The 71,282-nt window shown below is 41.8% G+C and overlaps 5 protein-coding genes across 8 annotated transcripts; 4 read left to right on the forward strand and 1 right to left on the reverse strand.

Moving 5' to 3' along the window:
* Positions 1-7,587: 7,587 nt before the first annotated feature.
* LOC139410148 (granzyme-like protein 1) lies at positions 7,588-20,290 on the forward strand. Its single transcript, XM_071155592.1, has 5 exons — positions 7,588-7,711; positions 11,447-11,597; positions 11,790-11,931; positions 12,349-12,615; positions 19,498-20,290. Exons 1-5 carry the CDS (start codon positions 7,651-7,653, stop codon positions 19,648-19,650), a joined length of 774 nt encoding a protein of 257 aa, XP_071011693.1. The 5' UTR covers positions 7,588-7,650; the 3' UTR covers positions 19,651-20,290.
* Positions 20,291-25,684: 5,394 nt separating this feature from the next.
* LOC139410149 (complement factor D-like) lies at positions 25,685-30,176 on the forward strand. 2 transcript variants are annotated; one of them, XM_071155594.1, is made up of 5 exons: positions 25,685-25,772; positions 25,997-26,118; positions 28,326-28,458; positions 29,420-29,674; positions 29,846-30,176. In XM_071155594.1, exons 1-5 carry the CDS (start codon positions 25,770-25,772, stop codon positions 29,999-30,001), a joined length of 669 nt encoding a protein of 222 aa, XP_071011695.1. In that variant the 5' UTR covers positions 25,685-25,769; the 3' UTR covers positions 30,002-30,176. The 2 variants fall into 2 exon arrangements, with proteins under 2 accessions (XP_071011695.1, XP_071011694.1); XM_071155593.1 differs by having other exon boundaries at positions 25,691-25,772; positions 25,997-26,159.
* A 1,290-nt stretch (positions 30,177-31,466) lies between these two features.
* On the forward strand, positions 31,467-35,780 carry LOC139409157 (spindlin-Z-like). Of its 3 annotated transcripts, none has more exons than XM_071153928.1 (5): positions 31,467-31,573; positions 32,276-32,317; positions 32,447-32,700; positions 32,888-33,121; positions 33,419-35,780. In XM_071153928.1, the coding sequence occupies exons 2-5, from the start codon at positions 32,298-32,300 to the stop codon at positions 33,622-33,624; spliced, it is 714 nt and encodes a 237-aa protein (XP_071010029.1). In that variant the 5' UTR covers positions 31,467-31,573; positions 32,276-32,297; the 3' UTR covers positions 33,625-35,780. The 3 variants fall into 3 exon arrangements, with proteins under 3 accessions (XP_071010029.1, XP_071010030.1, XP_071010031.1); XM_071153929.1 differs by having other exon boundaries at positions 31,488-31,573; positions 32,279-32,317; XM_071153930.1 differs by having other exon boundaries at positions 31,490-31,573; positions 32,241-32,317.
* A 2,143-nt stretch (positions 35,781-37,923) lies between these two features.
* Positions 37,924-42,229, reverse strand: LOC139410150 (MICOS complex subunit MIC13-like). Its single transcript, XM_071155595.1, has 4 exons — positions 42,060-42,229; positions 38,852-39,008; positions 38,682-38,733; positions 37,924-38,593 (listed from the first exon to the last, which is right to left on the reverse strand). The coding sequence occupies exons 1-4, from the start codon at positions 42,086-42,088 to the stop codon at positions 38,496-38,498; spliced, it is 336 nt and encodes a 111-aa protein (XP_071011696.1). The 5' UTR covers positions 42,089-42,229; the 3' UTR covers positions 37,924-38,495.
* A 782-nt stretch (positions 42,230-43,011) lies between these two features.
* LOC139410151 (hydroxysteroid 11-beta-dehydrogenase 1-like protein) lies at positions 43,012-56,036 on the forward strand. The gene is made up of 6 exons (XM_071155596.1): positions 43,012-43,270; positions 53,281-53,411; positions 54,118-54,321; positions 54,515-54,608; positions 55,020-55,185; positions 55,349-56,036. The coding sequence occupies exons 1-6, from the start codon at positions 43,183-43,185 to the stop codon at positions 55,536-55,538; spliced, it is 873 nt and encodes a 290-aa protein (XP_071011697.1). The 5' UTR covers positions 43,012-43,182; the 3' UTR covers positions 55,539-56,036.
* Positions 56,037-71,282: the final 15,246 nt, after the last annotated feature.

Genomic DNA, 71,282 nt, shown 5'->3' on the forward strand with positions numbered 1-71,282 from the left:
TGAGGTGGGAGACTCTGTCCATAGGACAACAATCAGTCGTATATTGCACAAATCTGGCCTTTATGGAAGAGTGGCAAGAAGAAAGCCATTTCTTAAAGATATCCATAAAAAGTGTTGTTTAAAGTTTGCCACAAGCCACCTGGGAGACACACCAAACATGTGGAAGAAGGTGCTCTGGTCAGATGAAACCAAAATTGAACTTTTTGGCAACAATGCAAAACGTTATGTTTGGCGTAAAAGCAACACAGTTGAACACACCATCCCCACTGTCAAACATGGTGGTGGCAGCATCATGGTTTGGGCCTGCTTTTCTTCAGCAGGGACAGGGAAGATGGTTAAAATTGATGGGAAGATGGATGGAGCCAAATACAGGACCATTCTGGAAGAAAACCTGATGGAGTCTGCAAAAGACCTGAGACTGGGACGGAGATTTGTCTTCCAACAAAACAATGATCCAAAACATAAAGCAAAATCTACAATGGAATGGTTCAAAAATAAACATATCCAGGTGTTAGAATGGCCAAGTCAAAGTCCAGACCTGAATCAAATCGAGAATCTGTGGAAATAACTGAAAACTGCTGTTCACAAATGCTCTCCATCCAACCTCACTGAGCTCGAGCTGTTTTGCAAGGAGGAATGGGAAAAAATTTCAGTCTCTCGATGTGCAAAACTGATAGAGGCATACCCCAAGCGACTTACAGCTGTAATCGCAGCAAAAGGTGGCGCTACAAAGTATTAACTTAAGGGGGCTGAATAATTTTGCACGCCCAATTTTTCAGTTTTTGATTTGTTAAAAAAGTTTGAAATATCCAATAAATGTTGTTCCACTTCATGATTGTGTCCCACTTGTTGATTCTTCACAAAAAAATACAGTTTTATATCTTTATGTTTGAAGCCTGAAATGTGGCAAAAGGTCGCAAAGTTCAAGGGGGCCGAATACTTTCGCAAGGCACTGTACATGAGTGTATAGTTAGTGACTATGCATATATGATAAACCGAGTAGCTGCAGCGTTAAAGAGGGGTTGGTTGGGGGGGGCACACAATGCAAATAGTCCGGGTAGCCATTTGCTTACCGTATTTAAAAAATATATTTGTCTGAAATTAAACCAAGTGTCACTGAACAAATCCCATGCCATGATTAGATAGTGGAAAAAAAACACCAATCTCTAGCATAATTACTTCAAACAATAAAAGTTAACATTTCTGAAAAAGGATAAACCGTGCCCTCGGAAAGTATTCTTGACTGTTTCCACATTTTGCTACGTTACAGCCTTATTCTAAAATGGATTAAATTTAAAATAAACTCAGCAATCTACACACACGATGCCAATGCGAAAACAGTTTTTTTGAAATTTTAGCGAATGTATTCAAAATAAATAACATGCCTATTTACATAAGTATTCAGACCCTTTGCTATCAGACTCAAAATTGAGCTCGGGTGCATCCTGTTTCCATTGATCATCCTTGAGATGTTTTTACAACTTGATTGGTTCGAGAAGTTCAGACACCTTTTACTTTTTACACATTTCAAGTTACAGCCTTATTCTAAAATGGATTAAAAATCCCCCCCTCCCCTCATCAATCTACACACAATGCCACATAATGACAAAGCAAAAACAGGTTTTTAGAAAGTTTTGCAAATTTACTACAAATAAAAACTGTAGTCAGTACTTTGTTGAAGCACCTTTGGCAGCGAATACAGCCTTGTGCCAAGCTTGTAGCGTCATACCCATCTGTATTTGGGGTGTTTCTCCCATTCTTCTCTACAGATCCTCTCAAGCTCTGGCAGGTTGGATGGGGAGCGTCGCTGCACAGCTATTTTCAGGTCTCTACAGAGATGTTTGATCTGGTTCAAGTCCGGGACCAAGATTAGTCAACAAGGTTCCATTTCAATGATCACAACTTCATCTCAATCTTAAACTAACATAGCATTATATGCTTAACTGTTGTTTCAATAGGGATGTAAGGTATGGCCCTTTCGTAGTTTACATGTTTCAGAATAGGTGCACAGTGTAGGCCTATACAGTGGGGAGAACAAGTATTTGATACACTGACGATTTTGAAGGTTTTCCTACTTACAAAGCATGTAGAGGTCTGTAATTTTTTTATCATAGGTACACTTCAACTGTGAGAGATGGAATCTAAAACAAAAATCCAGAAAATCACACTATGAATTTTAAGTAATTAATTAGCATTTTATTGCATGACATTAGTATTTGATCACCTACCAACCAGTAAGAATTCCGGCTCTCACAGACCTGTTAGTTTTTCTTTAAGAACCCCTCCTGTTCTCCATTCATTACCTGTATTAACTGCACCTGTTTGAACTTGTTACCTGTATAAAAGACACCTGTCCACACACTCAATCAAACAGACTCCCACCTCTCCACAATGGCCAAGACCAGAGGGGATAAAATTGTAGACCTGCACAAGGCTGGGTTGGGCTACAGGACAATAGGCAAGCAGCTTGGTGAGAAGGCAACAACTGTTGGCGCAATTATTAGAAAATGGAAGAAGTTCAAGATGACGGTCAATCACCCTCGGTCTGGGGCTCCATGCAAGATCTCACCTCGTGGGGCATCAATGCTCATGAGGAAGGTGAGGGATCAGCCCAGAACTACACAGCAGGACCTGGTCAATGACCTGAAGAGAGCTAGGACCACAGTCTCAAAGTAACTATTAGTAACACACTACGCCGTCATGGATTCAAATCCTGCAGCGCACGCAAGGTCCCCCTGCTCAAGCCAGCGCATGTCCAGGCCCATCTGAAGTTTGCCAATGACCATCTGGATGATCCAGAGGAGGAATGGGAGAAGGTCATGTGGTCTGATGAGACAAAAATAGAGCTTTTTGGTCTAAACTCCACTCGCCATGTTTGGAGGAAGAAGAAGGATGAGTACAACCCCAAGATAACCATCCCAACCGTGAAGCATGGAGGTGGAAACATCATTCTTTGGGGATGCTTTTCTGCAAAGGGGACAGGACGACTGCACCGTATTAAGGGGAGGATGGATGGGGCCATGTATCGTGAGATCTTGGCCAACAACCTCCTTTCCTCAGTAAGAGCATTGAAGATGGGTCGTGGCTGGGTCTTCCAGCATGACAATGTCCCGAAACACACAGCCAGGGCAACTAAGGAGTGGCTCCGTAAGAAGCATCTCAAGGTCCTGTAGTGGCCTAGCCAGTCCCCAGACCTGAACCCAATAGAAAATCTTTGGAGGGAGCTGACAGCCTCAAAACCTGAAGGATCTGGAGGAGGTCTGTATGGAGGAGTGGGCCAAAATCCCTGCTGCAGTGTGTGCAAACCTGGTCAAGAACTACAGGAAACGTATGATCTCTGTAATTGCAATCAAAGGTTTCTGTACCAAATATTAAGTTCTGCTTTTCTGATGTATCAAATAATTATGTCATGCAATAAAATGCTAATTAATTACTTAAAAATCATGTGATTTTTCTGGATTTTTGTTTTAGATTCTGTCTCACAGTTGAAGTGTACCTATGATAAAAATGACATGCGCAACGCCATCTCCACCCAAGGAGCCACCATCGGTAGGCATGAGGAATTGCTTCGTGGCCTTGTGGAGGGGGGTCCAAACGTTGGCTGAATGCCATGCCCGGGCATGGCCAGTTGCTGGAGTTGCTGTTGCTGGAGTAATTCCACGGGTTGTCTGGGAGTCTGCCTACCACAGTGGTAACCCTACAGCTCCTCAGCTGCTAGCAGCGCCTCTCACCTGACACTGAAATATTATTTTGATTTAAATAGATTGGTTCCTATTTTGCCCATTTCTCTTCTCTGCTGGGAAAAGACATAGATGATGGACAATCTATTCCTAGTTTTAACTGAATGTCTGTCTCTTACCAACTGAATCCTGTTGTGAATGGAGTTTGGCCGTTTTAAATTGTGTGCACTGTGAAATTAAAATAAGCATATTTTTTGGTATTTAGAGTGGTGTGGCCACACAATGTTAACGTCTAGTTGCTCATGGTTCTAGTTTTAAAAATCCACCTCTCTAAAAACAAGTCTCTCACCGTTGACGCCTGCTATAGACCCCCCTCTGCCCCCAGCTGTGCTCTGGACAACATATGTGAACTGATTGCCCCCCATCTGTCTTCAGAGCTCGTGCTGCTAGGCGACCTAAACTGGAACATGCTTAACACCCCAGCCATCCTACAATCTAAGCTTGATACCCTCAATCTCACACAAATTATCAATGAACCTACCAGGTCCCACCCCAAAGCCGTAAACACGGGCACCCTCATAGATATCATCCTAACCAACTTGCCCTCTAAATACACCTCTGCTGTTTTCAACCAAGATCTCAGCGATCACTGCCTCATTGCCTACATCCGTAATGGGTCAGCGGTCAAACGACCTCCCCTCATCACTGTCAAACGCTCCCTGAAACACTTTAGCGAGCAGGCCTTTCTAATCGACCTGGCCAGGGTATCCTGGAAGGATATTGATCTCATCCCGTCAGAGGATGCCTGATTTATTTTTAAATGCCTTCCTCGCCATCTTAAATAAGCATGCCCCATTCAAGAAATTTAGAACCAGGAACAGATATAGCCCTTGGTTCTCTCCAGACCTGACTGCCCTTAAACCAACACAAAGACATCCTATGGCGTTCTGCATTAGCATCGAACAGCCACCGTGACATGCAACTTTTCAGGGAAGCTAGAAACCAATATATACAGGCAGTTAGAAAAGACTAGGCTAGCTTTTTCAAGCAGAAATTTGCTTCCTGCAACACAAACTCAAAAGTTCTGGGACATTAAAGTCCATGGAGAATAAGAACACCTCCTCCCAGCTGCCCACTGCACTGAGGATAGGAAACACTGTCACCACCGATAAATCCACTATAATTGAGAATTTCAATAAGTATATTTCTACGGCTGGACATGCTTTCCACCTGGCTACCCCTACTCCGGTCAACAGCACTGCACCCCCCCCCCCCCCCCCCGCAGCAACTCGCCCAAGCCTCCCCATTTCTCCTTCTCCTAAATCCAGTCAGCTGATGTTCTGAAAGAGCGGCAAAATCTGGACCCCTACAAATCAGCCGGGCTAGACAATCTGGACCCTCTCTTTCAAAAATGATCTGCCGAAATTGTTTCAACCCCTATTACTAGCCTGTTCAACCTCTCTTTCGTGTCGTCTGAGATTGCCAAAGATTGGAAAGCAACTGCGGTCATCCCCCTCTTCAAAGGGGGGGACACTCTTGACCAAAACTGCTACAGACCTATATCTATCCTACCCTGCCTTTCTAAGGTCTTCGAAAGCCAAGTCAACAAACAGATTACCGACCATTTCGAATCCCACCATACCTTCTCCGCTATTCTCAGCCACGCTCAAGGTCCTAAACGATATCTTAACTGCCATCGATAAGAAACAATATTGTGCAGCCGTATTCATTAACCTGGCCAAGGCTTTCGACTCTGTCAATCACCACATCCTCATCGGCAGACTCGATAGCCTTGGTTTCTCAAATGATTGCCTCGCCTGGTTCACCAACTACTTCTCTGATAGAGTTCAGTGTGTCAAATCGGAGGGCCTGTTGTCCGGGCCTCTGGCAGTCTCTATGGGGGTGCCACAGGGTTAAATTCCTGGACCGACTCTTTTCTCTGTATACATCAATGATGTCGCTCTTGCTGCTGGTGAGTCTCTGATCCACCTCTACGCAGACGACACCATTCTGTATACTTCTGGCCCTTCTTTGGACACTGTGTTAACAACCCTTCAGACGAGCTTCAATGACATACAACTCTCCTTCCGTGGCCTCCAATTGCTCTTAAATACAAATAAAACTAAATGCATGCTCTTCAACCGATCGCTGCCTGCACCTGCCCACCCATCCAACATCACTACTCTGGACGGTTCTGACTTAGAATATGTGGACAACTACAAATACCTAGGTGTCTGGTTAGACTGTAAACTCTCCTTCCAGACTCACATCAAACATCTCCAATCCAAAGTTAAATTTAGAATTGGCTTCCTATTTCGCAACAAAGCATCCTTCACTCATGCTGCCAAACATACCCTTGTAAAACTGACCATCCTACCGATCCTCGACTTCAGCGATGTCATTTACAAAATAGCCTCCAATACCCTACTCAATAAATTGGACGCAGTCTCTCACAGTGCCATCCATTTTGTCACCAAAGCCCCATACACTACCCACCACTGCGACCTGTACGCTCTCCTTGGCTGGCCCTCGCTTCATACTTGTCGCCAAACCCACTGGCTCCAGGTCATCTACAAGACCCTGCTAGGTAAAGTCCCCCCTTATCTCAGCTCGCTGGTCACCATAGCAGCACCCACCTGTAGCACGCGCTCCAGCAGGTATATCTCTCTGGTCACCCTCAAAACCAATTCTTCCTTTGGCCGCCTCTCCTTCCAGTTCTCTGCTGCCAATGACTGGAACGAACTACAAATCTCTGAAACTGGAAACACTTATCTCCCTCACTAGCTTTAAGCACCAGCTGTCAGAGCAGCTCACAGATTACTGCACCTGTACATAGCCCATCTATAATTTAGCCCAAACAACTACCTCTCCCCCTACAGTATTTATTTTGCTCCTTTGCACCCCATTATTTCTATCTCTACCATGCACATTCTCCCACTGCAAATCTACCATTCCAGTGTTTTACTTGCTATATTGTATTTACTTCGCCACCATGGCCTTATTTTTTTTTAAAATTTTTGCCTTCACCTCCCTTATCTCACCTTATTTGCTCATATTGTATATAGACTTATTTTTCTACTGTATTATTGACTGTATGTTTGTTTTACTCCGTGTGTAACTCTGTGTTGTATGTGTCGAACTGCTTTGCTTTATCTTGGCCAGGTCGCAGTTGTAAATGAGAACTTGTTCTCAACTAGCCTACCTGGTTAAATAAAGGTGAAAAAAAGAAGAAAAAGAAAGGAGGGCATCGACCATGTAAGAAATATATCTCTTGTCTTGAATGAGGGAGAAAGCATAGACTTTATAAATAGATAATAACAGGGGATAAGCTGGTGAAATTCTCTGATGTTATGTAAAATACGCTCGGTTAATGTTGCACAATGCATTGTGGGAGGGGAGAATCACTGAATGTGGGTAACCAGCACCATGTTGAATCTTTCCACTGGGGACGCTGCATAATCTTTTGGATGTAAGACTGGATAACTCTCAGAAATATTTGTGACTCTTGTCTCCTCTGCTGGATATACTACAGTAGCTGAGACACATGGCTGACAAAATGAGTCTACAAGCATTTCTTAACTAAATACAAGCATTACAGTGATATTAAACCATGAATACTATCTGGAATTACAAATACTTTAAGCCATTTTTCAAGTGAAAAAGTAGTGATTAAAACAGTCCATTTGTTTGATTGTTTGAAAGTTAACTTATAGTACAATTAGGTAGAAAAATATATTATAAGCAAATATTAAGTCACAATATGGTAGATGATCTAGGCCTATAAGAGGTGTCAATTGATAGTACTTAAGGAAAGTTCACACTCTGATAGGTGTGATCCTGTGAAGCTAAGGTGGTACATCCTGTGAAGAAGTTCATAGAGACACTCTGCACTTCTAAACCCACCAGTCTGAGAAGACAAAGACCCCATCACACTCTCTCAAACACGTTCTCAGACACGCTCTTTGACAACATGGCTGCCACATCTCTCCTGCTCCTGCTCATCACTCTCCTGCCTGCTCCAGGGCTCACAGGTAAGACCAAACTTCACCTTTGACGTCTACACACTCTTGGGTCAGAGGGCAGCAGAGTGGGACATTTGACCTTCTATTCTCTGGAACAGCAAAGGGACGCTAGGGACATAGACACACAGGTCTTCTTTCTGGTTTTACAATGTTACCTGACAATTATGGTACAATTAATAATTTAGTTGTATTGTAAAGTACAGTAAACGCACAAATATGGAAAACCCTGTGCTGACATACATTTGAAAATATTTTGGTTTCCAGCGAGACAGTCTTTAAACAAATATGAATTGAATTGAAAAGGAGAAGAACCATTGAAACGAAACGTGGAGGGGGTGAACGATGAAGTTCTTGACTTTTGATTCCCTTAATCATTCTCAATTTTTCTTTACAATGAAATGTAATGTATGGTATTGATGTTCAATGAGAGATTTTTAAAGCAAAAAAATCCAAATAACAATAAAGTAATAAAAACACAATTTTAAAAAGTAAAGAGCAGTTAAAAAAAATACTCTACCATTCAAAAAATATATATATACTCTACCGTTCAAAAAATATATATATACTCTACCGTTCAAAAAATATATATACTCTACCGTTCAAAAAATATATATATACTCTACCGTTCAAAAAATATATATATACTCTACCGTTCAAAAAATATATATATACTCTACCGTTCAAAAAATATATATATACTCTACCGTTCAAAAAATATATATATACTCTACCGTTCAAAAAATATATATATACTCTACCGTTCAAAAAATATATATATACTCTACCGTTCAAAAAATATATATATACTCTACCGTTCAAAAAATATATATATACTCTACCATTCAAAAAATATATATATACTCTACCGTTCAAAATATATATATATACTCTACCATTCAAAAAATATATATATACTCTACCGTTCAAAAAATAATAATATATATACATAGATACTCTACCGTTCAAAGGTTTGGGGTCACTTAGAAATATCCTTGTTTTTGAAAGAAAAGCATTTTAATTTTTATATTTATTTCCATTTAAAATATCATCAAATTGATCAGAAATAGAGTGAGACATTTAATGTTGTAAATTACTTCTTATTTCCTTAAAATCATTCTCAATCTCTTTATCAAATGTAAATGTGATAATGTATTGTATTGATGTTGAATGAGAAATATTTTTAAAGCAATAAAAAATCAAATAATAATAAAGTAATACAAATACAATTTTAAAAAGTAAAGAGCAGAATCCAGGCTGTATCACAACCAGCCATGATTGGGAGTCCCATAGGGCGGCGCACAATTGGCCCAGCGTCGTCCGGGGGTCACTTAGAAATGTCGTTTTTGAAAGAAATGCACATTTTTTGGGTCCATTTAAAATAACATAAAATTGATCAGAAATACAGTGTAGACATTGTTAATGTTGTAAATGACTTGATTCCCTTAAAATCATTCTAAATCTTTCTTTTATCAAATGTAAATGTGATACAATGTACAGTATTGATGTTGAATGAGAGACTTTTAAAAGCAATTAAAATAATAAAGTAATACAAATACAATTTTAAAAAGTAAAGAGCAGAATCCAGGCTGTATCACAACCGGCCATGATTGGGAGGCCCATAGGGCGGCGCACAATTGGCCCAGCGTCGTCCGGGTTTGGCCGGTGTAGGCCGTCATTGTAAATAAGAATTAGTTCTGAACCTTTACTTAACTAGGCAAGTCAGTTGTGATACAGCCTGGATTCTGCTCTTTACTTTTTAAAATTGTATTTTTATTACTTTATTATTTTAATTGCTTTTAAAAGTCTCTCATTCAACATCAATATCGTACATTATATCACATTTACATTTGATAAAAGAAAGATTGAGAATGATTTTAAGGGAATCAAGTCATTTACAACATTAACAATGTCTACACTGTATTTCTGATCCATTTGATGTTATTTTAAATGGACCAAAAAACCCTGCTTTTCTTACAAAAACAAGGACATTTCTAAGTGACCCCAAACTTTTGAACAATAGTGTATATATTTTTTAAACTTAACTGACTTGCCTAGTTAAGCAAAGGTTAAAAAATATATACACTATTGTTCAAAAGTTTGGGGTCACTTAGAACTGTCCTTGTTTTTGTAAAAAAAGCGTTTTTTTTGTTGGTCCATTTAAAATAACATCAAATTGATCAGAAATACAGTGTAGACATTGTTAATGTTGTAAATGACTATTTTCGCTGGAAACGGCAGATTTGTCATGGAATATCTACATTTACATAGGTGTACAGAGGCCCATTATCAGCAACCATCACTCATGTATCCAAAGGCACGTTGTGTTAGCTAATCCAAGTATATCATTATAAAAGGCTAATTGATCATTATAAAACCCTTTTGCAGTTATGTTAGCACAGCTGAAAACTGTTGTCCTGATTAAAGAAGCAATAAAACTGGCCTTCTTTAGACTAGTTGAATATCTGGAGCATCAGCATTTGTGGGTTCGATTACAGGCTAAAATGGCCAGAAACAAAGCACTTTCTTCTGAAACTCGTCAGTCTATTCTTGTTCTGAGAAATGAAGGCTATTCCATGCAAGAAATTGCCAAGAAACTGAAGATCTCGTACAATGCTGTGTACTACTCCCGTCACAGAACAGTGCAAACCGGCTCTAACCAGAACAGAAAGAGGAGTGGGAGGCCCTGGTGCACAAATGAGCAAGAGGACAAGTACATTAGTGTCCAGTTTGAGAAAGAGACGCCTCAAGTCCTCAACTGGCAGCTTCATCAAATAGTACCCGCAAAACACCAGTCTCAATGTCAACAGTGAAGAGGCGACTCTGGGATTCTGGCCTCCTAGGCAGAGTTGCAAAGAAAAAGCCATATCTCAGACTGGCCAATAAAAATAAAAGATTAAGATGGGTAAAAGAACACAGACACTGGACAGAGGAAGATTGGAAAAAGGTGTTATGGACAGGCAAATCTAAGTTTGAGGTGTTTGGATCACAAAGAAGAACATTCGTGAGACGCAGAAAAAATGAAAATATGCTGGAGGAGTGCTTGACGCCATCTGTCAATCATGGTGGAGGCAATGTGATGTCTGGGGGTGCTTTGTTGGTGGTAAAGTTTGAGATTTGTACAGGGTAAAAGGCATCTTAAAGAAGGAAGGCTGAAACTCCATTTTGCAACGCTTAATTAGAGCCAATTTCCTCCTACAACAGGACAATGATCCAAAGCACAGCTCCAAACTATGAAAGAACTATTTAGGGAAGAAGCAGTCAGCTGGTATTCTGTCTCTAATGGAGTGGCCAGCACAGTCACCGGATCTCAACCCTATTGAGCTGTTGTGGGAGCAGCTTGACCGTATGGTACATAAAAAGTGCCCATCAAGCCAATCTAATTTATGGGAGGTGCTTCAGGAATTCAGGAACAGATTGACAACTAGAATGCCAAAGGTCTGCAAGGCTGTAATTGCGGCAAATGGAGGATTCTTTGACGAAAGCAAAGTTTGGACACAATTATTATTTAAATTCAAAATCATTATTTATAACCTTTTCAACAACTTGACTATATTTCCTATTCATTTTGCAACTAATTTCATGGATGCTTTAATGGAAAACAAGGACATTTCTAAGTGACCCCAAACCTTTGAATGGTAGTGTAAATATATTTTTTAAATGTCATGAAAAATAATTAAATATCTTGTACCGATGTGATAGCCTACCACTACCTACGTTTCATTTAGGCAAATCTCTCTGTCCCAGCCTACCAGGACTCTGGCATAGTGAATGGAGCAGAAGCCACACGCCACTCCAAACCCTACATGGTCTCTGTACAAGCAAAGAAGTCACACATCTGTGGAGGGTTCCTCGTGTCTGAGAGCTTTGTCATGACAGCCGCCCACTGCTACAAATGGTAATTGTGTTTTACTCTTATCCTATTGAACTATTTATGTAAGAAAATTACATCTACAACTTCAACTACTCACACCTAAAAGTCATAAATAGTTCTGTGGTATCTGTTTAAAAATTGCAGATTTGTTTTATGCTGTAGAATGTTCTGTGTGCTTAGCTGCTCAGTAAGTATACTGTGGTTTCCTCTTCATAGGGCTGTGAATCTGACGGTTGTGGTTGGTGCTCATGACATCACAAGACAGGAAAGTTCTTCTTACAGGATTGATGTGAAATATTACCACATACATCCTGGTTACAATGCTAAGACATTGGAGAACGACATCATGCTGTTGCAGGTACATGACAAAGGAAGTATGCACAATGTGAGAATGTTTCTTAGCTTAGCACCCCATTCCCCAAATAATAAATGCCAAATGTACTGTTATAAATAACATATATTAACATTTCATTTTTTTTCAAACGAGGTGTGATTTACATCTACATTTTAGTCATTTAGCAGATGCTCTTATGCAGACTAACTTACAATATTCATACATCTTCATTTTTTCATTTTGTTTGTACTGGTCCTCCTTGGGAATCAAACCCACAACTTTGGCAACTTACAAGCGCCATGCTCAACCAACTGAGCCACACGACCCATAGTCATGTATGAAAACCTTTGACCATGTGCGTACATAGTGGCTATTGATGTTGCATAATATATCCTATAGCTTATTAGAAAACCTAACTACAGTCATGTGCTCTAACTGTAGCTTGTCAAAACGACCCCGAAGAGCAAAGCTGTGCAGCAGATCCCTCTCCCTAAGAAAGACCAGGACATCAAGGCCAAATCCTTCTGTACCGTGGCAGGGTGGGGTGCCACAGAAACAGGGGGCACTGCAAACCCACGCCTTCTGGAGGTGAATGTCACCGTTGTAGACAGACGTTCCTGCCAGAGATCTTGGGGGAAAACTGCCACCATAACCCCGTCTCTGATATGTGCCGGTGGTACCGCTGCTGATTATAAGGGTGTTTGCCAGGTATGGTCATAGAATGTAGTTAAAGGGCAACTCCACCACTTTTAAACCTCATTTTCATTATCACCAGCACAATACCAGTGTGAACATGGCGCATTTCAAAACTTTGTAGTAAAACAGTTCTACTCAATGACAACATCAAAAATGTAAACATTTTCAGTCACTATGTGATTTGTGGTGACATGGGGAGGAAGGAAATACCCTCCCTTGGCCTAGAAACGCGTTACAGGTCTTGAAAATACACTGCTCAAAAAAATAAAGGGAACACTAAAATAACACATCCTAGATCTGAATGAATGAAATATTCTTATTAAATACTTTTTTCTTTACATAGTTGAATATGCTGACAACAAAATCACACAAAAATGATCGATGGAAATCAAATTGATCAACCCATGGAGGACTGGATTTGGAGTCACACTCAAAATTAAAGTGGAAAACCAAACTACAGGCTGATCCAACTTTGATGTAATGTCCTTAAAACAAGTCAAAATGAGGATCAGTAGTGTGTGTGGCCTCCACGTGCCTGTATGACCACCCTACAACGCCTGGGCATGCTCCTGATGAGGTGGCGGATGGTCTCCTGAGGGATCTCCTCCCAGACCTGGACTAAAGCATCCGCCAACTCCTGGACAGTCTGTGGTGCAACGTGGCGTTGGTGGATGGAGCGAGACATGATGTCCCAGATGTGCTCAATTGGATTCAGGTCTGGGGAACGGGTGGGCTAGTCCATAGCATCAATGCCTTCCTCTTGCTGGAACTGCTGACACACTCCAGCCACATGAGGTCTAGCATTGTCTTGCATTAGGAGGAACCCAGGGCCAACCGCACCAGCATATGGTCTCACAAAGGGTCTGAGGATCTCATCTCGGTACCTAATGGCAGTCAGGCTACCTCTGGTGAGCACATGGAGGGCGGCCAAATGAGGTGTTGGCTTTAGGGATGGTCAGTGAGATACACCTGCTGGAGCGCGTGCTACGGGTGGGTGTTGCCATCGTGACCAGTGAACTGAGATAAGGCAGAGCTTTACCTAGCATGGACTTGTAGATGACCTGGAGCCAGTGGGTCTGGCGACGAATATGTAGCGAGGACCAGCCGACTAGAGCATACAGGTCGCAGTGGTGGGTGGCATAAGGTGCTTTAGTAACAAAACGGATGGCACTGTGATAAACTGCATCCAGTTTGCTGAGTAGAGTATTAGGAAGCTATTTTGTAGATGATATCGCCGAAGTCGAGGATCGGTAGGATAGTCAGTTTTACTAGGGTAAGTTTGGCGGCGTGAGTGAAGGAGGCTTTGTTGCGGAATAGAAAGCAGACTCTAGATTTGATTTTAGATTGGAGATGTTTGATATGAGTCTGGAAGGAGAGTTTACAGTCTAGCCAGACATCTAGGTTCTTATAGATGTCCACATATTCTAGGTCAGAACCATCCAGGGTGGTGATGCTAGTCGGGCGTGCGGGTGCAGGCAGCGAACGGTTGAAAAGCATGCATTTGGTTTTATTAGCGTTTAAGAGCAGTTGGAGGCCACGGAAGGAGTGTTGTATGGCATTGAAGCTCGTTTGGAGGTTAGATAGCACAGTGTCCAAGGAAGGGCCAGAAGTATACAGAATGGTGTCGTCTGCGTAGAGGTGGATCAGGGAATCGCCCGCAGCAAGAGCAACATCATTGATATATACAGAGAAAAGAGTCGGCCCGAGAATTGAACCCTGTGGCACCCCCATAGAGACTGCCAGAGGACCGGACAACATGCCCTCCGATTTGACACACTGAACTCTGTCTGCAATGTAGTTGGTGAAGCAGGCGAGGCGGTCATTAGAAAAACCGAGGCTACTGAGTCTGCCGATAAGAATATGGTGATTGACAGAGTCGAAAGCCTTGGCCAGGTCGATGAAGACGGCTGCACAGTACTGTCTTTTATCGATGGCGGTTATGATATCGTTTAGTACCTTGAGCGTGGCTGAGGTGCACCCGTGACCGGCAAAGAAACCAGATTGCACAGCGTTGAAGGTACGGTGGGATTCGAGATGGTCAGTGATCTGTTTGTTGACTAGGCTTTTGAAGACCTTAGATAAGCAGGGCAGGATGGATAAAGGTCTGTAGCAGTTTGGGTCCAGGGTGTCTGACCCACCGCCAAACCGGTCATGCTGGAGGATGTTGCAGGCAGCAGAACGTTCTCCACGGCATCTCCAGACTCTGTCACATCTGTCACGTGCTCAGTGTGAACCTGCTTTCATCTGTGAAGAGCACAGGGCGCCAGTGGCGAATTTGCCAATCTTGGTGTTCTCTGGCAAATGCCAAACGTCCTGCACGGTGTTGGGCTGTAAGCACAACCCCCACCTGTGGACGTTGGGCCCTCATACCACCCTCATGGAGTTTGTTTCTGACTGTTTGAGCAGACACATGCACATTTGTGGCCTGCTGGAGGTCATTTTGCAGGGCTCTGGCAGTGCTCCTCCTGTTCCCCCTTGAAAAAAGGTGGAGGTAGCAGTCCTGCTGCTGGGTTGTTGCCCTCCTACGGCCTCCTCCACGTCTCCTGATGTACTGGCCTGTCTCCTGGTAGCGCCTCCATGCTCTGGACACTACGCTGACAGACACAGCAAACCTTCTTGCCACAGCTCGCATTGATGTGCCATCCTGGATGAGCTGCACTACCTGAGCCACTTGTGTGGGTTGTAGACTCCGTCTCATGCTACCACTAGAGTGAAAGCACCGCCAGCATTCAAAAGTGACCAAAACATCAGCCAGGAAGCATAGGAACTGAGAAGTGGTCTGTTGTCACCACCTGCAGAACCACTCCTTTATTGGGGGTGTCTTGCTAATTGCCTATAATTTCCACCTGTTGTCTATTCCATTTGCACAACAGCATGTGAAATTTCTTGTCAATCAGTGTTGCTTCCTAAGTGGACAGTTTGATTTCACAGAAGTGTGATTGACTTGGAGTTACATTGTGTTGTTTAAGTGTTCCCCTTATTTTTTTGAGCAGTGTAATTTTAACCACAGATCCTACAAATGCGTTTTCACACATGAACTGATTATTTCCAAAACGCTACATCCACAAATGTTTTCACATTTGTGTTTTTCCATCAGAAATGATTGCTTATGGGTACCTTCATGTGTGTATAAAATATTTATATTCACGTTGAAAGAGTCCACCTGTGGTAAATACAATTGTTTGGACATGATTTGGAAAAGCACACACCTGTCTATATAAGGTCCCACACTTGACAGTGCATGTCAGGGCAAAAACCAAGCCATAAGGACGAATGAATTGTCCGTAGAGCTGCGAGACAGGATTATGTCAAGGCACAGATCTGTGGAAGGGTGCCAAAAAATTTATGCAGCACAGTGGCCTCCATCATTCTTAAATGGAAGAAGTTTGAAACCCCCAAGACTCTTCCTAGAGCTGGCCACCGAGCCAAACTGAGCAATCGGGGGAGTAGGGCCTTGGTCAGGGAGGAGACCAAGAACCTGATGGTCACTCTGACAGATGCTCTAGAGTTCTTTTGTTGAGATGGGAGAACCTTCCAGAAAGCCAACCATCTCTGCAGCACTTCACCAATCAGGCTTTTACGGAAGAGTGGCAACTCCTCAGTAAAAGGCGCATGACAGCCTGCTTGGAGTTTGTCAAAAGGCACCTAAAGGACTCTCAGATTATGAGAAACGAGATTATATTGTCTGATGAAACCAAGATTGAACTCTTTGGCCTGAATGCCAAAAGTCACTTCTGGAGGAGACCTGGCACCATCCCTACGGTGAAGCATGGTGTTGGCAGCATTATGCCGTGGGGATGTTTTTCAGCGACAGGGACTGGGAGATTAGTCAGGATCGAGGCAAAGATGAACGGAGTAAAGTACAGAGATCCTTGATGAAAACCTGCTCCATAATGCTCAGGAACTCAGACTGGGGGCGAAGGTTCATGATCTAACATCTCTGGAGACCTGAAAATACAACTTGATTTGCCACATGCTCCGAATACAACAAGTGTAGACTTTAAGGTGAAGAAAATATTTACCAAGTAGGCTCTAATAAAAAGTAACACAATAACGAGGCGATATACAGGGGGAACTGGTACCGAGTCAGTGTGCAGGGGTACAGGCTAGTTGAGGTAATGTGTACATGTAGATGGGGGCAAAGTGACTATGCATAGGTAACAAACAAACAGGGAGTAGCAGCAGTGTACAAAAGAGGGGGGGGGGGTTCATTTGTATTAATTGTTCAGCAGTCTAATGGCTTGGGGGTAGAAGCTGTTGAGGAGCCTTTTGGTCCTAGACTTGCGGTAGCAGAGGAAAGTCTAACTTTGGAGACAGGAGTCTCTGACAATTTTATGGGCTTTCCTCTGACACCGCCTATTATATAGGTCCTGTATGGCAGGAAGCTTGGCCCCAGTGATTAACTGGGCCGTACGCACTACCCTCTGTAGTGCCTTGCGGTTGGAGGCCGAGCAGTTGCCATACCAGGCAGCGATGCAACCAGGTGCAGCTGTAGAACCATTTGAGGATCTGAGGACCCATGCCAAATCTTTTCAGTCTCCTGAGGGGGAATAGGTTTTGTTGTGCCCTCTTCACGACTGTCTTGGTGTGCTTGGACCATGATAGATCGTTGGTGATGTGGACACCAAGGAACTTGAAACTCTCAACCCGCTCCACTACAGCCCCGCTCCACTACAGCCCCATCGATGTTAATGGGGGCCTTTTCATGTAGTCCAAGATCAGCTACTTTGTCTTGCTCACATTGAGGGAGAGGCTGTTGTCCTAGCACCACACTGCCAGTTCTCTGACCTCCTCCCTAAATGCTGTCTCATCGTTGTCGGTGATCAGGCCTACCACTGGTGTGTCGTCAGCAAACTAAATGATGGTGTTGTTGTTGTGTTTGGCCACGCAGTTGTGGGTGAACAGGAAGTACAGGAGGGGACTAAGTACACACCCCTGAGGGGCCCCAGTGTTAAGGATTAGCGTGGCAGACGTATTGTTGCTTACTCTTACCACCTGAGGGCGTGAATTTTGGCCCATTCCTCCTGACAGAGCTGGTGTAACTGAATCAGGTTCCTTGGCCTCCTTGCTCGCACACGCTTTTTCCGTTCTGCCTACAAATTTTCAATAGGATTGAGGTCAGGGTTTTGTGATGGCCACTTCAATACCTTGACTTTGTTGTCCTTAAGCCATTTTGCCACAACTATGGAAGTATGCTTGGGGTCATTGTCCATTTGGAAGACCCATTTGCGACCAAGCTTTAACTTCCTAACTGATGTCTTGAGATGCTGCTTCAATATATCCACATCATTTCACCTCCTCATGATGCCATCTATTTTGTGAAGTGCACCAATCCCTCCTGAATCAAAGCAGCCCCACAACATGATGCTGCCACCCCCACCGTTCACAGTTGGGATGGTGTTGTTTTACTTGCAAGCCTCTACTTTTTTCCTCCAAACATAATGATGGTCATTATGGCCAAACGGTTCTATTTTTGTTTCATCAGACAGAGGACATTTCTACAAAGTACGATCTTTGTCCCCATGTGCAGTGGCAAACTGTAGTCTGGCTTTTTTATGGCGGTTTTGGAGCAGTGGCTTCTTCCAAGCTGAGCGGTCTTTCAGGTTGTGTCGATATAGGACTCGTTTTACTGTGGATATAGATACTTTTGTACCTGTTTCCTCCAGCATCTTCACAAGGTCCTTTGCTGTTGTTCTGGGATTGATTTGCACTTTTTGCACCAAAGTACGTTCATCTCTAGGAGACAGAAAGCGTCTCCTTCCTGAGCGGTATGACGGCCGCGTGGTCCCATGGTGTTTATACCTGCGTACTATTGTTTGTACAGATGAACGTGGTACCTTCAGGCGTTTGGAAATTGCTCCCAAGGATGAACCAGACTCGTGGAGGTCTACAATTATTTTTCTGAGGTCTTGGCTGATTTCTATTGATTTTCCCATGTCAAGCAAAGAGGCACCGAGTTTGAAGGTAGGCCTTGAAATACATCCACAGGTACAACTCCAATTGACTCAAATTATGTCAATTAGCCTATCAGAAACTTCTAAAGCCATGACATAATTTTCTGTAATTTTTCCAAGCTGTTTAAAGGCACAGTCAACTTAGTGTATGTGAACGTCTGACCCACTGGTGCATGCTTCAGTGTTGCTTGCCTGGAAGCGAGCATAGAGCGTCTGGGTTTCCCTTTGTGGTCTGTAATAGTTTAAGCTATGATTTAATTTACTCTATTTACAGCAACGCTCCACATCCAACCTGACAGCTTGAGAGGATTTGCCGAGAAGAATGGGAGAACCTCCCTAAATAGAGGTGTGCCAAGCTTGTAGTGTCATACCCAAGAAGAATCGATGCTGTAATCGCTGCCATAGGTGCTTCAAGAAAGTACTGAGTAAAGGGTCTGAATACTTATGTAAATGTGATATTTTATTTTGTAATTTTTTATAAATTAGTAAACGTTTTTGCTTTGTCATTATGGAATATTGTATGTGGATTGATGAGGGGGAATAAATATTTTAAATCAGTTTTACAATAAGGTTGTAAGGTAGCAAAATGTGGAAAAAGTCTAGGGGTCTGAATACTTTCCGAAGGCCCTGTATGTCTGTCATTGAACAACCCCATGCATTGATTAGATAGTGAAACAACTCAACAATCTCATTGATAAGTTCTTTAAAAAATAAAAGCTAATTTACCAACATTTCTGAAATTGGATATGCAGCATTTTGGAATGAAACTCTTCATATTTAAACACTGGTTTGGTGCTGGAGATAATGAATATGAGGTTGAAAAGTGTTGGAATTGCCCTTTTAATTCTGATAATGCATTAATTATAAATAAGCGATTTTCTTTGCAAATGTAAAGTGTTTTTTTTATTTTCTCCCTCCATTGTTTCAACTATCATTGCAGGGAGATTCAGGAGGTCCTCTGGTGTGTAAGGGGACAGCAGTAGGTGTTGTGTCATTCAACCAGCAAGGAAACTGCAATGAGCCACAGAAGCCCAACGTCTACACCAAAATATCCAAGTATCTTTCCTGGATCAAGTCTATCATTAAGTATTAAGGAATGAGACATTAACTGAGTGACAATTATATATCATTGTATCAAACAATAAAGGATGTCCGTTCTTCAATGAGCTCTGTACCGTGTGTGTGTGTGTGTGTATGCTCGAGTAGGATTAGTGTATATGCATGCACGTGTATGTTTGTATTTTAGTAGATTTTCAGTAACAGCCTCAAGTCATTTGCATTTGGATTACTGTTAGTGCTATTTGGGGTGTTAATTGGATTAATTCTGACATTTATTGATTTGTTGTGTTTTTATTTTGTTCAATTTGTGTACTTGTTTGACATTTTATTGCATTGTTAGGAGCTAGTAACATAAGCTTTCGCTGCATGCGCTAACATCTGCTAAACTGCGTACATAACCAATAAACGTTTGATTTGAGTATACCTCTTCAGACAGCGAGCTCTTCTCGCATCTTCAGCTGTCATCACCAAACATCACCACACATGGAAACTTGTGGTCAAGAATACAGAGTAACTTGTTTCATGAAGCTGTCACAATGCTTTGAAACCACAACACAGCTTCTGTTTTCAGACCAGAGGACATGATCCCTGTGGTGTCTGTCTTCAGAAAGTATTTATACCCCTTGACTTATTCCACATCTTGTTGTTACAGCCTGAATTAAAAATGGATTGAATAATTTTTTTCTCTCACCCATCTACACACAATATCCCATAGTCCCAAAGGGAAAACATGTTTTAGAAATGAGTACAAATGTATTGAAAATGAAATACAGAAATATCTAATTTACATAAGTATTCACACCCCTGAGTCAATACTTTGTAGAAGCACCTTTGGTAACAATTACAGCTGTGAGTTTTTCTGGGTCTCTAAGAGGCTTCCACACTTGGACTGTGCAACATAATTTTTTTCCAAAATTCTTCAAGCTCTGTCAAATTGGTTGTTGAACATTGCTAGACAACCATTTTCAGGTCTTGCTAAGATTTTAAAGTAGATTTAAGTCAAAACTGCAACTCGGACGGACACATTCACTGTCTTCTTGGTAACTCCAGTGTAGATTTGGCCTTGTGTTTTAGGTTATATTCCACCTGAAGGATGAATTCATTTCCCAGTGTCTGGTGGAAAGCAGACTGAATCAGGTTTTCCTCTAGGATTTAGTATTCAGGACAAAAAGTGAATTGCTTTGCCACATTTTTTGCAGTATTACTTTAGTGCCAAACGAAGCATTTGTGTTTAGTGCCAGATCAGAGGCAGTAGGGAAGACCAGGGATGTTCTCTTGATAAGTGTGTAAATTGGACCATTTTCCTGTCCTGCTAAGCATTCGAAATGTTACAAGTACTTGGGGGAGTCAGGGAAAATGTATGGAGTAAAAAGTACATTTTCTTTAGGAATGTAGTGAAGTGAAACTTGTCAAAACATATAAATAGTAAAGTACAGATACACCCCAAAAAAAGGTTACATTTCAATGAGCACAACACAACTTCCTCTTGAACTAACATTACATTTTAAAATGGGATTTACTGTTGTTTCTACAGTGACTAGAAAGGTATGGCCCTTTCGTAGTTGACATGTTGTTCTGAATAGGTGCACTGCGCAGGCCTATCTCAACTAGTTTTTCATTGTAAGAAGATATGCCCCTCCCCTCTTCCTCTAGTGCAGGACCACTGAGAGTGGCAAGGTCTTATGACTGTCACTGTGTCTTTCAAAGCATCAAGAATGTCGTCAGCCTTTGTAAACCAAAGGTTGTTCATAGTTGGCATGGTAACACAGGAGAGCATCAACCAGGAGAAGACACGGCTCTTGCATGAGGGAGAGGGAGTTGAGTTGACCTATATGAGGTAAATGCAGCACTGCATGCAACTACGAGTATTCATACACTCTAAATTACCACCAGCCAATCATATACAAACAGTATAAGGTCATCAACACAACAACAAGGAGGATTGGCAACCATCAGTGTGTCACATATAAGGTCCCCATGATAACCCTCCACCTATTCATATGCAGAAGGGCCGACAGAGTTATGGTAAATGCAGAAAACACGTACCTTGGCTTTACAGGAAAACCATACAAGGATCGATGGAAACATCATAGATTGTCATCATAGAAGTGAAACCACAGCTGTCCTCAGATCGACCAAGGCCAAGGGGCCAAGGTTGAATCTGGTATTTCTGACAAGCCCTCCAAGCACGATGTACACCACAAACAAACTACTTACTGTACCCCTGACCTATCTGGGTAATTCTCTCTCCTGAACTTGATGGGCATCAATGAGATCTGAACAAATGCCTATTACCTTACCGTTTAGTTCATTGTGGCCACTTTTACTATCTCATCAATGGGGGGAAAAAAGCACAGAAGAATACCCTGCAGTACCATCTCTGTCAGATACAATGTGGAAAACAAATGCAACCAACTATGAAGATGTTGACACTGGTAATGACATCATGATTCTGAAGGTAGGCCTATAGTGACATATTTGTATCAATATAATTTGTCTTTATATTATTATTTACACTATTACTAAGTGTACATCCTAATAGGTCATACGCATTCATCAGTAATTGCTAATACTACAGATTCCCACGTTTTGGCCTACACATGTGTTTCAAGCTGTCTAAGAAGGCTAAATCAAATAAAGCTGTGAAAACAGGGAAAATTCTAGGACCAAGTCATCAAACCCAACACCAAGTGCCTTGTTGATGACCTTCAAGTGGTGGACATGACTACCATTGTCCTGAATGTCTGCCAGAAGGAGTGGCGTAAACTTCCTCCCAAGGTCATCTGTACAGGTGAATATACCTGACCAAGAATGGCTTGTCAGTTTTGTTTAACTCCAAAGATATATAATATTGACTTTGAAAATTGTAGGAAGACAATGTGATGTTCATACGTGTGTAGCCTACATCATACATGCACCGAAATGGGACAATTTTGACTGGTATGTAACCTATAAGGTGATCATCCTCTCTCCCACAGGGGGATTCTAGTGGTCCTTTGGTGTTCAATGGAATGGCTGTGGGTGTCATCTCCGTCAACTCGGATGGAAACTGTGACTCTCTGTACATGCCCAATGTCTATAGTCAGATTTCCAAGTTCTTACTCTGGATAAAGAAGGTAATCAACAAGAAAATATGTTAGGATTTATCCTGCAAAATGAACGTGCTAATATGCTAGTTTTGATTGCAGTCCAATTATTTTTATATTAATACCTACTCGTACTCCTGATGTTTTTCTTACATTGGGTGTCTATCTTTATTGTCTATGTTAAATGCATAACAATTACCATGTATGTACTGTCGTGTAAGGGAAATAAATGTGTGCCTAACAGATCAGAGTGAAATGTCTCTTGTGATCAATATAAAGAATTGCACACACATCAGATAGAATGTAATGTTTGTTGTACCTAAACAGTTTTGCAGGCTATTCAAACCAGCGAATGCTGGGAAAGGTTTACATGAGAAAATCCTGGTAAACACCACAATGTCCCAACAATGCCAACAACGGCAAGTGGTAGCTTCTCATTGCACAAGTGCCCGCAGCAATACCACAACATGGAGCCTTTGCAATTTGCTTTCTAAAATAATGCTTCTGCATGTTTGAGTATCATTTAAAAAATATATATATATAGTTCACCTTTATTTAAACAGGTAGGCCAGTTGAGAACAAGTACTCATTTACAACTGCGACCTGGCCAAGATAAAGCAAAGCAGTGGGACAAAAACAACAACACAGAGTTACACATGGGATAAACAAACATACAGTCAATAACACAAAATACAGTATGTGCAAATGTAGTAAGATTAGGGACGTAAGGCAATAAATAGGCCATAATTACAGTTTACAATAATTACAATTTTGATGTGCAAGTAGAGATACTGGGGTGCAAAAGAGCAACAAAAAAAAAATACAATATGGGGATGAGGTAGTTGGGTGTGCTTTCTACAGATTGGCTGTGTACAGGTACAGTGATCGGTAAGATACTCTGACAGCTGATGCTTAAAGTTAGAGAGGGAGATATAAGTATTTGGATTGGAGATGCTTAATGTGAGTCTGGAAGGAGAGTTTAACCAGACACCTAGGTATTTGTAGTTGTCCACATATTCTATGTCAGAACCGTCCAGAGTAGTGATGCTAGTCGGGTGGGCGGGTGCGGGCAGCAATTGGTTGAAGAGCATGCATTTAGTTTTACTTGCATTTAAGAGCAGATGGAGGCCACGGAAGGAGTGTTGTATGGCATTGAAGCTTGTTTGGAGGTTTGTTAACACATTGTCCAAAGAAGGGCCAGAAGTATACCGAATGGTGTCATCTGCGTAGAAGTGGAACAGAGAATCACCAGCAGCAAGAGCGACATCATTGATATATACAGAGAAAAGAGTCAACCCGAGAATTGAACCCTGTGGCACCCCCATAGAGACTGCCAGAGGTCCGGACAACAGGCCCTCCGATTTGACACACTGAACTCTATCTGAGAAGTAGTTGGTGAACAGGATGTTTTTGTGCTGGTCAAGGGCAGTCAAGTCTGGGGTGAACCAAGGGCTATATCTGTTCTTAGTTCTACATTTTTTGAACGGGGCATGCTTATTTAAGATGGCGAGGAAAGCACTTTTAAAGAGCTACCAGGCATCCTCTACTGACGGGATGAGGTCAATATCCTTCCAGGATACCTGGGCCAGGTCGATTAGAAAGGCCTGCTCGCTGAAGTGTTTTACGGAGCATTTGACAGTGATGAGGGGTGGTTGGACCCATTATGGACCCATTATGGACGCAGGCAATGAGGCAGTGATCGCTGAGATACTGGTTGAAGACAGCAGAGGTGTATTTAGAGGGAAAGTTGGTCAGGATGATTTCTATGAGGGTGCCCATGCTTACGGATTTAGGGTTGTACCTGGTAGGTTCCTTGATAATTTGTGTGAGATTGAGGGCATCTAGCTTAGATTGTAGGATGGCCAGGGTGTTAAGCATATCCCAGTTTAGGTCTCCTAACAGTACGAACTCTTAAGATAGATGTGGGGCAATCAATTCACATATGGTGTCCAGGGCACAGCTGGGGACTGAGGGGGGTCTATAACAGGGAGCCGTTCGGTAGTCGCTACTATGCTAGGACACGACGATTCAGAAAGCTAGTGGACGGGGGCTAGCAGATGGGTCTTCGGCGACATCGCAACGGAAAAGCCTGTTGAAACCACCTCGGACAATTACGTCGGCAGACCAGTTGTGATGAATCGACGGGGCTGCGTGTCGGAAATAAAGGGTCCAGGCCAAGGGGTATTGTAGCCCAAGATTTAGCTGGTATACCTCTTTGGCTAGCCGGGAGATGGGCCTAGCTCGAGGCTAGCTCAAGGCTAACTGGTGCTTGCTTCGGGACAGAGGCGTTAGCCAGCCATAGCCACTCAGTTGTAGCTAGCTAGCTGCAATGATCAGGTGTAATGGTCCAGAGCTAGCGGCAGGAATCCATCCGGTGATGTGGTAGAGAAAAGCAGTCCGATATTCTCTGGGTTGATATCGCGCTGTGCAGACTGGCAGGTATTGACCAAGCTGAAGCTGGCTGGTGTCCGAGCTCAGTGGCTAACTGACTAGCAGTGGCTAACTGACTAGTCAGTAGTCAGTTAGCTAGCAGTGGCTAACTGACTACTAGCTAGTTGCTAGTAGGCTGGCTATCTTCTGATGGGGGTTCCAGTTATAAAGTATAAAAATAGCAGATCCGTACCACATTGGGTGAGGCGGGTTGCAGGAAAGTATATTCAGTTCATAGATGAGATTAAAATATATAAGAAAAAAACAAAGAAACCAACTATTTACACGGGACAAGACAAACACATGTCCAACTGCTACGCCATCTTGAAAGCATGAATAAATTACATCAACTTTAACTGACATGATTTCATAATATCACAGCCATCTTTCCTCAGAATACACCATCAAGGAACTCTTGAAACCAGCCACAGCATAATATTGGGAAACAGTCTGTGTGTGGCAATGGGGAACAAAGACCCCGTACTGTCCGGAATTTGGAAAACAGTAAAATATTGAGAAATAACCCCCCCCACCACACACACATTTATATACCCGAGAGGTGCACCATGCCATTTGTCCATATGCACTATGGCAATCCGCTCAGTGGTTCTTCACATAGTGCTGATCATCGCCGTGAATGGTAAGGCATGTTTAAATTCTATAACACAGTAACTTCCATTAGCACCGAACTGACTACACAATGCAGACTAATATTGAAGTATAGTACTAGTTACGAAAAGTATATTTGACAAATGTTAATGCTTCTGCATACAGCTCTAAAGGCAGTTCATATTATATTTGGCAGTAATGAATACTGACAAACCAACAGCTATACAAAAAGTATTCTCTACTTTCTGTTCAAAGGCACTGAAGGGCGCAAGGTGCCAAAGGTGGGTATTGTTGGTGGAAGAGAGGCAGCTCGCAACTCTCGTCCATACATGGCTTCCTTACAGTCCCGAGGTCAACATTCCTGTGGAGGAGTTCTGGTGAGAGAAGATTTTGTCCTCACTGCTGCTCACTGTGACGGGTGAGAAGTCTTTTCAGAATCTCTCAAACTCATTTATTTAAATGTTTTTTTATTTTTTATATTTTACATACATAGACAAAAACAATAGACAACTTAACAATGACATATATTTCAACAAACGTGAATTACACCACACTTGCTCAGACCCACATTGACCCACTGTATCCACACCCAATGTTGTTTCCAACGCTTGCAAGACTCTGCCTCATATGACTTCAGATTATGTTATGTTGTTTCTGTCTGTACCCAGATTTGATTCATATTTAAATAAAGCATGTGATTCTTCCATTCTCTTGACGTTGGAGTATCATTTGACGTCCAGTATTTAAGTAATAGCTTATTCAATATAAGTGACACAAATAATACTGTCCAACCCATTGGGTATCTCATCGCACCCTCAAGGATATACTATGTCTTGAAATATGCCAATAGACGGATTAAAAGTACATTTACATTGTAAAACGTCTGACAGACAGCTTTCTAACTCCGCCCATAACGTTTGGACTTTATAGCACTCCCAGAAGGCAATAATGATTGAGTCATTGTTAAGACATGACTCTGCCACTGTGCTGTAATTTGTGAATTTTGTCTCTTGTATAATACATTCTCTACATTAGTTTATACTGGATTAAGAGTACATTTTTGTTAACTGTAATTTTAGTTTGTTATGTTCCAACACTCCCTCCATCTGGTGCCAATATCAGTTATTTTTAAGTCTTGGTTCCAACAGTTAATATTTTTTCTAAGTGATTGCCAGTTAAATAGGCTCTCTGCAAGGTTTTTCTGACTCAAATAGGATTCCCTCAACATTGCTCTGATGTCCAAATGCTTTCAGGTGGACATTTTGTGATATAAAACTTTTAAGCTGCATGTATTTGAAAATGTCTACATTGGTCAGTCTAAAATGCTTTTAATTCTGTCATGGAAATAATTGTATTTCCTATTACCACATCATTTACGGTTTCTATACCTTTAGTTTTCCACGTGGGCCAATTTAATCGGTGAATTCTGAAAAGCTATCCAAGGGTTGCTCCATGGTTTTTAGGGAGTGATATTGGTTCTTGTAGAATCCGTTTCATGTTCTTCAATGTTGTTATAGTGTTCTTAACTATGAAGTTGTTAATGTTCTCTGCTTTATCCTTTGAAAATAGACACGTGAAAACATTCTGGGGATGAGCATGCACATCTTCAATATGTACCCATTGTTACTCTTTAGTGCATTTAATTATGTCGCAAGTAAAAGCCTTGGGTAGAGAGTTGAAACGATTCCAAGTCTGGAAGGTTAAAACCACCCTCCGACTTAGGAAGATGTCAAACTTTCCTTTTTAGTTTGAGTTTTATTTTCCCATGAAGTGAATTATGACGGAGTACACTTTTTTTTTTTTAAATATATGTCTTTTAATTGGTATTACTGAAAATAAATCTTAAAACTTTGGGAACCATCCCTGTCTTGTGCCCCTTTCTAAAGCAAAATCATCAGATAATGTATCATTTGTGTGTATTTTAGCTTTAGGATATTTATATAATATATTTATGACATTTATTATTTCAACTGGAAAGTTGAAAGGCTTCCAAAGTTTTTCATAGAAATGGCCATTCAAGACAGCCAAAAGCCTTTTCAGGTATCAACAGCCATTATTGATAAATCTACATCTTGTTTTTTAGCGTATTGTATACCGAAACATGTTTGTGTTTATTTTTAATTAATATGTATCAAGACTTTTGCCACTTTTGCCATTCTTATGACTTTTGTTATTATTGTCACAATTTATTAAATGTATGGGTCTGTAATCAATATGCAAGGGACACTCCAGATTTTCCTGGTTTTAATATAACTGAGATAATTGTTAGATACATGGAACTAGAAAGCACTGAATTGAGTGACACGTGTTTAATTTGATTATATAGGGGCGCTACATTGTCTCAGTGTCTTATGAACAATTCTAATAGAAAGCCATCCATACCTGGTGCTTTTCTCTGAGCCAATGCTTTAACATTGTCTAATATTTATTTTGTGCTAATTTCTCATTTTTGTCTGCTGATTGTTGCTTCAGGGTTGTTGAGTGTAACAATGCTGTAGGATCAATCCAACATGTATTTCAATGTTATTACACCAGTCTGTCAAGGTAAATACACAAGTAAATTCTTTCATGTGCTGATTTTCAGGCGTTACAGGGTGGTTCTTGGGGCTCACGACTTGTCAGAGGATGAAAATTCACAACAAAAATTCAATGTAGTAAAATACATTCCACACCCCAGGTTTGGGGACAACCTGGAGAATGACATCATGCTTCTCAAGGTGAGTGATAACCAGGACATAGCCTACAATAATCTCCATAGTGATACTAACTTCATTGTAGGTTTAAAATTCATGAAAAATACATACAAAATAATGTATATAATCATAGCCTATATACATACACTCAGTGTATAACAGCCTGAATTATTCGGGGCATGGTGTTCAATCGTTGCTCAGTTGGTATCAAGAGACCTACGTGTACCAGGAAAACATTCCCATACCAGTACACCACAGCCACCAGCCTGTACTATTGACACCAAGCAGGATGGGTCCATGGACTCATGGTGCTTATGCCAAATCCTGACTCTGCCATCAACATGATGCACCTGGAACCAGGACTCGTCGGACCAGTCAATGTTTTTCCACTCCTCAATCGTCAAGTGTTGGTGATCGCATGCCCACTTGTTTTTATCTGACAGGAGTGAAACCTGGTGTGGTCGTCTGCTGCAATAGCAGTGACAAGGATCTACGAGTTGTGCACTCTGAGATGCCGTTCTGCACACCACTGTTGACTTGCAGGATTCTTGCCTGTCTCCTTCGACCTCTCTCATCAAAGAGCTGTTTTCGCCCACAGGACTGCCGCTGACTGGATGTTTTTTGTTTGTCACACCATTCTCTGTAAACCCTAGACACTGTTGTGTGTGAAAAGCCCAGGAGGACAGACATTTCTGAGATACTGGATCCGGCGTGCCTGGCACCGACGATCATACCACACTCAGTCACTTAGGTCACTCGTTTTGCCCAATCTAACATTCAGTCGAACAGTAACTGTATGTCTCAATGCATTTCTGCCTGCTTTATATAGCAATCCATGGCCACGTGACTCACTGTCTGTCGCAGCGATCCTTTTTCGTGAATGGTGTGGTGTACCTAATAAACTGGCCTATGAGTGAATATTTACAACATAGATGAATACATACAGATTTTGTATAGAGTGTGCTATCTCTGTGATCTTTCTTAGTTGAGAGGGAGGGCCACCCTGAACAGAGCAGTGCAGCTGATCCCGCTGATGAATGGTTCGATGGCTGAGGGAAGCCTGTGCACCACGGCTGGCTGGGGGGACATAGATGATAACAGCACCCCACCAGACAAGCTGCAGGAGGTCAACGCCACCATCATATCACCCAGAGAGTGTGGCCGCCGGTGGAGTGGTGTCAACATCTCCAGGCGCACGGTGTGCGCAACAGGCCCCAGAGCTTTCCAAGGCTTCTGCTCGGTATGACTGCACTGTTACAGGCTATAACTCTCTGCAATTAGTTTTTCATGGTCAGAACAGGCTATTATTGGCTATAACTGGATTAGAGTTTCTCTTGGTCAAGGCACAAACTATGATACATGACTCCTCAGTTTTTCTGAATTAATTAAAATGCATTGTTTGCTACTGCAGGGGGATTCAGGAGGTCCGTTGGTGTGTAACGGGATGTCAGCGGGCATCGTCTCTTTCTCAGGGCAGATGTGTGCCAACCCTAGTACCCCTGATGTGTACACACGAGTGACTTCGTACTGCCGATGGATTCAGAGGGAGTTAGCGAGAAACCCTTAAGGTTTTTGGCACGTAAGCCGCCAGTGTGTGCTTACACAACATCTCACTATATGACTTATTAGGATTTCATTTAGAGCAGGGTTGCCCCAAAGTCTTTGTTGAAGTGCTAAAGATAACACTTTTCTCTGATTGCGTGTTCCCTTGTTGCTATTCTTATTAAACGGCACTAATTTCAGCTTGTGTGTCTCACTTTGGAGTACTTGAGTTCCCTAAACAATTCAGTAAAAAACATTGATCCATATACTTATCATTTCTTTCCTTGGTGTTCAAAGACTAAAAACAACCTCCACCGATTTTGTGAATTTGGTAAGTTTTGATGTAAGGTAAAAACAACACAATATGACAATAGGATACACAGACTCTCTACTTAATTTAGGTCCTTGGTCACTCACCTGGTCTGGCTGGTCAAGCAGTAGCCTCTGGATAAGCTGACCAATGAAGTTTGGACACACTATTGGCTCCAGGTTCTAGCACATCTCCATTATAGTGTACCTGAGGAGAAGTCAGTGCCAGATACTGCAGGTTGTCAGATTATGTCATTGATTGCTGTAATTGACTAATTCATCATTCCTGCTTAATTTCCAGTCTCAAAGCATAATGTACTTACATCTCTGGAAGGGCAAAGTCTGGTCATGAGACATGTGGCATCCCATCTTTGATAATCTTGTAGAATCAGGTGTCCACCACAACATTAGGGTATGGGCTCTTACCTACAAAAGACAACATCAAGTCATGCATTTCAAAATGTTTCTTTGCTCACTCACATATGTTGCTTCATCCAACAAAAGACAGCATTTTTCCATCTTTTGATAGTGTAACCCACCCAGAGAGATTTCCCCACAGCAGTATGTCATCGGACCAGACTTCACTTCAGTGGAAGACGGGACTGGGAACAAAATAAAGATCAGTGCCCTACACACCACAGAGATCCGTACCCTACATATCACAGAGATCAGTACCCTACACATCACAGAGATCAGTGCCCTACACACCACAGATGTCAGTACCTACACACCACAGAGAGCAGTACCCTACACATCACAGAGATCAGTGCCCTACACACCACAGATGTCAGTACCTACACACCACAAAGATCAGTACCCTACACACCACAGTATAAGCATTCCTTTTTTTGATTTATTTATACAGCGTCCTACAGCATGGGTCTACCTGCAACATACCTCTACAACTTTCAGGTGTCATCTGTCACTCATAATAATTGATGTGCAACTGTCTCACCCAGAGGTTTCACCCAAGTAGCCTACCATTTGTTAAACCATACCTTTTTTGTTAAACCAACAGGGTCTTACCTTTGATCAATATCGTTCGACAGTTTACCAAAACGAAACCTGAGGTCACCACCACAATGACAACAATTCCCATTGTTCATTGCTCTCACGTTCACCTCCCTCTCTACTATCATCCCTCCTCAATGTTCTATGGGGGCTGTAGTTTTTTCTCCCATGGAAGTATCCTCCCATTTTCCATAGGTTTCGCGAGGTTTGCATGGGCGGCAGTCTGCATTTCTCTGCAGGAAGAATTGAATATTTTTGGGATGAAATTCGTGTACAGGTAATTGTATATTTTTGATAGAGAATATAGGCCATCGGTGTATAGCTTATTTATCGGGGACATGGACCCAAATTTACATTTGTGCCGAACAACAGTATTGTAGAGTTGGCATAAAGACAATGATTTTTGATAACATATTACGATCAAACAGTGCCTGTGGCGCGTATTATCCATGTCTCATCAGCAGTGTATGCGATATGTTAGATCTTAAAACATTGACGATTCATGTTTGATACAATCGTTGCGACGAATTCAAATAGGCTGCAATCATTTCTGCATGTTTGTCTGATACAGTGGTGGCTGACGTATTTTCTTGAAGTTGAATAGCACATCTCTTGATCTCTCATAGCCAACTTGCAATATATGAGTTTGCTGTTCATGAATAACGATTGTGTTAGTTCAAATAGTGACATAATGAATTATTATCGATTGACATTTTGAGTAAAGATATATAACTGCGGCAGTTTTGTTCCTTTAAAAAATAAGTGCATTCTGCATTGATTGCAGTGACCTCCATCGATGCAATGCATACAAGGAAATGACCAGGAAGTTATTCAGACATGCTAAGCTATTGGCTGCTCTCTTTGTCTGTCTCAACCACTACTTTACTGCTCAGTCTCTTTCCAGACTAGTATTATTTTAAAGAAAATGGCTGTTTCTCTCACAGAATTTCTGAGCATCGTTGTCTGTTTGTTCCTTCAGCAGTATTTGAATTTTTGGAGGGATGTCCAAGAAAAGGGGCAGGTATGTGTAAATATGTAGTTTTCTATAATTATGTTATCATAACATTAACACTTTCCAGACGGTCAGAGAAAGCTGCACGTAGGTAGGCTACACTTACAAACAAATATGATTTGCTTAACTATCCCCCAGAAAGCGGAGTAGCGGGGAGCTGAGTGATTCCACAGTGATGACCCCTGACCCCAACAGTCTCCTGGGAGTAAGAATACAGCACAATTGGAGGGAGAAGGGCAACCAAAGCAAATGGAAAGGCACCGTCTTGGACCGTCTCAGTGTCAACCCCTCACTATTTATGGTCAAGTACGATGGGTTTGACTGTGTCTACGGCATCGAGCTATTCAAGGACGAAAGGGTTTCTAATCTACAGGTCCTGACAGAGAAAGTTGGTGAGTGATGGGTTCCTTTTTTAGTTCAGGCGTCACATCTTCTCAGAGTAATGCAAAAACGTGATTTGGTTTGCACAAGTTATAACATGTTTTTATTGTATATCTGATACTGCATGATCAGACAGTAGGGACACAGTGGCTATGTGATGTTGGTCTCTGCCTTGATGACATTTATCTGCTTCCACAGTCAACAACAAGATCAAGGTTCCTCACGGGGCGGAGGAGTTGGTAGGCAAAGCGGTGGAACACCTATTTGAGAAGGAGGATGGAGAGAAGAATGAGTGGCGAGGCATGGTCCTCTCCAGGGCTCCCATCATGACTAACTGGTATTACATCACCTATGAGAAGGACCCCGTGCTCTACATGTACCAGTTGTGGGACGACTACGCAGATGGAGATCTCAGGATCTTACCTGAAGCAGGTACCGACCATTTCTCTGCTTCAGCATCATCTCCACAGAAAACAGGAGGGTGATTGTAGAGTAGAAATTGTTTGGTCTTTACACACTAATTATAAGATGATGGTGGCTTTAGGAGTGTTGCGGACAATATTTGTGTTTGTTCTTACTCGTCCTATGTGACTTGTCGAAATGACAAATATTTCTAGATTTGAATACATATAATCATGTTGGTTAAGATAGCATCTTTTGATAATGCCCCAAAGTAGATTTGAAGAACAGACCCCTAGCATTGATGTTATTCATTGTTTTTCTCTGTAGAAAATAAGCACTTGCTTCCGGCCGACCGAAAGCCCGGCGAGGAGACTGAGAGCTTAGTGGGGAAGCAGGTTGAGTATGTTACTGACAAAGGTGTGAAGCGAACAGGCCTGGTGATCTATCAAGTCCCTGCCAAGCCTTCCGTATACTACATCAAATACGACGATGACTTTCACATCCATGTCTACGACCTGGTCAAGACCACCTAGGACACTTGATTGCTCACTCCATTGCTTACTTTTCACGTATCCTCCTCACTCTCTCTCCATCTCTCTTAAGGCCCTGGACGGTATAACAGTTACGCTTTATTATTCAGGAAGTGCAATCTTTTATTCCACATTTAAAACTAGTTCTATGGTATGCACAGCAGAACTGTAGCAATGCTATTGTAGGCCACTAGGAGGAGAGTGGGAACATGTACACTTGGAAGGACCTATTTAAACCTCCTCACTTCTTCAGTTACCCCATTTGGTTGTTGTGCTGCACAGTAGATTCACATCTCGGACAGTCCAGGAGTGCACCTTGCCCTACAATGACAGACTTACTGTAAAGTGCAATAACGACCGCGTTTGAATTGTCTCCCACATCCTGATGCTCAATTATCTTTATTCAAAGCTGAACTGAATTATATATTATAAAACTAATAGTTAAATCTGTCCCCGATAGCCATTCATATGTGGTCCTTGAATGACCAAACAGCAAGCATGATGTATAGGTGAATATTTGTAGAGACTAGTTTGAGCTGTAGTGAAGCCTTTGAAGGAGAAATGCAATAAGCTGTGATGCCCCTGAACGTATAATTTTTTTGTTTTTAAATACTGCCTTTATTAATAGGCAACTATGTTTGATTTATGTGTCAGTCAGTTCATAGACAATCAATGAACCCACAGTGCTATCATTGGCTTCATAGTACTGGGTTGCACTGGCCTAGGAGTACTGATGATTCAATTACTAGTTTGTACATCAAAAAAAAGTATTCATAACGCTGAATCAAGACTTGTTAGAAACAAGGAATACAGGTCTTCATAAAGTTCGGGCAAGTTTTTCCTGACCAGACAAACCTGATTAATTTGTAGAGATTGGGAAAAGGCCTTAACAATACCTGACCAGGTTCAGAATCCCAACATCATCAGACTATGATTAGCTCAAGTGGAATAGAGGCAGTGCTTTACACTACATTCTGATCTTGAATAGAAAACAAACATAAAGTGCCTTCAGGCTGATCATGTCGCCATACTGTATATATTTGCTAACCGCTCACAATTTTATTCCATTTACTGTTAAGGCCACTATTTGGTCAGTATTAGTCAAAGTAAAAAATGCTTTAATGAAAAAGTGTCAAATGCTGCGTACCAGGTTTTTGCTATTGTCTGTTTGTATAAGAGGATATGTGCAATGTTTGGCAGTTAATGCAGTATAAGACTATTTCCTCCAATCAAACATCCATGACCGTTGATTAGTCTCATTCAAATGTTGATATTGTAGGGTGCACTTTAAATTACTCACATAAATATGCTAAAGATTTGGCACATTGTCTTTTTCTGTCAAGATACTTTTTTTGTGCAAGAACAAGTGGCATATTGCAGCATCGGTATATCATAATGGTAAAAACGCATGGAGAAAAGATAAGTTATAACACGCATACAGTATTTAATCTAACTTTTGTGTAGTGTATTGTAAATGTATGCTGTTGTGAATACTCCTGTTATATTGTAAATATCCCATTGAAATACCAGCTTTAAAGTCCATCTAGAATTCTCACCTAGAGAAATGCTGCAAAGACTGCATTCAAAAAGCCTGCAGCCTGGCTGGCTTCACTTTTTAATCTTATTTTAAAGACTTGGGAGCTACAGTACATAATGTAATCCAAGGAAGTCCAAAACGCAAATGTTTTGGCTAGAAGTATTTAAATTTAGTCTTCTGTCCTTAGTCTCACTCCAGGGCATACAGTGCATTCATTTACAGTGCATTGATCCATGGTGTACATAAGGTTCATTCTATCGATTGTCAGATTTGCATGCATCACTTGAATGCAGCCTTGAGTGCATTCAAGCATATTGGTTATTTTGACAGTTGCAGAGGTAAAAAAAAATATTGTGGGAGTCTTTGCAGACCGATTTTACTAAAATGTTTATGTAGAAAATGTGACTGTAAAAAAAAAAACATTGTCAGTGCTTCTTTGCTACTTGTATCACCACCAGTTGTGCTGTGGTGTTTCTATGTACAGTAAAATGAAACTCCAAAAGATTGTGCACTCTTCTGTTATCCTCCATCTTTCATTCCTCCCAGGTCTGGAATTGTAGCAATTACCAACCCATTTGTGTAATTATTTTCATCATGAGTAATAAAGTTAGTTTTTTTTGCACATCCCTTTTCTCTGCCATTTTTCACCTATTCAATATACAGTGCGGCAAAAAAGTATTTAGTCAGCCACCAATTGTGCAAGTTCTCCCACTCAAAAAGATGAGAGGCCTGTAATTTTCATCATAGGTACACTTCAACTATGACAGACAAAATGAGAAAACAAATCCAGAAAAATAACATTGTAGGATTTTTAATGTATTTATTTGCAAATTATGGTGGAAAATAAGTATTTGGTCAATAACAAAAGTGTCTCAATACTTTGTTATATACCCTTTGTTGGCAATGACAGAGGTCAAATGTTTTCTGTAAGTCTTCACAAGGTTTTCACACACTGTTGCTGGTATTTTGGCCCATTCCTCCATGCAGATCTCCTCTAGAACAGTGATGTTTTGGGGCTGTTGCTGGGCAACACAGACTTTCAACTCCCTCCAAAGATTTTCTATGGGCTTGAGATCTGGAGACCGGCTAGGCCACTCCAGGACCTTGAAATGCTTCTTACGAAGCTACTCCTTCGTTGCCCGGGCGGTGTGTTTGGGATCATTGTCATGCTGAAAGACCCTAGCCACGTTTCATCTTCAATGCCCTTGCTGATGGAAGGAGGTTTTCACTCAAAAACTCACGATGCATGGCCCCATTCATTCTTTCCTTTACACGGATCAGTCGTCCTGGTCCCTTTGCAGAAAAACAGCCCCAAAGCATGATGTTTCCAACCCCATGCTTCACGGTAGATATGGTGTTCTTTGGATGCAATTCAGCATTTTTGTCCTCCAAACACGATGAGTTGAGTTTTTACCAAAAAGTTATATTTTGGTTTCTTCTGACCATATGACATTCTCCCAATCTTCTTCTGGATCATCCAAATGCTCTCTAGCAAACTTCAGACGGGCCTGGTCATGTACTGGCTTAAGCAGGGGGACACGTCTGGCACTGCAGGATTTAAGTCCCTGGCGGCGTAGTGTGTTACTGATGGTAGGCTTTGTTACTTTGGTCCCAGCTCTGCAGGTCATTCACTAGGTCCCCCCGTGTGGTTCTGGGATTTTTGCTCACCGTTCTTGTGATAATTTTCACCCCACGGGGTGAGATCTTGCGTGGAGCCCCAGATCGAGGGAGATTATCAGTGGTCTGGTATGTCTTCCATTTCCTAATAATTGCTCCCACAGTTGATTTCTTCAAACCAAGCTGCTTACCTATTGCAGATTCAGTTTTCCCAGCCTGGTGCAGGTCTACAATTTTGTTTCTGGTGTCCTTTGACAGCTCTTTGGTCTTGGCCATAGTGGAGTTTGGAGTGTGACTGTTTGAGGTTGTGGACAGGTGTCTTTTATACTGATAACAAGTTCATTCAGGTAACGAGTGGAGGACAGAGGAGCATCTTAAAGAAGAAGTTACAGGTCTGTGAGAGCCAGAAATCTTGCTTGTTTGTAGGTGACCAAATACTTATTTTCCACCATAATTTGCAAATAAATTCATTAAAAATCCTACAATGTGGTTTTCTGGATTTTTTTTCTCATTATCTGTTATAGTTGAAGTGTACCTATGATGAAAATTACAAGCCTCTCATCTTTTTAAGTGGGAGAACTTGCACAATTGGTGGCTGACTAAATACTTGTTTGTCCCACTGTAGGAGGTACAGTATGATTTACAGTTCTTTCATTTAAATTTGACGGAACCTTTACCAACACACCCTTTAAGTTTTAGGACTTTATGTACAAATTGTAGCATGCAATACAGACATGACCTTACACCCAAGTACCCCCAAAAGTACATATTTTAGTTGTGGCCCCAGACAAGCACACCTGATTCTACTTGTCAACTAATCACCAAGCCCTTGACAATTTGAATCAGGTGTTTTTATCCGGGGTTACAACAAAAATGTGTGCATGTTGGGGGGTACTCCAGGACCGGAATTTGGAAACTCTGTCTTACAGTATACCTAAAACCTAAAACCCTGTTCTTGGAGAGCTACTGTCCTGTAGGTTTTAACGCCAACTCTAATATAGAGCACCTGATTCTAATAATTATCTGGTTGATCAGCTGCATCAGGTTAGGTACAACTGGGGTAGCGTTCCAGGACAGGGATCCAGGAACAGGGTTGGAGAACCCTTACCTAAACATATTCAGTTCAACAGACAACGCATCACACCAAATGTCTCACAACTGACATGTTTAGGTTTATTATAGACTCAGAAAATGGTTAAATATCTATATACACACACAATACATTCTTTCTGTATAAAATATGTTGGATCATGATGGGATAGGTTGGGAATTGGGTCAAAGCCAGAACAATATATAATCGGTCTTAAATAAAAATCGCAAAATTAACAATGTGTACACACACAAGACATGATAGCACTAAACATGTCCATCAGGATATACTTAGATTTCTCTCTTGGGTGCAGGTCTTTCTGTGGTACCCAAGTTCTGTCATAATTTGACTTAAAAAGTAGGGTAAAAGAAGATTGTTATCTGCTTGTGTTGACAAATTGCTGTCAACACAACAAAATGCAAATATTGAGTCCTGGCATTATTAGCAACTAAAATAAACAAAAAAAGTATAATTGTCCTAAACCTAATTCTGCAAATGTTACTGTACCACTGCATTTTTTTGCATTCAAAGCAAGCAAGTGACTTTTACAGGAGGGCTGTATGTATTTGCACCAGTCGCGTTACTCCAGAGGATTTGGTTCTTAAATGTCTGCTAGTTGCATGATGTCACTCATTTGGCGAGGTCTTTCAGGTACTGCAAGCCTTGGTTGGTGTAGTCACCCACTGCTGTAGGGCCCGATGAGAGAGCAGATATGGAAGAGTGCACCCCTGGAACGCAATAAGACAAAAGCTCTTTAAAATAGCTCAATTTTAGACTTGGAAGTCCTTTATGAATTAGCGGTCAACCATTTCTTACCCGAGTTCCACGCTTCAACAGGGGCAAATCCGATTTTAGGGAAAGCTGGAAGCTAAAAGAAACAAGTGTACATTTTACCTCCCTCACATATTCTCACTTACCTCATACGCCATAGCGCATTGTTCTGTCGGTCAGAACCAGCTAAATCAGTACAATAATGGCATATTTACCTCAAAGCCAAAGTACTTCACCCACTCATCCACTGCAGGGGGAATGGCAGCTTTAGCTTTTCCTAGGGCCTCGGAGCCCTGCTCCCTTCCCCCTAATAGTCCAGAATCATAGGCAACATACAAAGCACCTCCTGCAATGGTCACCTTAGTCGCCAACCTGTAAGAGAAAAAGATAGGGACAACTTTGTGGATGGTAAGAAGTGCCTCGTTTTAGATGACAGAAATACAGTGTTAAGCTACACCTGACTACCCATATGCACATAGTCAATTCATAGCAACATCATGGAGAATAAGTTATCATGATGCATTAACGTTAGGTTTATCTGGCTGTCAATCGGGTGTAGCTTATTGAGCTAGCTAGCAAACAAGCTGCAGTTAGTGTTGTTGTCAGTGACCATCGGGTTCTTGGTCACCTCCCTGACCAAGGCCCTTCTCCCCCCATTGCTCAGTTTGTCTGGGCAGCCAGCGCTAGGAATAGTCTTGGTGGTTCCTGACACGCACTGTCAACTGTGGGACCTTATATAGACAGGTGTGTGCCCTTCCAAATCATGTACAATCAATTGAATTTACCACAGGTGGACCCCAATCAAGATGTAGAACCATCTCAAGGATGATCAATGGAGACAGGATGCACCGGAGCTCAATTTCGAGTCGCATAGCAAAGGATCTGAATAGGGATCATTTTTATTTTTTATAAATGTACAAAAATGTCAAAAAATTCTTGTTTTGACTTTGTCATTGTGGTATTTTTTCTAGATTGATTGGGGAAAAAATAATTTCATCAATTTTAGAATAAGGCTGTAATGTAACACAATATGGAAAAAGGAAAGGGGTCTGAATACTTTCCGAATGCACTGTATCTCCATGTTAGGGCTTGTTTATGGAAAACAGACCGAAGACAAGAGGGTACCACCTGTGCTAATTAGCTGTCTAGCATGCTCCGAACATCTGTATGTAAGAATAACTCTCGAAGTGTAGTTTCGTCAGATGGAGGGGTTGGCTGTTTAGCAATAAAAGCGATGCGTACACAACTATGGGGCAAAACAGATGCGGTCGGCTTAGATTGTTGACAACATGTAAACTATATGTTTATTGAAAACAAATACATTTGCACAATGAGCACTTGTTGTCTCAAATACATTGTTACAGTTGTTGGTTAGCTAGCTAGCAAATGTTTTGCATCGCCATGAAATCAGTCAACATCTCAAAACAAGACATGGTATCAAGAACAAGATGAAACTAGCTGAAACAAGCCACTTACGATTCCCCACATGGCAGTTTCTTGTAATTGTTGCTAGCTATCTGGCCATCCAGTATCGCAACACACTGACTTCTGCCCCATTGAAGCATGCGCATCACCCCCTGAGAATTGGCTGAGAATTGCAGGGAGAAGGCATACAAAGCTCCCCCTCGCCCTCCATTTGGCAAATCTGACAATAACTTTATCCTCTTTATTCCTGCTTACAAGCAAATACTCAAAAAGGAAGTACCAGTGACGCTCTCAATACGGAAGTGGTCCAATGAAGTGGACGCTAAACTACAGGATTGTTTCTCTAGCACAGACTGGAATATGTTCCAGGATTTATCCGTGGCATTGAGGAGTTTACCACATCAGTAACCGGCTTCATTAGTAAGTACATCAACAACATTGTACGTACGGTCACTGTTGGAACATATCCCAACCAGAAGCCATGGATTACAGGCAACATTCGTACTAAGCCAAAAGCTTGAACTGCCGCTTTCAAATCCCGCTACGCTCTCTGACGAACCATCAAACCATCAAAGTGTCAGTACAGGACCAAGATAGAATCCTACTAGACTGATGCTCGTCAGACGTGACAGGTCTTGCAAACTATCACGGATTACAAAGGGGAACCCAGCCATGAGCTGTCCAGCTAAATACATTATATGCACACTTCGAGGCTAGCAACACTGAACTATGCATGAGAGCACTAGCTGTTCCAGACGACTGTGTGATCACGCTAGCCATAGCAGGTGTGAGCAAGACCTTTAAACAGGTTAATGGCCAGACGGATTACCAAGACGGATACTCAGCGCATGCACTGACCAGTTGGCATGTGTCTTCACTGACATTTTCAAGTAGTTACCCGGAATATCTGCATTGACCCTTTTTGTACTAATCTCTTTTGACTCATCACATATGCTGCTGTTACTGTTTATTATCGATCCCTACCTAACGGTAACTAACTAACTTTTGTAGATCGTGCTGGTCCGTACAATTGACCTTATTTTAGCACCCCAAAAAAGTAATACCTCCAGATCAACTGTAATATCAATTATATTGTAAAGCACAATTTCTCCCCTTTCCAACAAAAATCAATGACGAGACCTTCATGAGGCCCATCTCTGCATGATTCAAGCAGGCAATGCGCTTGGTCTTTTTTTAAAATGGCAGGTGGGGAAGCAAAACCTATTGCGTGATAGTGAAAGGGAGAGAGATATGTTGTGTGTGGAAACAGCTTTTTTCACCTGATCTGTCCAACTTATCACCTCTTAAAAGGTAAATAAAACACTGTAAAGAGTTCATATAATGTGTCATTCCATACCTATTGAAGGTTTGTGTCGAATTTGAATCGGGTTTTTAGGGCAGCGCTAAAGTTATCTTCAGAAGTAAACAGCAGCTTTTGAGAGTCATGATGGCTTGCAGTGATGACGCAAAAAATGACTAGGTAAATTATCCCCCTTACCCTGTCCCTTTCTTATTTTTAAACGGTGAGAGAAGCGCTACACCTGGTGGAGAGAGGCTGTAAGACAGAATTAGTTGCTTTACGCGTGCTGTACGTTACGTCATGGAAGGTCACAATTTAACGTGCAGCGCCGTAGGGGTCAGTTTTTCAACTATTCTCCAATACTATTGATCCATTACCATGTCAATCAACGCTTGACAAGAAACGTGGTTCACACCCTAGATTTTGACGTCAACTCAGTCCCATTAGTTTTCATTGCAGCCTCGTTTGCACAAATTTGTACGGAATGGGGTTAGTCGCCGTTAGTAGGTTGTGTGTTGTTTCGCTAGCTAGTTAACGACAACAGAGTAACTATAACTAGCTAGCCAACAACTAGCTAGCCAAGTTCAAGGCAAATCTGTAGCTTGCTAAATTTCAACCTGCTTCAAGCTTGCCATATTACTTGCTAGCTAACGTTAGCTTGACTAATGTTTATCGTGAGTATGAAATGGAAAACTTACTTTAGAACAGGTAAAATCTTGCCAGCCATAGTGTCACGGGTAAATCAATGTATTTTTTTTAAATGAACGTTTATTTAGTTGCAACAGCAAGCATGAAATAAATGAGCTCGACCACGAATAGTAACCGGCTACATTGAAGGGCAAACGCTGTGACATAGCTGTGAGTCAATAAAGTTTTTTTTTTTTTTTTACATTGCGAGAGTAGCTGATTCGCAAAGATATGAAAGACATCCAAATAAATATATTTAGAGACTGTCATTTTCCAAAGCGATTTATATTTATCCTACAAATAAAATATTTTTTTCTGGATTTTGACTGTGTACAATAAACGAATAATGGATTGAATAAGTTTGATGCTATTTGATGCTGCTGCGGACCGGCTGCTGCTGATCATGAGGGGAGGGATGGGGGATGAGGAATTTTTTGTTTGTTTTGTTTTGTCCATTTCAGAACACAAGAAAACAAATGCATAGTGCATGCATAAAAATAATAAAAAGAATCCAGGCACAATAAAAATCAGAAACATATTTATGACAGTGATAATGAAAGTGATAACAATAGGAGCATTTGCATACCTTGCTGTTTGGGTTTTTAGGCTGGGTTTCTGTATACATCTGCTGATGTAAAAAGGGCTTTATAAATACATTTTATTGATTGATATTAAACAATAATCATCATAATGTTATAATTTTATTGCACTTTATGGTGGAAATGACAGATTGTGTCATTGGTGAAACCTACTTGATTTCGCTTATCATTTCGCAGGCTGCATGAATCCAAATCCAATAATAATACCTCGCCCTAAAAAAAAGGATACAGTATGGGGATCAGTTTTATGACACTTGGATTTGGGGCACAATGGTAGGCTGTCTCAAGTACAAAAGACTCCGCCTGCTTCAAGTTAAATGAGATAAGCCTCTTATAAAGGCCGTTTTTTCACCAACAAAAATGTGTCTATGAATTGTTATTGCTTGTCCTGTGAAGTTTCTGAAGTGCAGAGAAGCCTGAAAGTATAAATCTAAATATCTAACGAGGGGATTTTTAAAAACGTATTGTTAAGTTGTTTGGCTCACAATAAATAGTAGTTGCATGAAACCATTGAGTTGGTTATAGCAGTCGCAAGATGAAGGTTTTTACTAAACTCTTAATAGTTGGTGTTATAGGTGCAGCTTTTGTTGCTTTCCAATGGAGTGGACCCACTTTTGACCCAGGTAAGATGTGTACTTAGCTTCACAATCCTTGACTGGTCTGTGCAACCTTTTGTTGGCTACAGGCTATTTTATGATCACATAATTCATAGGTAGGCCGTCATTGTAAAATAAGAATTTGTTCTTAACTGACTTGCCTAGTTAAATAAAGGTTCAATTAAATACAACATTAAAATGACAGCCCTTGAACCAGTATAACCTCAGAGGGTAGTTGTCGCACTTCAGACAGTTGTCACACATTACAGACACATGATATGCTATTGATTTATGAAACCTCAAATACTCATAATAATTCAGTTTCACAAAAATTGCACATAAAGGCAGTATACTGTTTTATTAGTTTGTCAGATGAGTACAGAAGGTACCAGGCTTGTGTGTTTGAGACAAAAAAAATACCAGCACATTAATTATAGAAAACAAATCCCAAAACATTATGGTAGATGAAGGCTACTAGAGAAGTGTTAATTGGCAACAAAACTAAACAATCAAACTGATATAGCTGGGTTCGGGGCTAGACCTCGAACAGGGAAAGGTTCAAATGGTAATAACATCTAACGTGTGTAAGCCACACATCACCACAAGTACAGTATTGTATTTGTCAAAACTGAAATAAATCACACTGGTTTGTAAAAAAGTTACTGTGATAGCCCTTGATTGTGTGTCTAATTGTTTATCAATTGCCTGATGGTGAGTCTCTTGTGATAGTGACCTTATAAGAGGACCTTCTGTTATTAAATCATATGATATCCTCACATGATCAAATTGGATTGAATGATGATCCAGTTCATGAAGTACCACTGTTTCAAAGTGAATCTAATAAATGTGAGGTACTATGACTTTGGTTTTGAAATGCCTTGCTGCAAAGTTTTGATTAAATTGCATATCATTTGCGAGAAGCCTTTTTATAAGTACATTGGAAATTCCCCTCATTACCAGTGGTGTGTATTCATGGGTGTCAAGGGAAGCCAGGCCCCCCCCCACCCACCCACCCCCCCTTTCACAATTGTCCTTCAACTCACAAGAGGGTGAATGTATTGCACAGGGGAAATCATCAGAGTGACTCATCAGAGTGGCTACCTGGCAATCATTTTAGTCAGGTAGCCTAGGACAACAAAACAATAAGAGTGTACTGCATGACAAAGTGATAGACCGTTTCGTCAACATGAAAGAGAGGAGGATGGCATTGGCTTTTCTCTACAAGTAGGGTGAGTCAACATGTTTTTCTACTTGCACGAACGCGCACGCACGCACGCACACAAACACACACACACACAGAAATCAGAACCATGGACAGCCACGTCATATTTAGCTTACGTTGATTGGACTAAATCGTTTTTGGTATATTTTAGTTGTCACTGTACTATACTAAGCAGGGGGAATTTGATGATGCTGGAATAGTCGAGGCAGTGCCTTGCGGTAGCTCTCTGTGGTTCTAAATCAATAGAGTGGTCTGAAAATGTCGCAAACATGAACTTACTCGACCATGCTGTGGGTCATGTAACTGTCTGTTACTGTACATGCAAATTGCTTTCTGGACTGGACAGAGGTTGTTATCCGGTTTTGTGAAAAAACAAATGTGGGGTTGAATTTATTCTGCCACTGTGTCTTCTTACTGTCTCCGTCTTAAGTCCTATATATCACGGTCGAAAGGCGTATAAATGAAGCTTTTAGAGCAAACAACACATGTATGACAACACATACAGTGCATTCCAAAAGTATTCATATCCCTATACTTTTTCCACATTTTGTTACGTTGCTGCCTTATTCTAAAATTGATTAAATTGTTTTCCCTCATCAATCTACACACAATAACCCATAATGACAAAGCAAAAACAGGTTTTTAGAAGTTTGCAAATGTATAAAATAAACGGAAATATCACATTTACATAAGTATTTAGACCCTTTACTCAGTACTTTGTTGATGCACCTTTGGCACCGATTACATCCTCGAGTCTTCTTGGGTATGACGCTCCAAGCTTGGCACACCTTGTATTTGGGGAGTTTCTTCCATTCTTTGCAGATCCTCTCAAGTTCATTCAGGTTGAATGGGGAGCGTCGCTGCACATTATTTAATCTATTTTAGAATAAGGCTGTAACGTAACAAAATGTGGTAAAAGTACATGGGTATTCACACCCCTTCTGAATAGGTTTTAATTGGCTTGGCTTCCGCAGTGATTTTACCCACGCACCGCTACTGCACATTACTTACATGTTTAAATCCAAACCAATACTGGTGTCATGTAAAGAATGTGAAACCAGGTTGAACAGTTTTGGTTATCTTCCCTGTCAAGACAGGTTATAAGTGATGAGTAATGCATGCAGTCACTGATAACCAACCTTATGTGAATGAATTCCCAAACACTTTTCCAATGCAACTTTCAGCTTTATTGAGTGCAATAGAGTACAATAAATTACACATACAGAAATTTAGTGACCATATGCCTGAAAATGATTCAGAAGAGGCAACCGTGTGAAATTGGAATGATACAGAGCTACAGCCTACTACGTCGTTCCACTCATAACTGGATTAGGGTGGAACCCGTAGTAGTGGATCATCAGGCTAGAGTAGGCTATCACTATAGTCAAAGATTATGGATATAGTGACAAGATACTTGTCACTTCGTCCTAACAATGGGATTTGTCCACAAAGCAGCACGGTGGGCTCTCTAGCTCCCGCTTCTCCTTTCTTTAGATTGATGGAGACATCTCATTATTTTAATACTTTTTTGAATTTTCGATTAGGGTTGTTGACATCAACCACCTGTATTCAATGGAGAGATGCTATGCCACTAGCGTCATGCCGTGAATATGTATAGCCATCTTGAGACAACTCCAACATAAAGTGTTTTTTTCTCAAAGTTGCGGGGATGGCACGTGTCCTACTTATAATAAATAGTACACTCGTAACAACCGATGCATTATGAAACTTCTATTCAATTAAATAAACCTCAAGTAGCAAATAAGCAATACATTTTTTGTTGTTGACCAAGTTGGACACTCTCATTGACCTCCATACAAAAACTCCTTTCTTGGTGGGCGAAAAAACACCATCTGCTGGAAGGATGGCCTCTCTCTTCTTCCTCTCTGGATGTTGTGAAACATCAGCGCCAAGCAAGCAGCGTGACGTCCTTTTCCTTTTCATGAGCAGTAAAATTGTTTCTCACCACAAATTAGCCTTGGGTTTGTTTCATAACCAGAAAGCAGCAAACTACAATCTAACAATCAACTTGATTCATACATTTTTAAAGTACCAATTCTCTGTGGCCCATGATGAATGTTCCCACTGTTTCTACTCATGTAGATCCAGGGTCGTGCACATACCTTTCAAGGGGAAAGTGCTCAAACTGAAAAAAGGTCATAAAAAATTACTTTATAACATGAATTATCTTCTAACTCAATATGTAGTGCATTCGGAAAGTATTCAGACCCCTTGACTTTTTCAACATTTTGTTCCTTTACAGCCCAAATCTAAAATGTATTACACTTGTTTTTTCCCTCATCAATCTACACACAGTACCCTATAATGACAAAGCAACAACAGCTTTTTAGATAAATTAATAAATTATAGATGACATTTACATAATTATTCAGACCCTTTACCCTTTATTCAGAACCACCTTCGGCAGCGATTACAGCCTTGAGTCTTATTGGGTGGGCACTAGAGGTCAACCGATTATGATTTTTCAACACCGATACCCATTATTGGAGGACAAAAAAAGCCGATACTGATTAATCGGACGATTTATAAAATCTATTTGTAATAATGACAATTACAACAATACTGAATGAACACTTATTTTAACTTAATATAATAAATCAATAAAATCAATTTAGCCTCAAATAAATAATGAAACATGTTCAATTTGGTTTAAATAATGCAAAAACAAAGTGTAAGAAAGCTAACGTTTAAGTTCCTTGCTCAGAACATGAGAACATATGAAAGCTGGTGGTTCCTTTTAACCAGAGTCTTCAATATTCCCAGGTAAGAAGTTTTAGGTTGTAGTTATTATAGGAAATGTAGGACTATTTCTCTCTATACCATTTGTATTTCATATACCTTTGACTATTGGATGTTCTTATAGGCACTTTAGTATTGCCAGTGTAACAGTATAGCTTCCATCCCTCTCCTTGCCGCTACCTGGGCTCGAACCAGGAACACATCGACAACAGCCACCCTCAAAGCAGCGATACCCATGTAGAGCAAGGGGAACAACTACTCCAAGTCTCAGAGGGAGTGATGTTTGAAACGCTATTAGCGCGCACCCCACTAACTAGCTAACCATTTCACATCACATCGTTACACCAGCCTAATCTCGGGAGTTGATAGGCTTGAAGTCATAAACAGCAGAGCTGCTGGCAAAACGCACGAAAGTGCTGTTTGAATGAACGCTTATGAGCCTGCTGGTGCCTACCATTGCTCAGTCAGACTGCTCTATCAAATCATAGACTTAATTATAACATAATAACACACAGAAATACGAGCCTTAGGTCATTAATATGGTCGAATCCGGAAACTATCATCTCGAAAACAAGACGTTTATTCTTTCAGTGAAATATGGAACCGTTCCGGTTGGGTGGCATCCATCAGTCGAAATATTCCTATTACATTGCACAACCTTCAATGTTATGTCATAAAATTCTGGAAAATTAGTTCGCAATGAGCCAGGCGGCCCAAACTGTTGCATATAACCTGACTCTGCGTGCAATGAACGCAAGAGAAGTGACACAATTTCAGCTTGTTAATATTGCCTGCTAACCTGGATTTATTTTAGCTAAATATGCAAGTTTAAAAATACATACTTCTGTGTATTGATTTAAGAAAGGAATTGGTGTTTATGGTTAGGTACTCTTTGGAGCAACGACAGTCCTTTTTCACGAATGTGCACTGCATCGATTATATGCAACGCAGGACACGCTAGATAAACTAGTAATATCATCAACCATGTGTAGTTATAACTAGTGATTATGATTGATTAAGTTTAATGCTAGCTAGCAACTTACCTTGGCTTCTTACTGCATTCGCGTAACAGGCGGGCTCCTCGTGAAGCAGATGGTTAAAGCGTTGGACTAGTTAACCGTAAGGTTGCAAGATTGAATCCCTGAGCTGACAAGGTAAAAATCTGTTGTTCTGCCCCTGAACAATTAACCCACCGTTCCTAGGCCGTCATTGAAAATAAGAATGTGTTCTTAACTGACTTGCATAGTTAATTAAATATTAAATAAAGGTGTAAAAAAAAAAACAGATTAATCGGTCGACCTCTAATCTGTACTTGTTGGTGGCAAAGATGCTGTTTCATCCTTTCCTACACTTACAGTGAGGGAAAAAAGTATCCCCTGCTGATTTTGTACTTTTGCCCACTGACAAAGAAATTATCAGTCTACAATTTTAATAGTAGGTTTATTTGAACAGTGAGAGACAGAATAACAACAAAAAAATCACAAATGTTATAAATTGATTTGCATTTTAATGAGGGAAATAAGTATTTGACCCCCTCTCAATCAGAAAGATTTCTGGCTCCCAGGTGTATTTTATACAGATAACAATCTGAGATTAGGAGCACACTCTTAAAGGGAGTGCTCCTAATCTCAGTTTGTTACCTGTATAAAATAAACTTGTCCACAGAAGCAATCAATCAGATTCCAAACTCTCCACCATGGCCAAGACCAAAGAGCTCTCCAAGGATGTCAGTGACAAGATTGTAGACCTACACAAAGCTGGAATGGGCTACAAGACCATTGCCAAGCAGCTTGGTGAGAAGGTGACAACAGTTAGCGATTATTTGCAAATGGAAGAAACACAAAATAACTGTCAATCTCCCTCGGCCTGGGGCTCCATGCAAGATCTCACCTCGTGGAGTTGCAATGATCATGAGAACGGTGAGGAATCAGCCCAGAACTACACGGGAGGATCTTGTCAATGATCTCAAGGCAGCTGGGACCATAGTCACCAAGAAAACAATTGGTAACACAACTAAAATCCTGCAGCGCCCGCAATGTCCCCCTGTTCAAGAAAGCACATATACATGCCCATCTGAAGTTTGCCAATGAACATCTGAATGATTCAGAGGACAACTGGGTGAAAGTGTTGTGGTCAGATGAGACCAAAATGGAGCTCTTTGGGATCAACTCAACTCGCCATGTTTGGAGGAGGAGGACTGCTGCCTATGACCCCAAGAACACCATCCCCACTGTCAAACATGGAGGTGGAAACATTATGCTTTGGGGGTGTTTTTCTGCTAAGGGGACAGGACAACTTCATCGCATCAAAGGGATGATGGACGGGGCCATGTACCTTCAAATCTTGGGTGAGAACCTCCTTTCCTCAGCCAGGCATTGAAAATGGGTCGTGGATGGGTATTCCAGCATGACAATGACCCAAAACACACACTTGCTGCGGGCGATTCCCTGATCCACCTCTACGCAGACGACACCATTCTGTATACTTCTGGCCCTTCCTTGGACACTGTGCTATCTAACCTCCAAACGAGCTTCAACGCCATACAACACTCCTTCCGTGGCCTCCAACTGCTCTTAAACGCTAGTAAAACCAAATGCATGCTTTTCAACCGTTTGCTGCCTGCACCCGCACGCCCGACTAGCATCACCACCCTGGATGGTTCCGACCTAGAATATGTGGACATCTATAAGTACCTAGGTGTGTGGCTAGACTGTAAACTCTCCTTCCAGACTCATATCAAACATCTCCAATCTAAAATCAAATCTAGAGTCGGCTTTCTATTCCGCAACAAAACCTCCTTCACTCACGCCGCCAAACTTACCCTAGTAAAACTGACTATCCTACCGATCCTCGACTTCGGCGATGTCATCTACAAAATAGCTTCCAATACTCTACTCAGCAAACTGGATGCAGTTTATCACAGTGCCATCCATTTTGTTACTAAAGCACCTTATACCACCCACCACTGCGACCTGTATGCTCTAGTCGGTTGGCCCTCGCTACATATTCGTCGCCAGACCCACTGGCTCCAGGTCATCTACAAATCCATGCTAGGCAAAACTCCACCTTATCTCAGTTCACTGGTCATGATGGCAACACCCACCCGTAGCACGCGCTCCAGCAGGTGTATCTCACTGATCATCCCTAAAGCCAACACCTCATTTGGCCACCTTTCGTTCCAGTTCTCTGCTGCCTGTGACTGGAATGAATTGCAAAAATCGCTGAAATTGGAGACTTTTATCTCCCTCACCAACTTCAAACATCTGCTATCTGAGCAGCTAACCGATCTCTGCAGCTGTACATAGTCTATCGGTAAATAGCCCACCCAATTTTACCTACCTCATCCCCATACTGTTTATATTTATTTACTTTTCTGCTCTTTTGCACACCAGTATCTCTACCTGTACATGACCATCTGATCATTTATCACTCCAGTGTTAATCTGCAAAATTGTAATTATTCGCCTACCTCCTCATGCCTTTTGCACACAATGTATATAGACTCTCTTTTTTTCTACTGTGTTATTGACTTGTTAATTGTTTACTCCATGTGTAACTCTGTGTTGTCTGTTCACACTGCTATGCTTTATCTTGGCCAGGTCGCAGTTGTAAATGAGAACTTGTTCTCAACTAGCCTACCTGGTTAAATAAAGGTGAAATAAATAAATAAAACACAGCCAAGGGAACAAATGAGTGGCTCAAGAAGAAGCACATTAAGGTCCTGGAGTGGCCTAGCCAGACTCCAGACCTTAATCCCATAGAAAATCTGTGGAGGGAGCTGAAGGTTCGAGTTGCCAAACATCAGCCTAGAAACCTTAATGACTTGGAGAAGAGCTGCAAAGAGGAGTGAGACAAAATCCCTCCTGAGATGTGTGCAGACCTGGTGGACAACTACAAGAAACGTCGGACCTCTGTGATTGCCAACAAGGGTTTTGCCACCAAGTACTAAGTCATGTTTCATTGCATGTTTTCCCTTCATTTAAAATGCAAATCAATTTATACAATTTTTGACATGCGTTTTTCTGGATTTTTTTTTGTTGTTATTCAGTCTCTCACCTCTTCAAATAACCCTACCATTCAAATTATAGAATGATGATTTCTTTGTCAGTGGGCAAACATACAATATCCGCAGGGGATCAAATACCTTTTTCGCTCACTGTAAATTACCCTTGCCTAACGATTGCGTCTGAAGCTGGGCTTGCAGCACGGCTATCCTCACCATAAGGCGATCGTTCTCCTGTATATTATGAGTGCAGCGACTGCACAATGTTAATGTTACTACTTAGCCTTGGCTGGTGGAGGTCCTGAAGAGCCATGCCCAGATAACGCGTCCAAGGGAAAACATTTAAATATAAAACAGTAATTAAAAAGTAAAAACTGTAAAGTTGGCAGGTAGCAAAGTAACATTGGCAACACTTAAACAAGTCCACAAGTTGTGACAGGAAATGACAATGCTGTTGTGCACTGAATTCCACAAGCGAAGGGAAGCACAGACTAGCACTGACTGGAATATGTTCCGGGATTCCTCCGATGGAATTGAGGAGTACACCACATCAGTCATTGGCTTCATCAATAACTGCATTGATGACATCATCCCCACGGTGATCGTACGTACTGTACATACCCCAACCAGAAGCCATGGATCACAGGCAACTAAAGCTAAAGGCTAGAGCTGCCGCTTTCAAGTAGCAGAATTCTAACCCGGAAGCTTATAAGACATCCCGCTATACCCTCCGACGAACCATCAAACAGGCAAAGCGTCAATAAAGGACCGGGATCGAATCATACTAAACCAGTTCTGATGCTCGTCGGATGTGGCAGGGGTTGCAAACCATTACAGACTACAAAGTGAAGCACAGCCGAGAGCTGCTCACGAGCCTACCAGATGAGCTAAACTAATTCTATGCTTATTTTCCACCATAATTTGCAAATAAATTCATTAAAAACCCTACAATGTGATTTTCTGGATTTTTTTTTCTCATTTTGTCTGTCATAGTTGACATGTACCTATGATGAAAATTACAGGCCTCTCATCTTTTTAAGTGGGAGAACTTGAACAATTGGTGGCTGACTAAATACTTTTTTGCCCCACTGTATATACTGTATTCTATTCTATTGTATCTTAGTCTATGCCGCTCTGACATTGCTCGTCCAAATATTTATTTGTTCATAATTCAATTATTTTACTTATATTTGTGTGTATTGTGTGTATTGTTGTGAAGTTGTTAGATATTACTTGTTAGATATTACTGCACTGTTTGAGCTACAGTAGAAACACAAGGATTGCGCTACACCCGCAATAACATCTGCTAAACGCGTGTTTGTGACCAATAAAATGGTATTTGATTTGAAAAATAGCTGTGCAGCGGCGCTCCCTATCCAACCTGACAGAGATTGATAGGATCTGCAGAGAAGAATGGGAGAAACTCCCCAAATACAGGTGTGCCAAGCTTGTAGCATCATACCCCAAGAGGACTTGAGGCTGTAATCACTGCCAAAGGTGCTTCAACAAAGTACTGAGTAAAGGGTCTGAATACTTATGTAAATAATGTAAATGTAATATTTCATGTTTTTTTATAATTTTTGGAACAAAAAATCTATTTAATCCACTTTAGAATAAGGCTGTAACGTAACAAAAGTTGGAAAAGTGAAGGGTCGGAATTCTTTCCGAATGCACTGTATATATTATACCACCAACCTAAACGGCACTTGGCAAGTGGGAGGGCAAAGGGGCATGTGCTGGGCACAGGTTGAGTCCTATCTGTGCACGTGCCTGCAAAGATTCCACATTGTTCATTGTTACACACTAAGTCCTAGACAGACATGAAGATCCATATCAGCATGATAGTTGGATGCCAGAAAAGTGTCCATCAGGTCTAGGATTCAGCATATACTTTACACCACATCAGTTGCACGTTTTCTTGAACAGCCTTACGTCGACATTAAACAGTCCCCATTCTTTCCCCTTGTCTTTTCCCTTTTGAATTGCATTTAGACAAACTATAATGTAAGAAGTAATGACAACTGTAATGACTTTCAAAATGGCTGGTTTTCAGAGTCGTTAAAGGGTGCCCGGGTCCTGGTGACTGGTGCCAGTACGGGAATAGGTGAACAAATGGCATATCACCTCGCCGGCTTTGGTGCCCAGGTGGTTATTACAGCCAGGAGGGAAAAGGTTCTACAGCAGGTCAGTAACACTTCAATCAGGTGTTTTCGTCAATGTCTGTGTCTCTAGCCATTAGTTCTCCCACTTAACTCTATGACAATGCCCTCCAGTGGGTGGTGAAGACGGCCCAGTACATATACTCGAAAAGGTGCCTGAGGAAGTCTTGCATCCTCATCATGGACCTCAGCCACAAGCTGTTCACTCTGTTACCGTTGGGTAGACCGTATAGGAGCATGAGGTCTGTTACCACCAGGCTCAGAGACAGTTTGTATCTACAAGCCATCAGGAGGCTGAACACTTGAACTGGACTGACCACCTGCACTGACTCTCCACTCCTTAGCACCCATGCACTCATTCACGCACACATCCACACAGACATACACACACTATCATACACGTTCATGCTATACACACATCACAACTGCTGCTACCAGACTCTTATTTACTATTGCTAATGCTACACTATTTAAACACTTGCCCCCAATTCCCCCCTTCCCTGATAAGTGTAAATATTGGACTATAAATGTTGACTTCCTATATTATACTTCTGCTAAACTATTTATTCTATTCTACTGATCCATTTACTTTGTTTGTATTCTTATCTTTTATTATTTCATTGGACGGTATACCATGTGTATCCTGTACATACAGTACGTTAATAAAACATGATTACTTAATGTTTTTCATGATTATGTTACCCTTATGCAAACGCTCACTTGTATTGCAGGTAGCAGAGAAATGCCAGGTGTTGGGGGCCCAGAAAGCTCTATACATAGCAGCAGACATGGCCAATCCGTCTGACCCAGAGAGAGTGGTGAAGTTTGCTGTGGACAAGCTGGGAGGACTGGACTACCTGGTGCTGAACCACATAGGACCCAGCCCATTCGCCATGTGGGATAGAGATGTGGAACACACTAGATGGTTAATGCAGGTGGGGTAACTTAATCACAAGTACTGCTATATCACATATACCACTATGCTCTTATCCAGAGCACCTTACAGTGGTGAGTGCATACGTTTTCATACTGAATCAACCCCACAACCCTGGCGTTGCATGCGCCATGCTCTACCAATTGAGCCACACAGGACTAACTATTTCTTCCTGCTTAATTTATTTTTCACAGGTGAATTTCCTCAGCTATCTGCAGATGGCAAAGACAGTTCTGCCTACCCTTGAGCAGAGTAAGGGCTCCATTGTGGTCGTCACCTCCTTGTTAGGTAAATGAGAGCTCTTCTCTCTACACAAAGTGTTCTAATGCTGCTTTTCGACTGTAACACCAGTGTTATACTAGTGTATACACCCTTATGTTAGTGAAATTGTGTTTCCATAGCCAGGGCTGAGTGAGGAGCAGAATCAACAATCTCTGCATCATCGAAACATATGAGAAGGTGTTGATGTCCACAGTTAGCCATTGCTATGTAAATGCCAGCTGAAAAGTACCGGTGGCCTGGCTTTGGCCCCAAGTGAGAGCAGATCCACATGACCCAGTGAGACACGGGTGCCGGGCCCGCGTAGATGGAAACAGAAAAGTCTGATGCTTTTGGGTAAAACACTGGGGTGAATCCTATATGGAAATGCACCATTAAGTGACCCTGAACCTATGATTGGCTAGTGTTTTGGTCCTTCAGGAAAAATTAGCAGTCCGTTTGTGGCTCCCTACACGTCCACCAAGTTTGCCCTGAACGGCTTCTTTGGGACGTTGCAGCATGAGCTTTCCATGCAGAGGAGCAACGTGTCCATCACCATCTGCATCCTGGGCCTGATTGATACAGACTCAGCTATGGAGAAAGTCAGGTGAGCTATTTTTGATACCAAGTTCAGTCAAGTTTAATATTACAGTATGTAAACTTAAGCCTGGAATACAGTCAATGATTTAATGATTGACCTGATGGTTGTTACATGCAAATACAAGTATCCTTGGACACATTTCAAATAGTCACATTTGTTTGTATTACAGGGGCATCACCAACATCCAAGCCTGGCCGGCCAGTGAGGCGGCTCTGCACATCATCACTTCTGGAGCCACGCAACAGACAGAGTCTTACTATCCCTGGTTCTGGTACTATTGCTGTCTCATCAGAGACTGGTTCCCCTACTTCAGGGACATGTCTTTACGTAACTTGTATAAATATGAACCATTTGCTTGAAATATACATTACGATAATATCGCTTTTGCATTTTTCCCAATTTGGTTTGCACTTATTTGTTGTTGTTTTTTTTAAAATGCTGTTACAGCCAACTTCTCTGACATTGATCATTTAAACACAGTTCTTTAAATGATAAACAGTTCAGTATATTGGAAGATTTTCATGTAAAACTGTGTTACTTGTTGGTCTTCTTCTTTGTATAATTGGTTGCTTTTCTGTGGTACATTTCTGCATGTTTATGTCACAATTTGAACTTTGTCCATCCCCTCTCTCATTGCTTTTGAATGATATCCACATGTAATCAACAGTACTGGGGAGTCGTGAACTACATACATGAGGTTCAACTAGTTCTTTAATTACATTTTGCAGTAGCTTGGTCAAATCAAATCTTGGTAGTGTTTTTAGTAGTAAATTACTTTTTTGCCATGTAGCGATGTTGCTAACTACACACTACTGTTTTTGCAAAAATAAATAAAATATGGGTGAATTAGGCAAGAATTCTTTCTCAGCATCATACCTGCCCAATTCTCACTTGAAACCCTTTTTGTGTGCCTAATTATCACTTTTTGTGTTTAATAGGCTATATTATCAATTCTTAACATCTGACTCCAGAGTGATCTGTTCTTGCAATTTGTAGTCTAGGACATTTCAGATGTACATATCTTTCGCAAAGTAGTTTGGATGTAGTGATCTACTTTTTCAAAGTACCTTCAGTTCAATAAACTAGATTTTCTTAAGCTTAGCTTTAGTGTACCTTAACTTCTTCTAGTGTGAAGTAATTGGTAGCTTCGTAAGCTATATTTTCAGAGTAGCTTCCCCAACACTGGTAATCAATAAGGGGAGAAGGAGGTTCATGTCAGGTAGTGTGTAGTACCTTTTTATAGCCTGATCAAGTAGACTGACTGCTGCACCCACATTTTGTTTCTATGAGTCACAGCATGATCAGACTGGTTCCACCAGGATACCTTTTCTATTACCTCAATGAACAATCCCCATGTCAACCACTTGAGGGCAGTGGCTGCTAAGAAATGAAGCAGAATCTAGACATGAGGCATTTTAGATTCAAACATGCTCATAGTAAATCTGACATTATTTTTTTTAACCTCAAATCAAAGTTTTTTGGTTTAGCAGATGGTATAGTGGGTGCAAATGCTTATGTCACTAGGTCCTAACAATGCATTAAAATGTCAAACAAGTAAACAAATAATTCAAATGTAAAATTACAAAAACAAGACATCAAGAACTTTGGGATGAATCCAATTAACAACCCAAATAGCACTGTAAGAGTAACCAAAATACATATATACACTGGAAGAATTTACACAAGAAATACTAAGAATGATATGTACAGCAGTAGATCTATTAGAGTGAGCTACTGTATGTCGGTAATAGAGTATTTATATACTCTATGTGAAACGGGAAGTGTCCAGTGGTTTAATGTCTGTACGACATGGAACAGCAGCGTTGGCTTAGAGAGAGAGAGAGAGAGAGAGAGAGAGAGAGAGAGAGAGAGAGAGAGAGAGAGAGAGAGAGAGAGAGAGAGAGAGAGTGTTTGTGTGTGTGTGTGTGTGTGTGTGTGTGTGTGTGTGTGTGTGTGTGTGTGTGTGTGTGTGTGTGTGTGAGTGTGTGTGTGTGTGTGTGTGTGTGTGTGTGAGTGAGTGAGTGAGTGAGTGAGTGAGTGAGTGAGTGTGTGTGTGTGTGTGTGTGTGACTCTGCCTCTCTGAATGGTCACATGGTAGACAGCTAGTGATGGCTGTTCAACAGTCTGATGGCCTGGTAATAGAAGCTGTTTTTTACTCTCTTGGGCTTGACACGGATGCACCTGTACTGTCTCCGCTCGTATGGCCTTCCCCAAATCCCCCTACCATGATATATCCTCAATGGAATAAAAGTACTGTAGTGTACTGTAATGTGCATAAATCCATACTTCAGTAGTACAGTATTGTTTAATCCTTATTTTAATGCTCGCTTTCCCAGAGATGTATGATTGGGCTGGACTCTAGTGTACTCAATGTGCCTAGTGTTCTCTAGGGTGTAGTTTCACTTACTTTTTTCGTCTTTAGTATATTTTAATTGTATATCATAGCGGACACCCGCCACAACTACCACCCACCCACCTTCCAACTACTACCCCACTACTACCCCACTACTACCCCACCACTCCATGTCCCAGCTTGTCACAGTAGGCTGTGTGGCATTCTGCCGGGAGGGGGAGGTCCCTGTTGTGTCCTGATGTCATTGTTCATCAGCCCAGCGGCCCTTCAGGCCTTTTACCAGCTCAGTGTAATCCATCTTGGTGGTCCACTGTATTTAAATACTGCACCTCGGGCGCCATCCCTATAAGAGACTAGGGAGCTCCATGTAACCTTGGGGTGTTGAAGTGAAGGTTGAAACATGGTGGGGCCGGTAGATGACATAATCATGATGTACTATTTCCCTGTGTAATGGAGGTGGTTCAGTGAACCTTGCTTGCATGCAAAGTAACCTTGCATGAGACCTGTAGTGTTGCGTTAGCTCCTCGGGCTAATGCTTGGGCTTTAGGTCAGCTCAGCTCAGCAAACACAGTATTGTGGCGTGCAGCAGCCCTAGGATTCGAACCCAGTCTGTCCAACCTGTCTATGATATTCCTTTGAGTTGGCTGATTGATTAGAAGTGACCACCTCTGTCTTGACATGTTCGATCACATCTTAAATCAGTATTGTATTGAAACAGATTGGTCCACTTAGAAATCAAGTCATTCTCCGAGGTTCCATTTGATATTGTGAGAAGATAGCATGGTCCTTCTAAAGAATGTTGAACTTAACAGAATCACACACACACATGTTGGGGCCTCTTGGGGAAGAGAGCAGGCACCGCCTGGGATAGCAGCCAGTAACACCTGCAACAGATTAGTGCTCCTAATGTTTGGTAATAAATCCCCTCACCCTCGTCTAGCATCTCCACCAAGCATGGAGCCCACGCATGGACACACACACACACACACACACACACACACACACACACACACGCACACACGCACACGCGCACACACGCACACGCACACGCACACACTCAACCTAAAACACACACCAAAGAGACATGCACTGAAGACACACCCAAACCAGCCAGGTTCTCAGACGGGATCCTACCATGATGTGTTGTTAGAGACTAGAGTAGGGCTTTGTTATTGACTGTGTACCTTGGGTACTTTTTTTTGCATCATAGCAGCTGTATTTTGGTATTTGGACAGTTATATATCTTGACAACTTTATTGTTGACATGCAAAACATTTTGGAACTATATCAACAATGGATTAATGAAACAAATACCAAAATGTAGTTTTTGGGTGGAATTTTCCTTCAAGTCACCGTAGTAATCTGATGAAATAATGGCCAATGGACACCACCATCACGCTCGCTTTAAGCAACCTATTATTCACCTAATATGTTTCTCATGGCAAGGAACTGCATAATACATTCCAATTTCATGCATTACTATCATCCACAATATGTGTACGAGACCAACAAAATGTGATTTCATTCTTGATTTGATGTAGGGTATTTGTGCTGTCTCGTGATTTGTACCCTGCTGTAATGTCATGGAAATGAGATATTTGTGGAGAATGTGTGGCCCAGCAAGGCAAATGACAGAAAACATAATTAAGGAAATGTTTCTACTCTGTAGTTAAAAGCAACACGTCAGAGAACATGTGTTTGCATTTGGGGATTTGTGCCACCAGGCTGTCGAGATAGCAGAAATGTCATGCCATAATCATAATCCATTAAAACAGTGTGGAGCACCACAACCATCAGCTGCTGATCTCAATTTATGGTATTGCCTGGCCCTGGGAGTTTGAGCACAAAGCACACCAGTCCACAAATCTTCATCCAGTCGCCATCACTAGCTCCTGTGAGCAACATGGGAAGAATGGCTTTGGATGTTTAGTCAATGCTCTGAAGAGTGTGTGTGTGTGTGTGTGTGTGTGTGTGTGTGTGTGTGTGTGTGTGTGTGTGTGTGTGTGTGTGTGTGTGTGTGTGTGTGTGTGTGTGTGTGTGCGCGCGCGCGCAAGCAAAAGTGTGTGTGTGGCATTTATCATCCATAGCCTGGAGAATGGGTGGCCCACTGGTGAGAGTAGGACTCATGAATCTCCTCTCTGTTGGGGAAGGAAGGGAGGATGATGATGTGTAAATCACTAGAAAATGCTGATGTACAGCGAAGCATCTCCTCTATCTCTGGTGGAGGTCCTATTTTCTCCCACATATCTAACCTCTGCACGTGGGTCTAATATGGTTATGGTGAGGCACTGTAGCTGTTGTAGGCTGGGGGTGGTCTCTGCTTGCAGCGTCAGCCTTAGACACATTTGATAGGTTTTATATGTTGCCTTCAGTGTTGGTTCAGTCAGTTCATACTGTGAGAATGTACTTTCCCCTCAGGAAGCATGTGTTTGGTCTAGGTTTGGGAAATAACTCCGCTTTGCAGGTGTAATGAGAAAACATTTGACTATGGTATGTACACTACGTGTTATGTATAAATACAGACTACATCAAGTGTTAGTTGATGTTGTATAAATGAGTGAAAAAATGACATTTTATATTTTCATTTTTTTGTCTTCTATCTTTAAGATATGATCAAAGAAAACAAAAATATTAATAAAATCTTAAAACATGTTAGAGACCACACCAAACCAGGCCTTTGTGTTGTGGTGAACCAGTCATGTTCAGGAATGTTAAGCCTTTCCAACATGAAGCCTGTGCAAACAGCTAAAAGTATTTGGCGAACAGTTTTCCTTAGTAATAACAAAGGGAGGATGAGAGAAAGGAGACAATATGAAAGAGACGATGGTGAATAAAAACAGTGTGGCTGAGCCGGCGATGTGCCCCCCTGACCTCCACCAGCCCCATTCAGAGCAGCACAATGGTTGACACCTGTGTCCTTTCAGTCCTGGCACTATTATTGTTTACATCACTCACTGGGAGAAAGAGGGGCCAGAGGTGCTGTGAAGCAGGCCAACCCTTGTCCCCCTGTCTCTCGCCCAAAGACAGGTCCCTTCCTTTCTCTCCAGCTCCCTCTCTAATTGTATGAGCTAGCCCCAAACACAAGGGAGGATGCAGTGAAAGGGAGGAAAGGAGGAGAGAGAGAGAGAGTTGATTTGGCCCATTCTTCTCTATCGGCTCCATTAACGGGGTTTAAGATGAGGTCGAAGAAGCTCCTGATTGGGGATGGTTGTTTAACACATGTTTGGAACTGTTGGGGGGGAAGTCTATTTTTTCTATCTTTCCCCCATCATTCTTATCTTAATTTCCACCCTGTACTCAGTCATGTTTTACACTTCACTCTGTGTGAAAAATACATTGAGCAATTATTTTCTGACTGGCCTCCCAATTAAAATGGTGTGGTTGGATGTCATGTGTTCCAATTTAGACGACTTTGGAATGTTTTCAGGCTCCCCAACAAAGGCATCTTTCCAATGACGTGTTATAATAGAATGTGCAATCAAACAGTTTTGATGTACTCTCGTTGGTCGTTACTCCTTCTTTAACTGATCTGCATGGCTACTGTAGAGGGAGAGAGCGATAGAGAGAGGCTGAGGGAGCATGGGTGGTTGGGTGGGGGTCAGATGAATTCTTATTTTTTCATAGGGGGAGAGAAAGACCAATTAACAAAGGATAAGAAGTGAACCGTAAACACCCTCAGCATGGCCCAACAAACTTACAACAACAAGAGCTCTCTCTCTCTCTCTCTCTCTCTCTCTGTCTCTCTCTCTGTCTCTCTCTCTCTCTCTATCTCTGTCTCTCTCTCTCTCTCTCTCTCTCTGTCTCTCTCTCTATCTCTCTCTCTCTCTCTCTCTCTGTCTCTCTCTCTCTCTCTATCTCTGTCTCTCTCTCGCTCTCTCTCTCTCTCTATCTCTGTCTCTCTCTCGCTCTCCCCCCCCCCCCCCCCCCCTCGGTCACTCTCTCTCTCCCTCAGTCACTCTCTCTCTCTTCCACTTCCCCCACAAAAGGAAGGCTCAGCGCTTACAAAGTGCCAATTAATACTGAATGTTTGCCCCTCGCACCTCCCTCTCTGAGCCACTGACAGCTATGGTGTTTGGGTTAATACCAAAGGCCTGCAAAGAATTATAATTCTCCTCCTTGCCCCATCCCCCCTCTCCCTCCCTCTCCTATCCTTTTATTTTGTTTCCAATGGGGTGCTGTTACAGTTCAATGCACGTTCAAAGGGTGATATAAAATGACTTTCCAAAGAATTTCATTTGGGGAGAGAAGAGGGGCAGGGGTTGGATGAGGGAGGGAGGGGAGAGAAACAACGAGAAGAGAGGGGGAAAAGTCTTCCTCTGGCCCGCCTGCCTGTGTTGCAGCACGGGTTATTATTAATGTGCCAGGGCTTTCTCACCATGCTGCAAACACACAAACAGGCATCAGGCACATATTCATGCACGTGCACTGCATGTGTACACATGCATACACACAGGCACACACACATACACAGAGCAACCTGTGGATTAAGTTTTAAACATGCAATTAGATGTTCCTCTCTATTACCATTTGAAAATACCATTGTCCATTCTATGATATCCATAACCGCAGCAGAATTGTTTCAAATGTTGTATTAATAACTGGGTCATGAATCTGCTTCTGAGTTTACAAGTGTCATCAATTTACGTGCAAGCACAATTATAGACCTATTGGTCCAAGAAATGCAGACTCACATTTTCTCTCTCTCTCTCTCTCTCTCTCTCTCTCTCTCTCTCTCTCTCTCTCCATCAATCACACTTACACATATTGTATGCAAAACAACAACACGCACAAGAGCCCAATTTACACACAGCAGCCAACACAAAGGCTACAATAGGCCACTAACACACTCCCAAATGCACACTCTCCCGCAGTCACCATATACCTTCCTCCCCGGTGGAACCTGGGGTCTCTTCTGAGATGAAGATAGATGCTTGGGTCATTTATTAAAGGGATGGCCGTGGCACCAGTGTTTTTCTTCCCCCGTACAGCCATAAATCAGCCAATAAAAGAGGCGAATGAGGAGGGGTCAGAGGGGTTAAACCCAGGGAGAAATGGAGACCCTCAGACTCTATAAGGAGAGGGAGCTTCTGCCTGTCCCTCCTAACTCTCTCCATTCCCCAGCCCTGCACTGGCTTGCCTGCCTCGACACAATTTATAGCTGCTAGAGACTTAGGTTTCCCGAACGCACTCAGAAAAGACGACTCCAGTCTTTAACGTGCTTGGTTATGGAATATGGATGAAATGGCATGGATGGTCATGGATTATTTGGGGAGATGGTCATGGATTTTAACATACCTTTACCTTAGAAAGCAAAATGGTATATCGTTAGCATACAGTACAAATACATTTAAGCTTGTTTTAAGATGGAGGAAACCCTACCATACTGACATTGTGTCCACTTTGTGGAAAAATAATGAGATGATGGTAGAGAACCAGTCTTGGTTCCCTTTATTTACCTTCAAATACGAGGTGGAGGGTAGACGTGACATGCTCTGACATGATTCTACTGGTTCCATCACACAGGCCCAGGCTCAGGCCACATCTCTTCCCAGGGGTCTCAATGCTCTGCAGGCTCACTGGAATGAGGGATCAGGGATAATGGGAGACATGTGACTCTGTGTGGACTCCATTATAGAAAATGAGCACTGCAAAAGAAGAAGGGAAAATACTATATAGGAACTTTCCATACCCAAATGTCAAAGAAAACACACACCTTCTGATTTCAAGGTAAAGCAGAGCATTCCATATCTAAAGATGTGTTTGCAAACAGGTGCTGCTCTTTCCCATTGTGTTGTTATGCTTTCAAGGAGCACTCAGGCCCATTGCTGCAACATCTGAATCACAGAAACTGTCATTTATGCTCAGGACAAGAAAAAAGTGCACCACAAGGTCAGTGATGTGGCTCCGTCAACTTGGGGTCGTGAGAAAGCGGGGAGGTACACGTGCCTGGAATAAGATTAACGTCAAAAATCCCCGAAATGGACCCTGGTGAGATGAATCACTCCAGCCAAACTGCACGGGTCTCTCTCTCTTCTCTCTTCTCTCTTCTCTCTCTTTCTCTCTCTCTCCCACCAGGCCGATAGGAATTTCCCCAGGCTTCGGAGCGGTGCAGAGGGTAGGGTGATGTGATCGGTGCGTGTCTGGAGCCGGGGTGACCTCGGCAGAGCAGCCATAGGGCCCGGGCCTGGCCCTTATTAAAGGGAGACTCGGCGGCTCACAGGATCCCTGAGCTGTAACTCACCACTGGTTTGGGACGGTGTGGAGGTACGGGTGAAACAGAGGTCAGCCAGAGAAGGCTTGTCCTGTCTGTCCATGGCGGGAAGGGGTGGGGGGTGGAGGGAGGGTCTCTCAGAATCCCTGATTGCTTAAAATAACCTCCTCCCCTTCTCGCCCTCTCCTTCCTCCCTCTTTCTCCTCCTCCCAGGGGTTATCTCCACAAATCCTCCCATGAGAGACAGGTTCACCAATAGGCCTACACGTTTTTACCATTCGTACCATTTAGCTGGGCTATTGGCGGCTACTGGAGGATTACAGTGGACAATCAGAATCAGTCATATTGAATCAACATCATAAAAGTTATGCAGCTGGAAGATACAGGGCTAGATTAAATCCTGTCAGTTTTGTTTAGATTGGATGTACTGTACTGTTGGTAATATCAACAGGTCAAAGGTCATACAATTCTCAAGTCAATGAGAATTTGATAGTCTTTTCCTCACTGCAAGGGCGTGTAATGCAAATGACCAGAAAAGGCTAAATACTGTAACCTGATCTGTCCGGCCTTTGAGTTTGTCAAATGTGATGATTTCTCACAAGTTGTCGAGTAAGAGTGGAGAAGTGGAGCGTTGTGTAGTTTGATGATTGATGAGGCTAAGATAATTGGCTATGGTGAAGAGCTGTCAGATGGAGACACCATGTCACCTCGCAGCCCAAGGTAGAGAGCAGGGAAATGGAAGTGATTACATCTAATATTGAACATCTGGGAGCGATTGCCTCAGAAGACGAGTTTCAAAGCGAATAGAAAAAAGAACGAAGCAACAGTAATTTGCACAGGATTTACAAATCCCTGAATCGAATTTTGGGAATCTCTTTCACATCTTGTTCCATTCCCTCAAGAGCCTTGCTCATAACATGCACGCACACACGCATAAACAAGCCTCACCACATGTATACAGTACACACACACACACACGCAGTTATGCATGCATGCACACACAAATACACAGACACACTTTCAACTCTGTTAGGTTGAGAGATGGAAAAGTATATTAAAGCCTATATTAAAGTTGAAATAACCACAAACCAATCGAAGGCTGACAGTCCATTTAATGTTTCAACTCAACTTTCAACTCCATGGCAATGCAGCTCCTTGTCTTCTCTGTGCAATCACAAGCCACCCAAGAAATGATTCACTGTCAATGTTGAGCCTAAGCTAGGTCAAAAGTGATCAAAGGCGGTGGAGGAGAGAGGGTTATCTGGTCTCAATTACATTCAATCATGGGAAATTGGCAAATTGCACAGAGAGATCTGCATGAGGAGAACATGAGCCCAGATAGCAGTGGAGGTCCATGGGGATTTTACAGACTTCAGAGGACAGAGGGAAGATGATAGCTCTAAATTGTAGTCCCCTCCTTCTTTTCATTTGGTATTTGTTTGTCTGTCTGTCGGTGTAATGCATCACAGTATCTTTATAGATGTTGATCCTTTGATAATTGTGGACACACATATTGACAGCTAAGAAAATCTTAAAAGTCTATTATAATGTAACAAAGGGTACACAGACTTTTCATTTAGTTAACAATTTTGTCAGATTACATTTTCCACTACATTAGTGCAGATAAATAAAGGAGACAACCAAACAGCCATAACAAAGGGTATTTTTCTCTTTGGGTTTCCACTGTGCTTTGTGAAATGGCCTCAGTGGTTTGTCTTCTCTTCTGATTGGATGAGAGAGCTCACCAATGAATGCCAACAAAGTGGCTGTGCCCGACTATCCCCTCATCCCCAACCTCACCAACCCCACCCCCTCTCTCTGCCTGCCTCACCCACCCCCCTCTCTCCCTGCTACCCCATGGCTTGCTGTGACCCATATTGCACCTCCCTGAGCCCACAACAGACGCTTCATGTGTGAAGAAGGTCAGGAGTTCAGGGCCGGCTCCATTCCTCTCTCTGCTGTGAAGAGGCCTGCGGGTTTATAATTATCTGGCCATTGGCATTCAGCGCAGGTTCAAGTGCAGTGCAAGCACTGGCACTGGCGAGGGAGGATGCGCTTGGCTAAACACCAGTGATTAGTTGTCCCTAATTGTCAACCCATTTTTCCTTTTTACCAATCCTCTCCCCCAATTTGAAGAATCACACAAACCCAGGAGCTGGGTGAATTGTCCCGTCCATGCTCTCTGCCCTGATTGCTATGTCAGTTATCTGCTGCTACTTGACCATCTTCCAGCACCTCTCCCGGTCCCCCTAGTCAGAACAAAAAGAAAGACCAACATCATCTGGACAGACACATAGCGGGTAGGAAGGGTAGGAAGGGTAGGACCATCCTTCTCAGTGAAATGTCATTCAAAAAAGTGAAACATTTAAAAAAAGTTATCCTTCTTAGATTAAACTATATTAAATATATTCATATGTCATTAAATAATTGATTAAAACACACTGGTTTTGCAACGAAGGTCTATAGTAACTTAAACAGCACCCTCTGGGGTAGTACCATGGTATAGCCAGAGGACAGCCAGCTTACGTTTTCGTCTGGCTACATTGACTTCAATACAAAACCTAGGAGGCCCGTGACCACTTCCAGGGGATGACCTCCAACCAATCAAAGCTTTTGCATTATGAACTGACATGTTGTCCATACAATCATAGGATTAGGATCAGAGAATGAATGTAGTGTGTTGTGTTGGGGTTGTGCTGCAGAGCATTATGGGATGTTCTATGTGTTGAGAAGCTTGGTGAGTTGGTGACATTATTGGATAGAGATTGACAGTGAAAAGTGATAGTTGAGCATTTTTAGGATATTATTCAATTCAAAATAGTTTCTTTAAATTACAGGAGATGAAGGAGGTAGATTATACATTTTTTACTTGGTTTAATAACTTTCTTTTTGTGTCCAGTTAGTGCAATTTATTTAAATTTAGTAGCAAGTAGAATTAGCTAGCTAGCTACCAGCTCAAGCAGGCAGTTTCTCTGCCAGGATGGCAGAAAGGCCAACGCTACTGAAAATGTTGTGGATTTTTGTTGAAGAACCCCTTTCATTCTCTGGGGTACATGGAAAAGGTGCGGGGGAAAAAACGATGGTTGATCTCTGCCTGAGATTAATTTCATGAAGAAGGATGAAAAAGTGAGTGGGTTCAATATCAATTGACATCAAAAGTATAGCTAGTTAAACAGAGAGTCTTTCATGAAGCTGTCTGCATTGCTGGCCTTGCCTGCTTTTTGGAAAGTCTGAGCCTTGGGCAAAAGAGGGGTACAGTGACCTGAAGAACATTGATCATTCAGCTAAACAGCATCACAAAAGTAGGAAACACAAATTCCCACATCAGATTCAAGCTTCTGGGAAAGGCTGCATCGATCATTTAATGGACCAAGGTCTGCGTATTCAAACTGTGCAACGTGAGAAAGTAGGAAGAAACAGGGATGTTATCAAGCTGCTTATCAACACCACTGCATTTTCCGGCAAGCAAGATTTGGCTTTTAGAGGACACGACGAGAGGGAAAGTTCCACTAACAAGAGCAACTACAAGGAGCTTGCAGAGGTAATTGCACATTACGATGCTTTACTTGCTGAGCATATGGAACTTTGACTGCCTTTTCTGGGATGTCGAAATTAATTCAGAAGGCTTTGATGGCTTCCATCACATCATCCGTTAAAAGTGAGATTAAAGAGAGGGGTTGAGGCGCTCAAGTAGGCTTTCCACTTTCCTTCTGTTTTTATTTAGCAAAGGTGATAACAAAACAAATCACACAGACAGACACAAGCAAAAACTCATAAGCATTTCACTGTAAGATCTACACCTGTTGTATTCGTCGCATGTGACAAATCAAATTAGAATTTGATTTGAAATGTTGCAGCAGCCTAGGCTACACCTAAACATTAGAGATTGGACATGCTGTATGGGACGAAAACGAGACCATTTTTTCAGTCTGATCAACTGTAGTCTACTAATAAGAGAATCTGCATGCAGCCTATGCATCCTGTCCATCTGGTTAGTGTGAACTAATTGGTAGCGTTATGTACAGTTGAAGTCGGAAGTTTACATACACTCAATTAGTATTTGGTAGCATTGCCTTTAAATTGTTTAACTTGGGTCAAACGTATTGGGTAGCCTTCCACAAGCTTCCCACAATAAGTTGGTTGAATTTTGGCCCATTCCTCCTGACAGAGCTGGTGTAACGGAGTCAGGTTTGTAGGCCTCCTTGCTCGCACACGCTTTTCAGTTCTGCCCTCAAATCTTCTATAGGATTGGGGTCAGGGCTTTGTGATGGCCACTCCAATACATTGACTTTGTTCTTCAGCTTGCAAGCTTCCCCCTTTTTCCTCCAAAAATGATGGTCATTATGGCCAAACAGTTCTATTTTTGTTTCATCAGACCAGAAAACATTTTTCCAAAAAGTTTTTGTCCCCATGTGCAGTTGCAAACCGTAGTCTGGCTTTTTTATGGCAGTTTTGGAGCAGTGGCTTATTCCTTGCTGAGCAGCCTTTCAGGTTATGTCGATATAGGGCTCATTTTACTGTGGATATAGATACTTTTGTACCTGTTTCCTCCAGCATCTTCACACGGTCCTTTGCTGTTGTTCTGGGATTGATTTGCACTTTTTGCACCAAAGTACATTCATCTCTAGGAGACAAACGCGTCTCCTTCCTGAGCAGTATGACGGCTGCGTGGTCCATTGGTGTTTATACTTGCGTACTATTGTTTGTACAGATGAACGTGGTACCTTCAGTCATTTGGAAATTGCTCCCAAGGATGAACCAGACTTGTGGAGGTCCGCACATTTTTTTCTGAGGTCTTGGCTGATTTCTTTTGTTTTTCCCATGATGTCAAGCAAAGAGGCACTGAGTTTGAAGGTAGACCTTGAAATACATCCACAGGTACACCTCCAATTGACTGAAATGATGTCAATTAGCCTATCAGAAGCTTCTCAAGCCATAATTTTCTGCAATTTTCCAAGCTGTTTAAAGGCACAGTCAACTTAGTTTTTGAAAAACTTCTGACCCAATGGAATTGTGATACAGTGAATTATAAGTGAAATAATCTGTCTGTAAACAATTATTTAAAAAATTACTTGTGTCATGCAAAAAGTATATTTCCTAACCGACCTGCCAAAACTATAGTTTGTTAACAAGAAACTTGTGGAGTGGTTGAAAAACTAGTTTTAATGACTCCAACCTAAGTGCTTGTAAACTTCTGACTTCATCTGTATTTATAGTCCATTTGTTTGTCAGGAGAAAACGTGAATGTGATCATATTGGGTTAATATTTGAACTTGGGCTGGCTACGCTGCCTTTATTTTCTCTATCCAAAATGATTAACTGGAATTAATCAATCAACATAATAGTTCTGAAGATGTGAGTTAATGTTTTGTTAGGCCTACAGTTGCATGGGCCTGCATGATACAAACATGCATAAAGCAAGCTCAGCCCTGTGAGTGCTATTGTCTATCAGTTGTTGCCTTTGTGTCTGGGTAGAGGAAATTCCCCTCGTAATCTAGTCTAAATATAATTCATATGAACAAGTATAAGGTTGCTGCAGTTTGACAGGGTCTTCATCCCTCCAGGGCCAGGAGTTCTTTTTAAACAATGTGACCTTATAAACTGGTCCCATCATAGCCCATATTAAATATTTTTTACAACTGATTAATCACTGTTATACATTACAGGGTCCAGAGTTTTCCTGGTTAGGTTAACAGATAGGGAAAAACAAAAAAATGCCCCACCTCTCTGGGACCTATGGTGCCACCAGCCTGCTAGCAGTTATCAGTTATCGACAGCTATGTGGATGATCAGGGCTTTATTCAGGAACTTTTCTTGGGCTACTTTTTTTTATGGCAAGTGGGTGAGATGCACAGTCTGTGTTTGACTTTGTGAATTCTGAGATGTCTGAGTTTAACAACATGGAGAAACTTGTTGCCCAAACATATGATGGCTGTGCTGTAATGGAATGTATATACTATTTGTATTTACAGTCCCCTCCTGTCCCCTGATTAAGAGGTGATGACCACTCCACTCCAGTACCATTGTCAAACTCTCACCTGACATGAACTGAAGCCACGTCTCATGTGCCCCACTCATCCACTGGCACATTAAATGTATCTTCTCCAAGCGCTGTGAGTACCCCTATAAACTCTCTCATATTACTACTGTATGTAGTCAATCACACACACAAATACAATCACATTATTACACATCAATGATTTTACTCCTTGCTTGGACTCACTCTTCGCTCTTTTGTCTAACTGTGTAGCGTACTTATTATGTGTTATTTTGTTGTTGTGTTCCCAGTCAAAATGCTGTCCTGCCCTCAGTGAAGAGTTGAGCTCTTCTCCAACACCTCAACCCCTGTCCTGAAGTCAAACCTCTGAACACCTCAACACATGCCTCATACCCTCATTCAATTCCTGCTGTGATCCCTTCTCAACACTGTGTAAGTAGCCCTCTCATTCCCATTAAAATATGATGATTTTTAAAACACGCTTTGTTGTCTCCGTGCGTTCTGCGCCTATACTGTGGGTCTCCCATCCTCCTCCATTTTCAAGTCACCAGCCTCCACTGGTAGACACGTGCATGTTCTGTACTGTAGGCATCATCTCACTGTTAGGTAACTAAGGCGTGTAAAGACATGCTTTTCTCAACAAGGGCAATGCTTCATCCCATGTGCCACAGTCATGAAGCATTTTCTTTGTGGTCAAATGCAGGTATGCAGCCGTTCCATGTTTCTGCATCATGGCAAAAGAGTGGAATTGTTTTGACAAGAATGTATGGAGTGAGTTTCAGCCCGATTCACACGCCAGACAGCTTTGAGTTTAGGGGTAATCATAATAAGGTGTGATAACTTTACAATGTCTTTGTACTGTAAACATACCAGTGTCTGTGTGGGTGAAGAGTTTTGACTTAGATTCTCTCTGGAAATGCATCAGGGTTCACTCCTCAAAGGAAGTACTTCTATCAAAGACCAAAGGGACAAGGGGAGGGCCACAAGGCCCTAAAAGTTTATGGCCCTCACAAATAGTCTGCTGGGTCAAAGTCACTGACATTTGGAGAGCATGTGGCCATGACATTGTTGCTTGTGTTTATATATATATATATATCATTAAATAATCATTCAATTAATGATTATAAAATAGGGGAAACTGTCAGAAATCTAAATGATTGAAAAGCTATTAGGGATAGAAGATACTACTAAGAAGAACGATTACTGAAGTGTTAAGAACCATTCCAGGACTGATGATCTACCACAGATATGCACCATAATCTTGAGCAGCAACTTAATTCAACCCATCCCATCCAAAGGGGAATGGGTACACCTTCCATTTACATTGGCCCTGATAGACCTTTGATGATTGATGCTTGATTCATCTAATCGCTCAATGTGATAGATTCATGTCTTCATATTACTCACCCATAAACCAGATCTCTGCAAGATCCATCACCATCACTGCCCTGAGAAATGAGAACCAGAGAAGGACCAGCCACTGAACAAATACTGTATGGGACAGAGAGAGCATCAGAACAACAGCAGTGGGGCAGATGTGG

This window comes from Oncorhynchus clarkii, chromosome 5, assembly GCF_045791955.1.
Source record: "Oncorhynchus clarkii lewisi isolate Uvic-CL-2024 chromosome 5, UVic_Ocla_1.0, whole genome shotgun sequence".
In the NCBI taxonomy this organism is placed as follows: Eukaryota; Metazoa; Chordata; class Actinopteri; order Salmoniformes; family Salmonidae; genus Oncorhynchus; species Oncorhynchus clarkii.

Bases quoted from the DNA above. Each gene is read 5' to 3' on its own strand.
- LOC139410148 (XM_071155592.1), top strand. From the start codon at position 7,651: ATGGCTGCCACATCTCTCCTGCTCCTGCTCATCACTCTCCTGCCTGCT. The intron at 11,932-12,348 runs GTACATGACAAA...CTCTAACTGTAG, and splicing joins ACGACATCATGCTGTTGCAG to CTTGTCAAAACGACCCCGAA. The intron at 12,616-19,497 runs GTATGGTCATAG...CTATCATTGCAG, and splicing joins ATTATAAGGGTGTTTGCCAG to GGAGATTCAGGAGGTCCTCT.
- LOC139410149 (XM_071155593.1), top strand. From the start codon at position 25,721: ATGGCAATCCGCTCAGTGGTTCTTCACATAGTGCTGATCATCGCCGTG. The intron at 28,459-29,419 runs GTGAGTGATAAC...GATCTTTCTTAG, and splicing joins ATGACATCATGCTTCTCAAG to TTGAGAGGGAGGGCCACCCT. The intron at 29,675-29,845 runs GTATGACTGCAC...TTGCTACTGCAG, and splicing joins CTTTCCAAGGCTTCTGCTCG to GGGGATTCAGGAGGTCCGTT.
- LOC139409157 (XM_071153928.1), top strand. From the start codon at position 32,298: ATGTCCAAGAAAAGGGGCAG. The intron at 32,318-32,446 runs GTATGTGTAAAT...ACTATCCCCCAG, and splicing joins ATGTCCAAGAAAAGGGGCAG to AAAGCGGAGTAGCGGGGAGC. The intron at 33,122-33,418 runs GTACCGACCATT...TTTTCTCTGTAG, and splicing joins CAGGATCTTACCTGAAGCAG to AAAATAAGCACTTGCTTCCG.
- LOC139410150 (XM_071155595.1), bottom strand. From the start codon at position 42,088: ATGGCTGGCAAGATTTTACCTGTTCTAAA. The intron at 39,009-42,059 runs GTAAGTTTTCCA...TTTCTCTTACAG, and splicing joins AAGATTTTACCTGTTCTAAA to GTTGGCGACTAAGGTGACCA. The intron at 38,594-38,681 runs GTAAGAAATGGT...ATTGCGTTCCAG, and splicing joins TGTTGAAGCGTGGAACTCGG to GGGTGCACTCTTCCATATCT.
- LOC139410151 (XM_071155596.1), top strand. From the start codon at position 43,183: ATGAAGGTTTTTACTAAACTCTTAATAGTTGGTGTTATAGGTGCAGCT. The intron at 43,271-53,280 runs GTAAGATGTGTA...GCTGGTTTTCAG, and splicing joins TGGACCCACTTTTGACCCAG to AGTCGTTAAAGGGTGCCCGG. The intron at 53,412-54,117 runs GTCAGTAACACT...CTTGTATTGCAG, and splicing joins GGGAAAAGGTTCTACAGCAG to GTAGCAGAGAAATGCCAGGT.